Raw genomic sequence first — 62,214 nt, 5'->3', positions numbered from 1 at the left:
ATCATCATGAAATCATATTTGCCAGTGCTGGTCCCATCTTTCTGAACACATGAGAAAATTCAATCAATGAGCAATGCTTTTCTTACTCAACACAGCTGAGGTTTTCCCATCTTTCAGTCCTCAGAATGAAGTGCTTGATTTCCTCCTTAGTCCTTCCTGGGATCAGTGCCTCCAAACCACATCTGTCCAAGCTTCAACTAACAGGAATCCAGCCAGCATTCCAGCCTAGGTCAGCTGGTACTGTCACTCACAACAAGCACATTTGCATGGGAGTCATGACAGACAAATCTGACAAAATTCATATCAGAAATCTTGGCAAGAAGAAGCAGCTGCCAAACATAATTTTGGGAACATACAGGAAAGGCATGAACACCCTTCTTGGCAGCCAGCAGCAGTCAGGAGCGTGTTGGAGCTGCAAAAAAGGCTGATGGTAAGGCTCCTCGAGAAGACCAGGAATACACAGCCAAGTGATGCCAACACAGCTCTTATCCCAGTGTTCAAGCTCGTGGGCCACCTATAAAAACCATGGTTTTAAAAATTTAGAGTCAGCAAGCTTTCAGCACTTGTGGCAGAAGAGTCTAGAACATTTTGGGAGCTCCAGTTGTAACTGAGCCAAACACACCAGGAGAGCTTCTCCTCTGGGGGCAGAGCAAAACCTTTGGAATTTTGAAGCAATCCCATCCCTATACGGCATTTATGTCCCTTTTTCACTAGCTCCGGGCTACACTTTTTTGTCAACAACCGTCCGGGACGAGCTTCCCACTGCAGCAAGGACATCGCTGCTGCATTTGCGCCGTGCCCGCGGTGCCAGGTGCCGGCAGCGGGGCGGAACACCGGGATGCGGGGCCGGGAGCCAGGATGAGGGAGCGGGGATGAGGGAACGGGGCGGGATCCCGGGATGGGAGCTGGGCGGATCCCGGGATGGAAACTGGGAGGATCCCGGGATGGGAGCTGGGAGGATCCCGGGATGGGAGCGGGGCGGATCCCGGGATGGGAGCGGGGCGGATCCCAGGATGGGAGCTGGGCGGGGCCGGGAGCGGGGCGGTGCCGGGATGGGAGCTGGGCGGGGCCGGGATGGGAGCTGGGCGGATCCCGGGATGGGAGCGGGGCGGTGCCGGAATGGGAGCTGGGCGGATCCCGGGATGGGAGCGGGGCGGTGCCGGAATGGGAGCTGGGCGGATCCCGGGATGGGAGCGGGGCGGATCCCGGGATGGGAGCTGGGCGGATCCCGGGATGGGAGGGGGGCGGGGCCGGGATGGGAGCGGGGCGGGGCCGGAATGGGAGCTGGGCGGAGCCGGGAGCGGGGCGGATCCCGAGATGGGAGCTGGGCGGTGCCGGGATGGGAGCTGGGCGGTGCCGGGATGGAAGCGGGGCGGGGCCGGGATGGGAGCGGGGCGGGGCCGGGAGCGGGGCGGTGCCGGAATGGGAGCTGGGCGGGGCCGGGATGGGAGCGGGGCGGATCCCGGGATGGGAGGGGGGCGGAGCTGGGGCGGGGCCGGGAGCAGGGGCGGCTCCTGGGCTCGAGGCCGGGCCAGTCCGGCGCAGCGATTGGCGCTGGTTTTCCCGCGTGACGCCGCGCCGGGCGGTGATTGGCTGCGGCGCCACCCCGCGCGGGCGTGGGCGCGGCGGTGACGGGCGATGGGGCCATGGCGCCGGGCAGCGCGCAGGGAGCGCCGGCCGCCGGCAGGTACGTGCACGGTCCCCCCGCCCTCACCGCCGCCCGCGCTCCCCCGGGGCCGCCGCCGCGGGGACCGGGCTCTGCAGGGGCCGCGGCGCCGCCCCTCCCCGCGTGCGGCCTGCGCGGGACGCGCGGTGGGCCCGGCGGCGCCGCCGACACTGAGGGGGCCGGGGGTCGTCGCGGGCGACCGCCGGCGAGTGATGGCGGCTTGTGGTTCCTTCCCCCGGCAGGAGCGGGCCCGGCATGGACGGCGGAGGCCCGGCGGCGCACAGCGTGTGCATGGTGTCGGACTTCTTCTACCCCAACATGGGGGGCGTGGAGAGCCACGTGTACCAGCTGTCACAGTGCCTCATCGAGCGCGGCCACAAGGTGCTGGTGGTCACCCACGCCTACGGCCACCGCAAGGGCGTCCGCTACCTCACCAGCGGGCTGAAAGTCTACTACCTGCCCCTGAAGGTGATGTACAACCAGTCCACGGCCACGACGCTCTTCCACAGCCTGCCCTTGCTCAGGTACATCTTCGTGCGGGAGCGGGTGACCATCGTGCACGCCCACAGCTCCTTCTCGGCCATGGCCCACGACGCCCTGTTCCACGCCAAGACCATGGGGCTGCGGACCGTGTTCACCGACCACTCCCTCTTCGGCTTCGCCGACGTCAGCTCGGTGCTGACCAACAAGCTGCTGACGGTGTCCCTGTGTGACACCAACCACATCATCTGCGTCTCCTACACCAGTAAGGAGAACACGGTGTTGCGAGCAGCCTTGGACCCTCGGATAGTCTCTGTCATCCCCAATGCTGTGGATCCCACCGACTTCACTCCAGACCCCTCGAGGAGGGATGACAGTACAATAACAATTGTGGTTGTCAGCAGACTTGTTTACAGAAAAGGTAATGGGGGATCAAATGTAAGCTTGTTTTGGTTTTCTTTCTTTGGAGAGGTTTTGGTCAGGTACAGCTTAGGCTGTGTCTGTGGTATGGATGGAATTTGCACTGGGAGGGGTGAGGTGGCTGTTCCAAGCTTTTGTGTTTGTGAGCTCAAGGAGAAGAAATGTACATTTGGTTTTGTACATGATGGGTTTCCTTTGTAATACTGAAGAGACCAGAAACTTTGGTCAGTTTGTGAAATGGAACATTTGGCTTGTATTGGACAGAAGATTTAGGGCCTAATCTATATATTCTGTTAGAAATGTTTTAATTGCTTTTTATTTAATACAGTGACAGCAACTTAAGTGATTTTTTTTCCATTTTTGTCTCCGATGAGGTCACAAGTTGTGAGGTTTTCATATTTTTGTGTACAGTAGTTTAGCTGTCTTCAGTAGACCTTTTTTTCCACTTCTTCTGCTCCTGAATATAGTTGTAGATGTGGGCTACATCATGAGAAGTTCTGAAATCAAATACAATAATGGCTTGCCCTAAATTTTTTCCTCTTAGGTATTGATTTGCTTAGTGGTATAATTCCTGAGCTGTGTCAGAAATATCCAGAGTTACATTTCTTAGTTGGAGGAGAAGGACCAAAACGAATCATACTGGAAGAAGTCCGGGAGAGATACCAGCTACATGACAGGTTGGTTCTGACCCTTCAAGGTACTTCAGGGGTGGGGACCTGCCTGCCTCCCTCCCCCAGATAAACCCCAAAGCTTGAGGCTGGAGGCCTAAAGGCAAGGCAGATAAACCAGACACTGAAGACTTTGAGAGCTGGACTATGGTCCAGCAAGTTAATTCATATTTCTGTGAATAGGCCCTGAATGAGCCTTCATTGAGACATAGAAAGGTGACTTAGATAAAAATTTATCATGCCCCTCTCTGCAGCCATGATGCTTGGATTTCATATGGCATCAGGTGTTAACAGCTCACTTGTGCCATTTCATGTCATGATGACTGCTAGTAATTTATTATTTCAGTATGAAACTCTTCAGCATTGTGCTTCTCTCATATGTGTTCTTGTGGTTATACAAACATGTTCCCTCTTGCTACCATGTTACCAGAATGTTGCCATGATGCAGTTGTATTTCTATTGGGTTTTTTTGATCAAGAACAGTTTCATATTCTCAATTGTTAATTTTATTTTCTAGGTTTTTTTGTTGCCTTTTTTGTGCTTTAGTCAGTGATTTCCCCAATTAAAATTGTCAGTATCATTCTCATTTTACCCTTTATTGTTTTCCAATATCTCTTCAAGATGATAGGTCCTGATCATTGTATCTTAAAAACTTTTTCCCTTTTCAGACTCTGATTGGTCAGACATTGAAAATTCAGATAATGCATTTGACAAATCTTAATTATTAACTGAATGAAGCCATTTTTTCTTGCAGAACTACAAGGTTCAGTAGCAATGTTCTGGAGGTGAATGTCATTAAAACAGCAACTTTTCCCACCAACTTTATTTTTAGAAGTTTCTTTCAGTGTAACAATAAAAAAGCAGGATTTTCTATTTCTCCATTGCTGGAGAAATTTAGAGAAAACTAAACTGAGGTGCCCATCTTTGTTCTCTCACTTTATAAGTGTGAACCATTGGTACCTTTTTCAGAATATGTGGCATTATTATGATCCAAACCTAGTATTTATCTCTGAGAGTTTTTTTGTTGTTGTTTTTTTTTTTTTCCTCTTGTACGCAGGGTGCGTCTTCTAGGAGGCTTGGAACACCAGGATGTCAGAAATGTCCTGGTCCAGGGGCACATTTTTCTCAACACTTCCCTCACTGAGGCTTTTTGTATGGCTATTGTGGAGGCAGCAAGCTGTGGTTTACAGGTAAAAAAAATCTCAGTATCTAGAAAGCATGTATCCATTTTAAACAGATTTCACCATGAAATAATACATGCTTATCACATTGATTTCATCTGAGGCTCTGTCTTGACAGAGGTAAGCAAATGTTATCCCCATTTACAGGGCACCTGGAAGCTGAGACAGAAGGGCTAAATCCAAGAAGAATTTCGTGTAGAATTTGCAATAACATGTAGATCTGCTCTCAGTTCTCTGACCTAGCCAAATACTATTTTGTTTGTACTCCTTTACAGAGTTTTGAGGTAGTTGATGTTCACAAAGGTTTACTTTGAAAGGAACTGCAGAAAAATTGCCTTCCTATGTAGGGATTCAAGATAAGTTGAAGGGAGAAAGAACAGTAAAAGCCCTGACTAATTTTCAACTCAGATTGACAACTCAAAAAAGAAGTTGAGTCAGTAGCCATAAAGAATTAGAGTTTCACAATAAAAGATAAAGGAACCTTATTAAGAAGACAGACTGATAAGAGTACCTAATTTACAGTAAGTATAGAAAATGGGAGTGCCTTCAATTTTTTCTTTACTTCAGTATCCTTTGACAGCAATTACTACCTAGTTGTAGTTACTCTCTTGCCATCTCTTCTCTAGAGGTGAGGAAGTTCTGCAGTTTCTTATTGCCCAATGTTTAGAAATGATTGCACAATGTGAGTCTTCATAATTTCTTATTTCCCTTTAAAAATAATAATTCAGATTAATATAAATAAATTTTTGCAAGTGTTCAGTAACCTAGGAAACTGAAATTTCAAGTATGTGGTAAAATTATCCTCTGCAAAAAGAAGTAACAGTTTTTTTGAGATACTGTGGCAGAAATGTCCAAAATCTGGTTACACAGGTTTCGTTGTGTACTGTGGCAAACACCTTCAGGAAAGGGCTCATAACCACTCATTAGACTTGTCCAGTTAGTCTTCTGTTTTATCATGGCACCAGAGAATCATTCTGGACAATGTTGAAGGTAATCTGCTATGCTTTGTCTTCTTCTCTGGGGTTTACACGTTCAGTTCACATACAGGCCAAGTTCCCAAACCATGATATTTTCGTATTCTTTTAAATAGCTGCATCTAAACAATGTAATAGCTTTGCTGTCACACAGTTTCATTTTTTTACGTTGCCATTTCTTTTATTTGTTTCAAAGGTGGTGAGCACAAGAGTTGGTGGGATTCCAGAGGTACTTCCAGAAAATCTCATCATTTTGTGTGAGCCCTCGGTGAAATCTTTGTGTGATGGACTAGAAAAAGCTATTGCCCGGCTCAGATCAGGAACTCTGCCATCTCCAGAAACTGTTCATCAAGAAGTAAAGACTTTTTATACGTGGAGGAATGTAGCAGAGAGAACTGAGAAAGTATGTATAATCACTTCTTCTAAATTCTCTGAAATTAATTTTTTGAAACAATTCTTTCTTTGAAATATTGCTATGCACATTCACCTTGTAATATTCCAATGTAATTTTTCAGCATGTTTCCTCTCAAACATGCATGGTTTTAAAAGGTCCTGAAAATGCTTTTTTTTCCCCCAAATAATTCCTGGATGTATTTTCTATTTGCATTTTCTAACATGCCATAATTGCTGTTAAATATTTTGAAGAAAAGCCTAGATCATTAGCTAGATTTCTACTCTTTATTTGTTCAAGTCTTGACATGAAATAACTTTCCTGGCATAACTGGAAAATGTGCTGCTAAGGTGTATGACAAGGTATGAACAGTTCATGACAAAGCTTTGCCATGTGCTAGCAAGTAGTTTAAAATTATGAGAAGTAGTTCAATGCTGGAAGGCTGAACACAGCTGAGTTTACATAAGCTGTGGTTGTAATGAAAATTTATTTTCATAGTTTTGAAATTATATTTCAGAACTAGAGCTGCACTTCAGTAGAAAAACTCTGCCTTCAGTGAAGAATGTTTGTTGCAGTAATGTTACAAACACCCATGGAGCTGTGTCACTTCTGCCTTCACCTCCTGTGTTTAGGAAGGAGAGAGTAGCTGAATCCCATGCCTCTTACTTAGATTGTACTGCACTCAAGTATATATATCTTACAAGCCTCCTTGAAGTGCCATGAACAACTGGTTTATTATTTTTAAGTGCCATCCATATCATTCATTTTACGATTTTGTAACTGCAGGCAACATTTGAATTGCAAAGTTTTTACAGACGTTAGCCTAGATTTGAGTTAGCTTTATATAACATTTTCTTAAAAAAACCCACCAATATTTCGTGAAGGAAAATGGTCATAGAATTGGTAGAAGTATGCATAGATCTTAAATGTTACAGAAGATAGTTGTTTGTTACCAAATAAGGTTACCTGTAGAATGGAGTCTGTAACATTCTTAAGGAAATAACTGTGTCCTTCAAGCCTTTTTGGAGTGGTTTGTAGTGGGTTTGTAGTTGGCTGTGGTTGACATGTATAAGTCACTAGTAGCAAATATTTGCTTTGTGCAGTAATTGAACTACTGTTTCTTTAAACAAAAATCAGAAGCCTATTAGGATTTGGTTCATTGTTCAAATACAGGCATTTGGAAAAGTGCCAAACTCACCTATGAGTTCATCCATCATTGTGTTTAAAATCTAGTAATTGCATGTTCAAGCTCTTCCTGGGACTGATGTGAATATGAGATTAGAACCCATTCAATCCATTAAAACCCCCAGCCCTTTCTGTATAATATTACATGAGAGAGAAATTATGTAGCCTTCCTAGTTAATGAAATACTTCTGAAGTGTGTAAAAGAAGAGAATGTTTCATATTTCTCCTTAAATGAATGAATGAAATATCTAGAACAAGACTCATAAATCAGCACTTAGGATCTGCAAAGGTTTTTGGGCGGTAATATTTGTCCCATCTGGTAGCTAAGACTAGGTCATTTATTTTGTGCAGTGATGATAAAGTACTGCCTGATTTTTGAGGTAGAATCAATGTATTTTTAAGATGTTGCTTTCTGTCTCCTCTCTGTTTAGGTATATGACAGAGTTGCAGATGAAGTGGTTTTACCAATGAAAGAGCGACTTGACAGACTAATGACACACTGTGGTCCAGTGACTGGGTGTATTTTTGCTTTTTTTGCTGTTCTGAACTTCCTTCTTTTGGCATTTCTGAGGTGGATGACTCCAGATTCCATTATTGATGTTGCAGTAGATGCTACAGGACCTAAGGGTGCATGGACTAAACGGTATTTTTTTGGAAAAAAAAGAAGAGTTAAAGAAGAACTTCCAAACTCCTAAATTGCTCAAGTGGAGAGGGAAGAACGTGTCAGTCACTAAAGGTTTTAATGCTTGCTGACAGAGACATTACTCTTAAAACTCTTCAGTTTCTTTCTGAAGTTCTTGGAAAGAAACTTAGTTCAATGTGCTACCTCAATTTAGGATGATGTTCTTAGTTCAGTTTTGGATTCATGCAAATCTATGGGCATCTCTTTTGCACTGAAAGCTGGGAGGAGAATATGTGTTTTTATATGTGTCAGAAGCCTTGGAAACAAAAATACAAGATTTTCCTTGATAACTTGAACATTGCAGAAAGGGACTTAAGTGTTTGGGAAAGCAAAACACAACAATTATTAGCTTAATGTAGTTCCTGCTAATCCCTGGTATTTACTGTGATTTTTATTTTAAGACCTCTTTCAAAATAATTAAAAGCTCAACAAAATACCTTTTTTCTCCTAAGATGAAAATGGCACTTGAAATTACTCATAAAGTCCATTACCATGTAAATTTCAGAGACTTAGTTCTAGCAGTTGTGTCCCAGTGACAGTGTTTTGCCTGCCTAGCATTATTATTTTGAAGTTCTTCCCTAGTCAGAGTTGCACATTCTGCTGCTAAATCAACATTCCATAATGATTTTCTGATATTTTCAGAGGTGCTAATTTTTTCCTGTTCTCTTACATGTGTGAAAGTGATGTAAAGCTTATAGTGATTTTGGGTTTTGCTTTTATTTTTTGGTACATAAGGGAAGAAATAGTATTATTTAGAGATAATACAGCCTTTAGAAACATCTCAGGCCTGAAAACTTCCAGCAGTCTGTGCCAAAGTGTGAAGTAACACATGTGTGAGAGAGCAAAAACTGTGAAGGGCTTAACAAGCACACTCGTGCTTACCTGCTCTCTCCCACCTCCCACCCACCCATCCCTTTCCCCCCACCTCTTTCTCCTTCCCCTTTCTTATGACCAAAGTGGCATTTCAGTCCATCTCTGGGAGGGACAGCCTTGAGGGTGGGTGATTTCACCTCACCCACATCAGAAACACTGGCTGGCAGGTGCTGCATGTGAACTCTTGGGAAGGTATCCCTTAAGTGGAAATAACAATGCTGAGCTTTTCATGGAGAGGCAGAGAGAAGGGGCAGCTGTGAGGAGTGTGAGTGATGTGTACTGGGGCAGGAGGCAGCACAGCATTGTGCCAATGTGTGTGAGAAGAGGTGTTTGTTTCATTTGTGTCAACCGCCTCTAAAATTGCCCCTTGTCTGATGCACTGGGTTAGTTTCTTTTTCAAGCATCACTAATGATGATAAGCTTCCTATTTTATGACTCTGGAGTATTGTGTGCTGTTGGACACTGTATTAATATTAAAACTGTGCAATATGAAAACACTGTTTCCAAACCCTTGAAGAGTAGTATTTAACACACTACTTCTGCCAAATTCATGTTGTTTGGGTAGAGATGTAATTACACAAACATTTTATAATTTCATTGAACATATTTTCATGAAACACAAAGATAATGTAAATAATTGCCATATATAAAGTCTATTTTCTTTTACTAGAATTTTTAGCCTTTGATATGTAACATACAGCTGTGTTAAAAGTGGAAGTCATCTAAAATGGTGCCACAAGGTTTAAGGATGAATGGGTAGAATTAAGCTAATATTCTACTTTTCTAAGTTATTCTTTTTTTAATATTGTTCAAGCATTCAAATTTTGAACAACCTTTTGAAAATACTGATTGCCACTCCAGGGAAATGTTATATATATATATATGTGTGTGTAATTTTAGTAATATTTTGTTCTCTTTTAGTTCTGTTTGGTTTCCTGCAACATCTGCAAACACAAATCAAAAGGATTGCGTGTATCTATTCAAAATGAGTTTTCTTTTGTGGAACATTGTGTACTTATGAATAACATAATAAAACCTTGTTATAGTCTTGTTAACAAGACTAATGTAAAGTTTATCTAGGGGTTTGTTTACCTTTCCATAAAGAATGGATACACTTCCTTAGGATGTGGGAGGATATAATTAGAAAATACAGAACTACAAACCATAATGCTGCTTTTCACCGCTGGTTGTTGGAGTTCCTATGAAAATGTTTTTTAATAATCATCTTTCTGTACAAGCTGCCATACAAACTTAACTTATAACTGGTTTCTCAAATAACACCGCTTGTATTATGCAGAACTTTGTGGGAATGATTTGCTCACTGGCTTTGTGCAGTGGAGTAAAGGATGATGCCACAGAAACATTGACAGTTTTACAAAATATCAGTGGGTAACATGAAAAAGGTTAAATAAAATAAGCAGGATACTAAAAAAAATACTGAGATAATGAGTGTGGTTCGAAATTAATAAAATAACTTGTTTAAAAAAAATAAAATGTTTCAGTTGTGCTTGCAGGTAACATTCAATTGTTGTGAAATACCAGGGAAATGTTAGGAAAGGGAGAGTGACACTAATTAAGCAATGTCTTGCACAGAGCAGAGCCTCTGGTGTGTAGGAGACCAGGAAGACCTGTATAGAATGTCCCCCTCCCAAACTGCAATGAAATTCCATCCCCAGGCACAAGGAGGAATGTTGTTTCCAATATATGATGTGCAGACACTGTGAATCAAGGTATTGAAAATTGTGGGTTAAATCATACAATGCACCATACAAGCATCAAGTAAAGCATAGATATAAGATTAGTCTTTCAGACTGTGTTTTAGTGGGTGTGGATGTATCTGTAAGAAGATAACTACTGTAATTTACTTGGTTTGTGCTCAAGTTTTTCTGCATCTGTTTATATTTTTTCCCTTTTTGATATTTATTTCTCTTTACTAGTCCCTTTTTTTCATATATGCTTAGGCTTTTAAAAATTAATTGTAAAAGTCTTTCTGGTGCTTTCTGCTTCAGTAAAATAGAGACTTTATGTAAATAGATAGAATAATCAATCTCAAAATGCTTTAATACTTTGATTTTTTTTAATTAAAAGTATTTCAATATTTTTAGTGTTTAATTGCTATCATTAAACTACTCTCATGATATTTGCTGTGCATCATGACATTCAGTAGTATATTGACTTCCACAGTTTTCCCTAATGACTTGAACATTGACAGAGATAAAAGGTGGATATTTTTTAAGGGAATAAAACTAATGACAGGATAAGGCTATGAGTCTGAATTTATTATTATACCAAAATTAACATTTTCTTGTAAAACTAGCAGGTAGATTAGTTTGCTTTCAGATCCAGACATGCTTCAACACTCTCACAACTCTAGAGATGCTACTTGTGCAGGATTCATTGAACTTTAACTGTGTATGGCTGCTTGTCTTGTACTGGTTCTTCAAGCTGCTTGTTTAAGCAGGAGGGACTGGTGCATTCCCTGGGAACACAGGCACTGGCTGCTGCTGGAATTTGCTGTCCTCCTGCCCAGGCAGCAGCAGGAGTTTCAATAACCAGGTCCTACCCAGTGTGATGGGTGGCAGATAGGTGAGATCACTCCCACATTGGCAGCCAGTGAGTCACTCTCACATCTCTTCTCAAAAGGAGTGTTGTAAGTGTGCTGACCTAAGGATGCAAATAAGGCAAGGCTTGTGTGGGAAGTAGTGTCATTTATTAGATGAAACTGATAGAAAAGGAGTAGCCAGGCTCTGTATGGACTCCTTTGTTCTCATCTCTTTTGTTTGAGCGTTTCTGACTCCTTTTTCTTCCCCAGTTGCCTTACTTTGAATGAATACATTGGATACTCTAATCCCAACTAAATATATTAGAAATACACTGCTGTAATTCAGAGTGTGTGTAGCATAAGAATAGACCAATACCTCTTTGAAGTTCTTTGAGATGAGCATTCCTCATCTCTTTATTTCCTTGCCAAATTCTTTAGGTCATATCTGATATTTCTCCCTAGAAGCTGGATAAAGTTAAGGTGAACCTTACTGAAAATAACTTGTTTTCTAAGCTGGATTGCCTTTTTTTTTTCTGCCTATTTCTTGCATGTGTGTAAACTAGCATATATAAACATTACTTTTCAAGTTTTTTGGAAGATCTAGCTAAACTACTTCTATTTACCTCCTCATGACAATTTTTTGGAAGGACTAATAAATTTTTTGATATGTTGATTTAACAATTTAGTAATTATCCTAGAGTTAAGTAAGAATGATTCATGGAATAGTTAGGGCATCTTGCATAAATCAGTGTGGTGTATTTTTTCTACAGGGGGTTGACTTGTTCACTCAAGTCTATTCATGGAGTTGCATAATGCACCTCACTCAGCTCAGAGCAATGATGCTCAAAAGAGCAAGGGAGAGCGATGACAATCCTGTGTCTGCACTGTCATTGCTCTTGTGTTCTGCCTGTTCTCATGCCTACGCAATCACGTTGCTCATCTCTCTAGTTTCAAAAATACCAGGGATTTCTGAGTGATCACACCCAATCTTGCTGTTGTCTGGCTACCACCCTCACCAGTACTCATACTTTCCACCATGCTGTTCAGCTGTGTTCCCAATGATAATTTTCTTTTACATCCACTGCATTAATTTCCCTAGTGCTCTTGTACACTAAGAGCAGATTAGGAGATTACACAAGTTTTTCTCAAATGACTCACTGAATAATTTAACTGAAAATCTTTATTTGTCTTGTTCTGCAGCCAGGAGGGTGATTTTGCTGCTACACAAATAGAGTTAGTCCTTCTGGGAGAGTCATGTTCCAGTGACTGCTTCCAAGCAGTCAAACTTTACTGTGGTTTTCTAGAGCACTTGGAGAGCTCTTTGGTATTATTCCATTAGGGATAAAAGAATTTCAGTGGCAATCACCTGATTTTCAGTTTCTTGTATTTTTTCTGAGTTTTATGAACATGTACAATTCTACATACCATCTAGTAGGCTGATTGAGAAAGAAATCAATTATTTTCCTCAACCAAAAGGCTGGTTTTCTGTTTTTTTTTTTCTTAAAAGGTGCTCTTCCTTCTTGCTTGTCTCCTGTTGAGAGCCAGTTTTGTAAATCTTACACAAGAAAGATTTCTCTGTCATTTAGGCTGACTTTACTTTGTAATGGTCTTAATATTTTTTATGTGTTCTTTTTCTCTGCATCCAATATTTTGTTCTTTACAGCCTTTACTATTCCTCTGGCTCTAGGAGGAATGTTTTCATTATCTCAGATTTTTCTGGGCTGACCATTCTGGTTTTTGGTCCACATTTGTTTTCTATTTTCTCCTCTGTTTCTCAGCTGAGCAGAATTAACTGCCAATAAACCAAAATTTTGGTTTTTCTGTGATTCTTTAGCTGAAACTTTTCTTGTCCTGTAATCTCTATCTTCAGCTGTCTGTGGCAAACAGTATTAAAGTGATTAAAATTATTCATAAGTATTATAGTTTTTACAGGTATTTAATATTACTGTGTAAGGAAAGGTAGATGTAATACTTTTGTAAGGGGTTAAGTTATGTAAGAATGTAATAACTTGGTTTAATTCAGAATTTTAGTAAAATTGTTTCACTTGAGAAAATTGCTTGGAGTGTTTTATCTCTGCACATATTTTATACAGCATTTTAGTGCACCTGGGAGGGCTGAGCACCAAAGACAGCAAGGTACTAAACCAGCTGTATTGCTATAAACCAAAAGAAATTACATCTAAAATGCCCAGGGAAATAATTTGCTGTATAATTTCCATGTGCATATCCACCATCTCTTTGGGATCTCTAAGAGAGGAATTATCCTGCTCTTTTCCTTGTCAGATGTTGGAATTGAAGGCTAAGAGAATTTGGACAAAGAGAGGAATCAAGTAAGACTTAAATCCTCCTCCTCCTATGGTACATATAGGAAAATGGGAATAAATAAAAATTTAAATAAAATGAGATGGGGTGTTCTACATAGATTCAAATACATACATGCAGAAAAAAACCTTTGTTCTCTATGGAAAGCCATGTGCTTCAAAAAGAAAAAAGGGCAGGTAAAGAAAGGGTGCATCTTGTTCAACTTCAAATATTACACCTTTGAATCAATGGAGGATAATGTAAAAATATTTCCAAAACAGACATGCTGTTTGCAAGAGATATCAATGGACACCATTCTTTATCCCTGAGTAATGGGAAAAAATGATATGCTATGTGTTTCTTTTTGTGCAATTTCAATGTACTTTTCTCCTCCTAGAATAACTTTGACTTCCTAGCCCTGGCTTGGCCATGTGAATTTATTTCAAATTCTTTCATGACAATGCTTTTCTTTGATATGTTTGCCTTTGTTCTGTATCTGAGTATCAGCAAGGCCTGTTCTCAAGATGGAAAAGACAGAAAAGTATTATTTTTGCAGCATCTGAACAATTTCTGCAACTTTATGTAGTCTTTGTAAATGGAACTGCTATCTCTAAGAATAAACCTAATGTGGATGTATAGGCTTTCAGATGGTATGGAGAGCATCTGTCTGAAAACTTACTCTCATTTATGTAGGTTTGGAAAGGATTTTCTCATTTGTTTCCTGTATGCAGAGATGTTCAAAATATCTTATCCTTGATATTGTTATTTAGCATCAAACACCTCATACCAAATAAAACCAGGATGTATTTTTGGTAACTGAGGAACAGCAGGTCCTGAAGGGTTTAAAATAGATGACATATGATACCAAGAATAGCCCAGTGCAACTTAGCCAACCTGAGAAACTATTCAAAGAGCAAACCAAAATGGAGGGCACTTCTATACTCCATTCTTTCACTAACATTTATTTTGCCATTTTTGCTTTGTTTTGCTTCAAGCTTTTAATTAAGATTTCCTTGGCTTTGCTGACCCATTTCTATATTGTTAAAGGCAACAGAAAAGAAGCTGCCAGGATAGCAGAAGAGATCTATGGAATAGTCCCAGGTAAAGTAAAAATATGGACTCTAACATTTAAATGTTTATTTGCCACATTTTTGTAACTTGATGATTTAAATCGGCGAGTCACCATGAAATGAGGGATTTTTGCTAAAGGCAGGGGTAAATGTTTTAACCTGAAGTGCCTCCCATTTCTGGGGTCTTTGCAGTGTCACTATTTGTTGGCATGGTTTAGGTGTGCAAAATATGAGACTCCAACAATTACCCAGCTAGAATGAGGATGACATTTGGTCAATGCACTATGGTAAATAAAAATACTGTTCTCAGTACAAGGTGTTCTTTATCAGTGGTTACAGACTGTTTTACTAAACATCCAGTTTTACTACCAGAGAATATTTAGGGAAAAGTTTTAGCATGTTGATTTTCTGAAAGGAGATGCTAGGAGGATTTAACTAATGACTGTATGAATCCAAGCAAAGAAGCCTTGTTTTGTTAAATCAGATGATAAAAATGAATGCAGCTAAAATTGTTCTGAAAAAGACACAACACAAAAATATATTGTATTTAATAGGTTACTTAGCAGGTCATGGTTTTGGTTTTTTTCAAGTGTTTTAAGTCCTTCAGATCACTGCCATAATAATGATTGGCATGTGATTGCATTCCTGTTAATTCCACTAATTAAAATGACACGGTATTTTCAATTTACAGCCAATGAGGGCTTATTTTCCTAGCTGCAGATTCTGATCAGCATTGTGACATCACACATTTCTGTGTGACTCATTTGTTGGGCACTTGCTTTGTGATTGTGCCATCATGAACAGGCACAGGAATGGCATCAGAACACAGATGGTGTTCTTTGGGATGGGCACCCAAAGCAGGGAGATTAACATCTGGCCAAGAGAAATACTGCAGCCAAGCATTTTTGACAAAGCCTTTATGAAGCCTGTATATATACAGGCATGTCTTGGTTATTAATTTATTTTTTATTCTCTAGAATATAATTCCAGTCATTTGTTACTGTCATTTTTTTCCAAGCACCTTTATGCAATCATAGTCTGACACGTGGTGAGCAGCAGTTTTTCCTTTAAGCTTTTCCTTCAAGTTCTTATTGAGGTGCCTTGAAATTCAGCAGGCTGTAACACATTTTTATCTGCAAGTTGCCATTTGCAGAAAGTCATTAAGGATAATCTTACAAAATATAAGATCATGTGATGTTGTTGCTGGGGCACTATATCATATTACAGCCAGAGCTTCACAACCTTTTCTCTTTGCAGTGAAGTAGCGCAGCAGCAGCAGCAGCAGGGCTGCATAATTTATCTCTAGGCATTTGAAAAGAGCACTTTCAGTCATGTCACTCCCAGCTGAGCAAGGGAGAAGTGCTCCATATGGGAACTATATTTGCCACACGTTTCAGGGAGGTAGGTTGTGGTGGGAGTGTGCAGAGTGAGTGTTGTCCTGAGGCTGTGTGTGCACACACATGCATTGGAAATGCCCTGGAAATGCATGTGAGAGCACGCACTCGCACGAGCTATACTCTGCATAAAAGGTTAAATAAGGCCCTGGAGCTCTGTTTGAGTAACTCCTGAATCCTCCTGCTGTATAAGGGCTCTGGGCTTTGTCACTTGCAATGTCTCCTGACTTTCTGAGCCGAGCTTGCCTGTTTCAGTCACCAGCATGATGAGAGGTGTGGGGTATTTGGGGGGGTTTAAGGAAAGCATTTCTTGGTTCCTGTTTCCATCATTTTGACTGATGTGTCATTCAGAGCCTTGCCATACATTGTGCCAGTTCTTTCCATGCCAGTTTCCTGCCTTAGGAGCCCAGGAAGTGCTCTGTAAATAAATGGAAACAAAAATAATTACTACAGTTAAAACTGTAACTCCAATAGCTGAAGTGCATCCTGGTCCTTGGGTAACAAAAGGAGACTCCTTTGGCTAAGGGTAAAACCTCTGCTGTGTCCTTGGCCTCAAGTCCCCATGGATGTGTCCATGCCTCTCATTGATTTCTCCCTGCCTTGGGTAGCATGTGAAATGGAGATAAATCACCCTTTCCATTCTCACTGCTGTGTGGCATAGCTGAAAAAATTAAACAGGACAAGGGTTTCAGATCAGTGCCCATGGGTTTGCTGTACAACAGAGCATGAATGCAAACACTGGTTTTGCTTCTGTCCTGTGGCACTGGAAATGCAGCTGGCCTTTGGAGAAACACTTACTACACACTGTGTCACAGGATGGTTATGAATTTTAATATAGGACAAGTAAATTTGCTCTCTTTTTGAGTGGCAGGGATTTAACCTGAGCTGAATGTCTATGCCTGTAGGTAGTAGCTAGGCTAAAGAATTATTTTTTCTTGGCATAAATAGATTGGGATAAGAAAAAGGGCAAGCAAGCCTATGTGAAGGAGTCTGAACAGTTCAGCATCTCAAAATTATTAAAGAAGAAAAGTAAAGCCCTCAGGCAGAATTTGTTTTTCCATGTATTTTCTGAAATATTTCCGTGTAGAGAATGATTAAACCTGTTACATGGTAGTCTGAGAGGAAGGATGTTATTTATGAAATCGTCAGTTCAGGAAATAAAACTGCCAAGGACATGTCAGAATTCATTTGATGGACAAGTCAACCCTGCTACGAGGCTCTGAACAAAGTGTCAGAGAAGCTGGGATGCAATTTGTGACAAGAGCTCCCGAGGAAAGGTGGAGGCTAATATGGTTTTGAGTAGGAGAATTGCAGGGTTCTGAAGTCTCCATGTGAGACCCAGCAGCACTAAACTCGTGATCTTTGCTGAAACATGTTTTTAGCTGTTCTTCTAAAAGTTCTGCCAAGAAGCTTTTGTTTAGGTTCCTTAGTGAGCAGCCAGCTTTCTCAGGATTGCTGATACCTCAGCTGCTCTGCTGAAATTAATTCATCCAACAGTTTCACCACTAAGCCCACATTGATTTCAGTCCTGATCTGCATTTACATGTGGCTGTGCTTCCCCTGTCCTCCCAGGATGTGCTTTTGCTGCATCCCTGAATTAGCTCCATGCATTTGCTGTTTCAGGCAGCTGGGCAGACCGGTCCCCTCTCCACGATGCTGCCTTCCAGGGACGCCTTCTCTCTCTGAAAACCTTGATTGCACAGGTAAAAGCCCACAGGGAAAGGAAAGGCTGGGAAGCAAGGTGCTTTCACATGAATTGTATTTATGGGCTGGTGAGCTGGTAATAGACTGCAACAGGGCATAAGAAATATGGCTGTTTGAATAATATATCAGCACAAACACCTCTGGGCATGTTTTAGTTTGCTCAGTTAAGAGGCTGGGGACAAGCCTGGGACAAAGACTATCACAGCTTGCAGCTTGCTATATAATAAATAATGATCCTTGTGTTCTTTCTTAATGATGAACCATGCAACTAGGCTTGAGAATAAGGACAATAAATATATAAATGTAGGCTATTAGAAAAAACCCAAAAAGTAAAAGGCATGCCTTATAAAAGGCATCTTGCCTTTTATAGTCAGCCTAAACCCTCTGCTCCAAAAGGAACTGAGAGTCAGGCAAAAGGAAGAGAGGAGTAGAGAATACATGAGAAGGAAAAGAAGCTGGATATGAAAAGAGTTTATGGTTCTTTGTGCTCTGCTCATCATCTTCCTTCCCACCTTTGCTTAAACTCAGTGTCCCCATTTAGCACAAATAGGTTACTGCCCCTCTCTCCCTCTTGCCCCCAAGGCAACCGCAGGGAAATTAATTCCCTGAATGTAAAGCTTTTGACTTGGCTATCAGACTTTTATAGTCAAGGCAAATAATTATTACCAGAGGTCAGATCTCTAATGGACAACATCCCCAAGGAGGGGAGCTGCCAGTTTGAAAGCCTCCTCTCCAGACATCTCTTGAGGCATTTAGCTGCAGCTGAAAACAAGATGCTGTTTACAGACAGTATTTTCCCTCCCATTTTCTGATCCCTCTTTCCTTCACCTGCTGACATAAAGTTATTTTTATGGAAGAGGAAGTAATGGAGGTTAGAGATAAAAATAAAGAGGCTTTATTCATTTAGGGATCTGATGGTTTTCTGACCCCTCTATCTCCATTTATGCTGACCTTACACCACTTGCTTTGTGGAGCACCCGGTGTTGTAGTTGCTCACCAGATGCCCTGGTTATGCACTGTTCATGGTTGTACACTGAGGAAGCACCCACTGGTATGGTTTTTTCACTTAGTTAATCCATTGTTTCTCCTTTTCCTGAAGACATTTAATTTTGGGAATAAAAGATGAAGGTCCTTGCTGATCAAGAGATCAAGGCAGCAATGTCTGTAGAGCCTGAATTGGAGCTGAGTCACCACAGATTGATAAATGCAGGGATGAAATTGTTCATGGAGCAGCACAATCATTGCTCATTGCTTCTAATATACCAGCCTGAAATGAAGAATGGGACTGTACTTGAATGTCTGTGGGACACTCAGAAGTCCCTACTGCAGCACCACAGCTTTCAAGAAAGCCACTGAGGCTCTGGCTGCACAGGGAATGCCTGGACACAGGGAGGTGATGTAGTGCTGGAGTTTTCAAATGGCTCAAGAACTCACCAACTCCTATTTCAATGCCTGAAAAAGTTTGATTTTTCACATACATTGAAAACAAGGTTTATCATGAGTGATGATTGGCAAACAGCCATTGTAAGATCAACAACTTATTCTTCATTTTGTAATGGAAGGAATTTCTGTTTTTCCCAAGATATCAGTGCTTATTCTTTCACTTGATATGACTATTATTTGTTAAATATATATATGCATATATATATGAATGATGATTGAGAATAGGTCTCCTTATTAGGAGTCTCTAGAAGAAATTAGTCTTGAAGGAATATGCTGATCACAAAGTATAAAGCCACCACACAATTAGAATACGGAATAATCTCTATTTTTTCAAGGTTTTGTCTATTCCCCTAGCACCATTGTAATGCATGAGAAATTTTACAAACAACTTTTACATTAATAATATTTTCACATGACTGAAAAAGATTGTTTTTCTATCATGTAATGCTTAGCCTGAAGTGTTTACAGTGCTTTTAATGCTCATGGTGTCAGGACTGCTGCCTTTTTTGCTGTGTGAGGTTGCTCCCAGGTACTCCTTTCTGCCCATTGCATTGGGTACTGTGTACCAAAAAGTGCATTGCTGCCATCTCGTGAGCTGCCCTGACTATAGCACGTCAGGCAGACACCAGCAGTGCTTCAAAATATAACATCAAGCAGAAAATGGAGCTGCTTTCAGGCTGCAGAATTCTAATTACCAGGAGATGTAGTTGCAATCAGAGGAAAACACGTGTGACAACTGCTTTCCCTTTGGGAATATGTCAGGTGTGTCTTTGTGCAGGAATAGATATGGCAACTGTTAGTTAGGGAAACACCTGAAATAAGGCATTCAACAGTGATCAACAGGAAATCAACAGTGATTTGTAAATCACTGTTCCTTCTTCCAGTGCAAAACATTTCCTGGATGGTCAGATAAGAGGAACTGATTTGTGGGTGGGATTTGATTCATCTCTCTTATAGGTTTACCAGGTACTTATTACCTCTGAGTGAAACACCCTTGGCTACCCCATGTGGTGAATGAAAGAACTTTTAGGATACAATTTGTCTGCCCTGTTGGAAACAGCTGCTTTAGCACGGGATGCTTATCCTAGGGAATCCTGTTTCTCCCCACTTAAGGAGCTGCCAGCTCCAGCTGAGCTGCAGATACCTGTGCCAGAAATGTGAAAAACACCAATCACTTGTTTTTAAAATTTTAAAAAGTTTAATGATAATAAAATGGTTATAAAAATAACAATATAATTAAAGTAATAATAATTTGGACAATTTGAATTAGGACAATATGAGACAATAGAGACAAAGAGTTATGGATGTCCTGGTATCTTTTTCTGGGCAGCATGAGCCCGAAAAGGACATAGGTTAACAGAGGATTAACCCTTAAAAACAATAACCTGTTGCATGTTCATAGATGTCATACATGATGCATAAATTCCATTCAAACACAGGAGTCTGTCTGGTCATCGTCAACTTCTTCCTCTTAATTCTAACGGCATCGTCCTGGCTGTGCGAGGTGGGAAGAAGTTCATTTCTTCTGATAATGGAGCAATAAATTCTTTTTCTCTGAAAGATTTAGGTGTCCTGTGACTGCTATCTTGGTGCGAGTCTTTTCTTTAGAAAAAAGTATCCTACATAGCATCGTTTCTATTTTAACATTTTGTTATAACCTAAAACTATATTTAACACTCTACTTAAGAGAATTGATACAGCATAACTTTCTAACACAACACATATAATATTCATTTTCATATTTGCGAAAAGCCAATCATCAAATACACATTTTTCCAAAGAAGCATCCTCATTCAGGGAGGTGAATCCCTCCAGCTGTAGCTCCTGGTGCAGGACTCAATAGGGAAGGAAATGACACCCATATAAATTAAAGAAATGTGAAGCATTTCCTGCAATTGACAGTGCATCATAAAGAGCTAGAAACAGAAGGCTTTGCTTATGATTGCTCCTCCACTAACCCCACCAGCAGCTGTGGTTTGTGGGGACAAGAAATCACTGCACAGCACCAATGTGACCTGAGCCCTTTCCCTGACACACATCTCTGCCGTGACTCTCCCTGCCACGGGCACCCCAGCAGCCCTGCAGGAGCTGTGCAGGGCAGGGCTGTCCCCTCACCCCCTGCTCCCTTTGCAGGGTTTCAACGTGAACCTGCTGACCACAGACCGTGTGTCAGCTCTCCACGAGGCCTGCCTGGGTGGGCACGTGGCCTGTGCCAAGGTGCTGCTGGAAAATGGTGCCCAGGTAAGTCCTGGGGATGACTTTGGGACAGGGGCACCTGGGAACGGGTGCTCCCCCCATCAGTGGGGATGTTGGATGTGCTGTCCAGGTGGCAGGGCCAAGATGCAGGCTGACATCTCAGACAGAAATGTGGAAAAACATAACAGTGTTCTGTTTCCCTGGGTGATTTGTCCATAACAGTGCTCTGTTTCCCTGGGTGATAGATTTGTCTCCCCCTTGTGTCATCCCTTTATTCTCTTTTGTTTTCCCTTTGTGTGTGAAACATGGTCAAGATTGATGGAAAACAAATTAAAGATGCTAAGTGAAATAACCTTGAAGAAAGTAACTCACAGCTTTGCCCTCCCCCTCCCCCCTCAGCAGTGATCACTGGAATTACATCTGGTTTTCTGTGGGAAGGTTTGGGAGTCTCATGTAAGTAAAAATGTATATGCCTGAAGCAATGAAACATTTTATCTACTAATAAAATAAAAATTCCCACAGCTGGACCTAAGGCAGAGTACATGTTCCCAATAGAGACTAAGGAATGGGTGAAATATATAAGGATATTTTTATGTCAGCTGGGTTTTCAAGTAAAATTTATACGGCAAGAAACCAAGCAGCACCAAAACAGTCAAGAGACCTCCAGTGCCTCCAGCACTTCAGCCACACCTGCCTGATGACACTGGGAGGAGTGAGGGTGGTGGAAATTTTACAAATTGACATGTGCTTGAATAATCCATTGCTCTTCTCCAGCCACAGAGTTAAAGATGTGCAGATTTGCTTCATAAATTGGCACTGAGGGCTTTCTGAATGGTTAAACGCAGCATAAACGGGTATGGTGTGATTCCTGGAGTGTCTTCTGCAAGGCCAGGAGTTGGGCTCCATGATCCCGATGGATCCCTTCCAACTCAGCATATTCTGTGATTCTGTGATCTACAGTTATGCTGTCCCAGTGGAGAATGGCAATAGTGGTTCTTGCCAGGTCTTTACATCAGAAGTTGGGGAAGAAAATTTCTGGTTTGCATAGACACACATGCATATCAACTCCTTCAAGCTCCTTTTCTGTTTGGGATTATGTTTCTACGAAAATTTCTTTTGCTGGAAAAGTGTTTTCAGATGAAAATATTAAACAGAAAGTAAATGTTTTCTTTTAAAAAGCAAAGCCATTTTCATTTGAGGGTGTTCCACCTTGAGGCTGGTGCAAACTAAACACTCTTGAAGATACTCAGCTGCTTCACATTAAAAAAAAAAGAGACAATAAAAAATTGCATTTTTTAGCAGCTCCAGCAGGAGCATTCAGAGCAGGCAGGGTTTCTGCCTTATGGCACTAACTATCTGGGAAAGAGGGCAGACATGAAAGGAGAACGCTCTATATGTTATGTCCCAACATATAACTCAGAAAGTCGCAAATAAATTAATTCCTGAAATTAAACAAGGCAAGAGTCTCGCTGTGGTGCAGGTCTGGTGTGCCCAGGAGGCGTGTTGCACGGGCATTCCTGTTAAGCAGGATTATCCTAGTGTGTCCCACTGCAGGTGAATGCAGCCACCATCGACGGGGTGACTCCCCTGTTCAACGCCTGCTGCAGTGGCAGCGCAGCCTGTGTCAGCATGCTGCTGGAATCCGGAGCCAAGGCACAGCTGGGGAACCACCTGCCCTCACCCATCCACGAAGCAGTCAAGAGAGGTGAGAGAGGTGATGTTCTGGGCGTGAGGGGTGTAAGCAAAGCCAACAATAACTATGTGACAAACGCGCCTTTTGTCATTCACTAAGCATTTAAAAAAAAGTCTTTCCATATCAGTACAGACAAACAGGCTTGGCTTTTCCACAGCTCTTGTGCCTCACAGTTGTACCTGGGTGTGTTCTGCTCTGCAGCAATTCAGTGACAGCTCTTCCCTCCACAGGTCACAGGGAGTGCATGGAGACCCTCCTGGCCCATGAGGTTGACATTGACGAAGAAGACCCACAGCATGGGAGCCTTCTCTACATGGCCTGCACCTACCAGAGAACAGAATGTGTCAAGAAGCTTTTGGAGCTAGGTACACCTGGAAAAGGGGCTGAGGGAGAGCTATGGTGGTGTGAGGCAATGCTGCTGGTCTCTCTGAGCTGCCTCTCTACTTAAAACATCATGGGTCATTTCCACAAGAGTTGTGGCCTCATTTGAGGCCATTAAAAATTTCTCATGTTGATAAAGAAATTACGTTTTCCTAAGTGAAAAGCCTTCTTAATTACAGACACCTCCCTGAGGCTATCTGAATGTGAAAACAGAATCCTTTTAGTTTTCTAGAATAATAACAGGAAGCACAGAAAATGCTGGCTGATATTACTGACCAAAATCAACTCTTGCTTAACGTAGCAGTTTATCAGAACCATTAACTTCACCTCCTCCTCAGTGGATGATGAGAGCAGCAGTAAAGCTTCTTGGAAGAATAATCACTGCAGGTCCAGGCACAGGCTATGAACTAGCATAAATTTTTGCTGTCAGTGTGCATTATCTGACTTACACCTGCTCAAAGTGTGGCCCTGCTGTGCCCAGCCAGCCTGAGACAAGCATTTTGCTTGCTGTGCTCCCAGACTTATTACAATGAGATGCCTAAAGGTTTTGGGGGCAATTCAATGAACGTAATCCATATTAGATTTTATGCTATTAACAACTTTAAAGAACACATGGTAGGCTTTGAGTATGTTTTGGGTTGAAGGTCAGGCTGCTCAATCCTGAGCATTGCAGACAGGGTTTGGTGGCCCAGAGCACTCTGCCAGAGCAGCTGTTGGACCTGCTGAGCTTTGCACAGATGCTGTTGAGAGATCCTGTGTGCCATCCATCCCCCTCATCTATTGAGGTTCCTGGTGGAAACCAGCCTGTGTGATACAGGTTCAGACAGTCCCTGGTGCCCACCAGATCTAACCAGGAGCTTTGCTCACCCCAGGAGCCAACGTGAACGTGGGGAAGCGACTGGACACCCCCCTGCACGCGGCAGCGAGGAAATCCAGCGTGGAGATAGTTGTCCTGCTGACAGACTATGGTGCTGACCCAAAATGCAGAAATGCTGACCTCAAATGTGCCCTGGATCTTGCAACACCTCACAGCAGAGTGGAGCAGGCGCTTCTGCTTCGGGAAGGTAATGGTTTCCTTTCTTCTCCTTTTTTTTAAGTAAAGCAGTATTTGTATACTTTACCTAAGTATATTTTCTTAATTGCTTTTATAAGTAATGCTCTACATACATTCTCTTACCTTCTCTGCTGCCTTCAAACCTCCAACTCATGGCACAGAAATCTGTTTTGTTGCTAGATCTGCCACCTGGTGTTATGGTTTTGGCAGGTAAATCAGTCAGTTATTCTGTGCTTTCTTTTCCTATCTACTGAAGGAAAATCACACGTATTTACCTAGTGGGACTCCTGGTGTTAAAAACTGCCATGAAAATTTATTAATAGACAATATTTTAGTACCATCACCCAGTGTTCAGCCTTGCACCATGGCTCAATGGATGAGTGTGTCCTCAGCTGCCAGGAGAAAGCAGAGCTCTTTGCCAGGTGACCCTTCAGTTTCACAGCTCTTCCATGTGGTTTATGGGGCTGCAATCCCAGAACAGACCAGTGTGGATATTTTCAGTTTAGTTGAAGAAAGAACAGACACAATTTTTATCTGGGAAACTTAGAGAAAAAAAATTAAAACCATTATTATTTTTCTTTTTGTAACCGTTGTTTATAAATATAGTTCTCCAAAGTGCACAATTCATAGTTCACCAATAGTATGAGAAGTTTTTACTCTGAGACCAATCGAGTCTCACTTTAGTGAGCCACATTATAAAAAGCCCACTACCTTCATCAAATTACCTTCTAATTCAGCTTCTAAAACCCAGAGTCTTTTCTTCCATCCCTAACTCAACAACATCAGACCAGCACTTTGCTGTTTACCTCCAGGCTTCCTGCAATTAATTATCCTTCCAGTTTTACTGGAGCAGAATTAAATCAGGATTCTCTTGCGCTGTTTTCACCTGCATAACCTTTGGCCAGAACTTGATGCATCCAAGAGCAACATCCCTGTGCTCTGGGTTTGCTGAATTAGTTCCCCCTCCTCTAATCTCTGTGTTTCCCAGCTCACTGGTACCCTCTTAGCTGGCCTGTGTCCCCTGAGGCTCTCCTGACTCGGAGGGTGAATGGTGCTCCCCCCATGCAGCCTGCTCACAACCCACCAAGGACCAAAGCATGATGTGCACAAAAAGCCCAATTCCAAACAGCTCTTGCATGGTAAATTAATAAATGTCAGTGTTGCACACAGGCTTTGTCCCAACCCTCTGAACATGGGTGAGCTTTATGGAGAAAACAAAACATTGGCTTAATATCCTTCTGTCCTGTTCCCTTTCTGCATGACATTTCATGCAGAGCTTTAATTTGTCATGTCTAAAACCTTCTGGGAGGAATTTTGTTTGAATGCTTCTCACCTTGTGTGACTTTTGTTCCCACACCTGAGTTGCCCAGAGCTCAGTGGCAGACTGTGGCAGCAAAGGCAGGGCTGCCAAGTGTCCTGCTACCATTGCCCTGTGTGAATCAGAGTTGGTGTAGATAAAGAAATATCATAATATTGATAATTTTCTCTTCCTGAACTTTCCTTTTGATTTCCATGCTCAGCTTGTCACCCTCTTCTCCTTTGCAGTCAGAAAGGCTCTAAAGGTATTTCAGTTCCTGCTGACTGTTTTTCAGGCATGAAGTTTCCTCAGTTTCTTCACCTTTGGTCCCACTTTCAGATATTTTGCTGTGCTTAACATGCAACTATTATTTTCCTCTACTTCTGTGTTTTCTGAGGTCCCTCTGTTTCAAATAAGTACCCCAGGCTAAAGAGTTTCTCTACCCCTAACTTCTCCACTGAGGTTACTTGCATGGGTCCCTTTAATTTCTCCTCTCACTAGCTATTAAGTGATGTGAAATACAAAATGTGTCTGTTTTCCTAAGTGCTTTAGAAGATGGTAGTTCCTTTCTTCACTTCCAGCGACAGTAGTACAAAAGTTCTTTTTTATATATCCCACATTTTTCTATTAATTTCTTCTCAGAGGGGATATTATCAGCCTGTTTAAGCTCCTAAATTTTCCTGTGGTAAAAGCACAGATTATGAAGTTGACCTGTAAGATATAAGGACAGGCCTTTAAGCCCACATCTCTACCTGTTACTTGTCAAACTCTGCAGTGATTGTTACTGTTTGGACAGAAACTGGAATGGAAGGGCAAGAGAGGGCTCAAAAACTGAGCACCCCAGGCAGGTGTAAAGGCTGCACCTGGAGCAGCTGTGGCAGGAGGAAAGTGAAGGGGAGGCAGGGACACATTCACCACCAGGGTGTATTTGCATGTGCAAGCTTGTAGTTGCAGAAGCAGTGGAGCCTCATATCCAGTGGGTTTGTGCCTGGCATGCCCCTCAGCTGCTCTGTGGTGGGGACAGCTCCTGGTGACCCTGCAGGGAAAACCCTGGGCAGCTCCACTGTGGGCAGCACTGTGCCAGCCACTGCCCAGGATGAGTCCTCTGACAGCTTTGCAACCACTCCACCCTCTGATTGATGTGTAACAAGAGTTCTCACATGCAGCAAGGGAAGGGCAAAAAGATTTCCCATCTTCTCATCCTGGTTTTTTGTTGTTGCTTCTTCTTTTTTTTCTTTCTTTTTTTTTTTTTTTAGTTTTTTTCTCAATGTCTTTTTAGAAAAAAAAAAAAAGTAAAACTTTCTGTCTTTGAGACCTTTCTTCAAAAGTGTTCCCCCCTTCAGTCAGATTTAGCTAAAATTAGATGTCACAGAAAGAAATGTTTTGAGGGGCACTGGTGGACTGACTGACAAACATAAATATTCTGAGACTGTGGTCATGTAAAAAGGCACAGTTGCAGATACTACTTGTACAGATACCTGCTGAGACACCAGTAGATGTAGGAAAAAGCATGTTCTGTATATATGAACAATGACCTGTACTTATACTTTATCCTCACAAAACTGCTGGGAGTTGTCTTATATCCTGAGCAGGGCTATGCATTCCAGAGCTCTCTCTCCAGTGCAGACACTTTTTTAGGTGTTTGCTCAAGAAAAGATGCCAAACAGCCTAGCTGTGCATACAGAAAAAGGTGTTTGGTGCTCACAGCTTTCAAACTGCTGAACCAACTCTGACAACAAAACTGTAATACAAACAATAATGTATCTAACTCTCCCTGACCTCAGCCAGTCATTATGTAGTGTTTGGTCTGAGTTGCCAATCTTGCTGGTGTTTGCTGCTTTGACTCATTCTGGTGGTGGGTTTGAGGTGCTTATTCTTGCTTTTACCTCCCCCAGGTCCTGCCAGCCTGGCCCAGCTGTGCCGGTTGTGTATCAGAAGGCACCTGGGCCGCTCATGCCTCTGCTCAGTCCCCAAGCTGCACCTGCCTGAGCCACTGGAGAACTTCCTCCTGCATCGATAAGTCTGACTGCCTTAGGCTGGGAAAAAAAGAGGAACAAATGCTTGTTTACTCCAAGTTTATTATATCAAAGAAAAAAAAAAATCAAAGGCATCATTTACTGTCTTCTGTGGCTGCCAATGTTATTGGTAGCCAATGTTTATTTGGCTGCTATGTGACAGTGGAAATTGGAAACACCTTTCCACAGGCAGTGAATGGTATCATGGATACAGGTCCCTCACAATCTATTGCCACATGGACTCACACCAGCCTGAGAAGTTCTAGTACATAAACAGCTCACTTGGCACGTGTTTGTAGGTGCAAATTCACACGTCCACTCATACACTTAGACACAGAGATTTCCCTTGCATTTAGGGCTGTATTTATTTGTGCAGTATCTGTGCAGCTTCTTCCCTTTGTCTATCCAATCTCAATGTGAAAATCAAGGCAGTGAATATTTTTCTTCCATTATTATGTGAAAATGAAAGCTTTCAGTGACGGACATCAGATGCATACAATATACTGCACATCTTTTATCAGCTTTGATTTTACATCCTTTCATCTCTTTCCCATTGTCTACTAGAGCCCTACCAATTTCCAGCAGTCTCTGGCTGTCCAGCCACTGTCCATCCCTGAGACCTGAGCACAGCTATCCCCAGTGCTAACACACCTTGTCCTTGGAGGTACAAGTGATGTTATGAAAGCAAGTGCAGGGGTTTGGAGTGAACCCACAAAACTGTGTGAAAGTCTTAAAAAACCCTTTCATCTCTTCCAGAAAAAATCCTTCCAAAATTATGTCACCACATTATGTCCAAAATTATGAGATCTGGCTGTATTCATTACATCAACATTTTTTCATAGCTTAATTCCATGACAGAACTGCAAATGTTTTTATAGGCATAGTAGGTGATGTTTCAAAGTCCATCCTTTGCAAGGTGCAAAAAAAAGCAAAGGAAAGAGTGCTGCTTTTTTTTTGGCTTTGCATGCTGTGACATTTCTCAAGGTAAGTCCTTGGACGGTGGCATTGGAGAGAAGCAGGGCCACTAAAGATGATTGTGTATCACCCAAATGTCGTTCTTGTTGAATTTTCCTCACCAGTAGTGGTTTGCAGGCTTGTCTGCTCCCTCACTCCCTATTCTAGAGGCTTTAATTACCTCTCCAGAAGAAAGGATTTTTAGAGTGTTATATTTGTCCATTGTGGTATTAGTTTATATAATGTGAGGATTAGTAGCTTGGAAACAGCAGGGCTGAAAGCATGCACCTCTTTGAATTGAGAATTGTAGTGTACAGTGACACTTGCAGTGCCACTGTTCACCACATAAAAAAGGTTTTTTAATTTTTCCTGGGGAGGTTCTTCTGGGGGACAAAACATTTCTTCAGAGCCAAGTTTTGGTAAACTTCTGCCACAAGACAGGCAATGGTGTTTCACTAGTTGTAGTAAAATGGGAAGCAGAATGCAAAGGACTCTGTCTCCATTTTGCTCAACTTCCCAGGTCCAAGAGGCTGCTGACTCATTTTCAGGCTGTAAAATGTACTGGTTTCTTTATGAGTGAGGCATACTGGCACCAATTTTCACTGCCCATACATCTTAAGTCAGAGGGAATTTCCCTCCTGGAGTCTGGATACAGGACTGGCTTCCAACAGCATTCAGGCTCCTGTCCCTGCTCCAGCAGCAGCAGCCTGTGGTTCAATGCTAATAATCCCTTAATGTCACCATGACAGTCTCTCTGAGACAAAGGTCTAATGTTTCCTATATTTCTTTATGATTAATTCAGCACAAGTAAGATAAATTGAGCTCTCAGCAGCTCCTGAGACTGGACCTTCAACATTACAGCCAAAAATGGATGCAGTTTTCAGCCTGTGTTTGCACATATTGAATGTTATCTGATGGCAAGAGCTATTGCCCATAAAGTTGTCAGTGACTTCAATGACCTTGTATGGTATAATACATCATGAATCTCACAGATTTGAACACTAAATTCTCAAGAGCCTTCGAAAATCAAATACTATCAAGAAAGAAATATCTCTATTAATCTGATGTCAGCAGATCCCTCTCAATTCTATCTTCACTGCAAACTCACCTGCTCTGCTAATAAAGTGGCAGTGAGAATACTCTCTGCTCTCTAAACAGAGACAGAGCCTCAGCTGTGTGAGTTGTCAGACTTGCACTGCAATCAGGGACTAAGGCAATTTATGGGATCTATTTCAAACTGTGTAATGCTGAATTGATTTCCTTCCGTGATCATCAATGAAAACAGTATTTCACTTGCATAGGATTTTAAATTGAAAAAAATATGTATCTCCATTAAGAAAATGCAAAGTCTACTCAGCCTCTCAGAAAGTTTTATCTCACGAAGCAGGAGAAGGTGCCCTATATTTTTCCTGATATTAGCTTCCCATAAAAAAAATCACCTTACCTTTCCTTCTTCCTGGAGACTTACTTCTCTCTGAAATTCTGTATATCAGAGAGTCTGACAGCTTTAATAAATTAGAAGAGAAGTTCAGAAGTCCTGGGATTAAGAAATTTCATTAGCAACTTTACCTAGATTTTCTTGCTCTTACCTCAAATTATGAAGTTACCCATTTAATTCTCGTTGGCTGTGCTTTGTGTCATAACAATGCATGGAAATACTGAGGAAATAGCTGGAAGAAGTATTTAATTTTCTTTTTTTTTTCAAAAATGCCATCTCATGTGAGAATAAGGAAAGACTGGGACAATTTTCTATGAGGCTATTGAGTCTTGGTGATTTTTCAAATGAGTTTGGAAAGCATCTGTCAGCTGCTTTTCTGAAGGTAGTAGAAGGGAAAATAATCTCACATGGTCTCTTTTCTTTAAAACAAGTGGTGTCTTCTCATTCTATGATCACTGACTGAAATCAGTAGTTTGGGTAAGGTTTGGTTTGCCTGGGGATGCAGACATTTTTATGTGCTGGAATCCCACTGCTATACAGAGCTCTCTCAGTCTCTTGCCCAAAACCTGGCTCCACAGGTTTCCCTGCAGCTTGAGATTAATTTTTCCCAGAGTTTTCCCTGCAAGCATTCTGGCCAATGGGCCATGTCCTGGGGGACATACAACAGTGAGTATAAATAGGCTGACACATTTTGGGAGGGCTTAATAAACAAAACTTCTTAAGGGAGATAGGAAAAGAAGTTTCATTCTGATTTGGCTCCAAAAAGATTTCCTGACCAGCCTGTTGGGTTCAAGGTGACCTCTGTTCCTACAGGACAGCTCTGCTATTGGCATTTAACCATCCTACATCCTCTCTAGGACTCAACTTTTCCAGCAGATCTGCCAGTCCCTGAATTTCTGTCTGTCCAGTTCAATCTGTCATTCAGAGAGTGAAATTAAAAAGTGTAGGGAAATGCCAGACTGTTGAAACTTGTTATACTGTAGGAACTGAAATTCCCCTCATCTGCCTTGAGGTGCCAACACCCCACCTTCCCAGGCAGATGCAGGCTGTGAGGGAGGCTGTCTGTCTGTATGTCTGTCTGTCCGTCCACCTGTGTAGTCTCTCCTTTGGTGATGGGCTGTGCTACTTTGGGCAGTGGGATGGGAGGGATCATCTCCTTCTGACTCTGTCTTCCCCCAGGGAACTTGAGCCTGGCCAACGTCGTCCTCAAGGATTTCTTGCCTCCAACATGTCAGAAATAAATGTTGTGTTTGCCCTGTGCAAACCCCTGCGGTCCCCTCAGTGCCACTCCCTGCCCTGCACTTGCTGCCAGCTCTGCAGGACAGGAGACACAGGCAGGGGCTGCCCAGCCTCTTTCTGTGCCAAGCCTGACCTTCCCCTGCAGCACAACCCTGCTGCTGGCATTTAACACCCCTCCAGTCTTTACTGGATTGAAAATACTGCTGGTGTGTCCAGCATGGCATCAGGGCGAGTCTGACAAGAACAAAAATGAAATGCATTCACTGACTCTTAGCTGAAAAATCTGTCTGACCTGTATCCTGGGGTGATGGTTCCTGATGCCTTTGTGTATTTTTTTTTTTTTCAGAAATTACCATTTCCCACATGCCAATTGCTCCTCACTGTGTTTTTTTTTTAATGTTCTGCATGAGATGTATAATATACTACTGTCAAATACAGATTATTCCACACAGAACTTCTACCTAACTTGATTTTTATTTCTTAAAAATTCCTTTATTCTTAAATTTTATACTATATGTAGAAACTCACAATGGACATTGCAAGCAAATGAAAAACTGTATCAGGTTTAAAATTGAAAAATCTTCAATAAAGGGTATCAGGAGTTGCAGAATAAAGCATAATCTGCATATTCAGTCGAGAACAACATCTGGAAGGGGGGAGACAGATGAATCAGCAGAGCATGTCATACCTGCAGGGCTGTGACCTCATTGTCATCATGGAGATGTGGTGGGAAGGCTCCTGTGACTGCAGTGTTAAAATGGAAGGACACAGGATTTTTGTGAAGGGCAGGCAGAGGAGATGGGAGGAGGAGGAGCCTCCCTCTCTGTCAGTGACCAGCTGGAGCGCATGGATCTCTGCCTGGGCATGGATGAGGAGCTGACTGAGGGCTTTGGGGTCAGGATTAAAGGGAGGGTAGGGACATTATAGTGGGGTCTGCTACAGGCCAGCTGGCCAGGAAGACTGAACTGATGAGATCCTTATAGACAGGCTCACACTCACAAGCCCTGGTCCTCATGGGGAATTTCTGCTATCCCAGTGTTTGCTGGATGGGCAAGACAGTGGGGCACAGGCAAACCAGGAATGCATTAATAATAACTATAATAACTTCCTTCTCCAAGTGGCAGAGGTGCCAGGGAGGAGAGCTGCTCTGCTGAACTTTGCTCTCCCCAACAAGGAAACGCCAGTGGGGAATGAGGAGCTCAGGGGAAGCCTTGGCTGCAGTAACCATGGAATGGTGGAGCTCCTTAGGGCACCTGGAAATGTTGAACGCCAGGCTGGATGGAGGTTTGAGCAACATGCTCTAATGGAAGATGTCCCTGCCTATGGCAGGGAGTTTGGAACTAGAGGATCTTGAAGGTCTCTTTCAACCCAACCCATTCCATCATTCTGTGAGTTTTGCAGCATCCTGCCATATTTTTACCTGTTTGTTACCAGGGATTTGCTAGCAGTATACTTTTGTGGTGAATGGTTCATTTTTTGCCAGGTCTACCTGCTGGCTATAGAGGTTAACATGCCCCAACAAAATAGAAATCAGACAGAATGGGAAGGGAAGGAGATGTAGAGATCTCCAGAGAAAACTTGTTCTAACTTTTTTTTTCTCCTAAGAATGTGAGTGAAATGTGCAAGTTTTTGTCTTAGGGAGAGAAGAATTAAAGACTCTACAGACTTACTAATTTTATGTTGCCTACATAATTCTCCAGCTTCACAAACATGATTCCAAATTATCTTCTTTGTGTTTTGGGGGTTTTTGTTTTTTGTTTTTTTTTGGTTTTTTTTTTATGTGTGTGTGGGTGTTTTTGGGGTGGGGGTGGAAGGGTTGTTGTTCTCTGCACTTTTCTTGCACTGGATGCTGACTAAATACCTATTTTACTCTGGTCACAATGAACAAATTGTTATGGGCAGTGACACTAGCCCTGAATTTCTTTGAAGGTTGGTTTACCAATCCCCATGAGGGTGATAGGGTTTACCAACAGTTGAAACAAGGCATATTTTTTTCACATTTTCTGCATTAAAACCAGAAAAGTGTACTCACCAAACTACGTAGAAACTAGCAATCCCTTTTCATTCTGTCTCTATCACAATGCAACTAAACAGAAAAATTTTTAAGGACCTTAGCCCAGAGGGTCATCCTTTGCATATTATTTGGGTCTCATTATCCTACAGGAAGAGGTTTGCTCTTAACTGTTTCAGAGGGTGAGTTCCTGCTGCCTGGAGCCTGATGCGTGTAAAATACTTTGTTCCAGCAGCTTTGTGCCTTTCATTACTGAGTACCTGTTGAAGACCACTTATCCTCAAATATCCCAGAGTAGCTCCTAGTTAATGAATGTGGTAACTTTTCCTCACAACTTGTGCTTTCAGGGTCACCACAGATTTACAGCTAGATATATATTTAACATGGCATCCTGAATAATTACAGTGACTGAGGAACACATTTTTTGGGTTGGGAATTTCCAAGACTTCAATGAAAACTTTCCTCTAAATCAATGCCAACAAATAAAAGTAATTCCAGCTTGTTTCCACAGACAGGTTCCTACAGGCTGTTGGTGTAGAGAGGGCAAGACGTTTCCCCCTGAGCTGACACTGCCTTTTTTTTTTTTTCTCAAAGTGCTTTCCAGTTTTACCCCCAAAATCTCCCTCCCACTCACTGTGGGCAGCCACAGTTGCAGGGCACCACAGCTGCTCTGCTGGGTGTCTGGCAGGATGGAACCTCATTTGATATTTATGAAAGCCTTTGAGCTGAAATGATTTACTGTGCAGAAAATTTCCCTGTCTGCTATTTATTCATTGTAAATGGCTGAGAAATACCTGGGCTTTTCATGCCTGCAGCAGCTTGGGAAAAAAAATATGGTTTTGTCACTGACCATTAAATTACTCATTAGGGTTTTTTTTCTCTTTCTTTCGTATGTCTCAAGCATATGACTAAAAAGGCTCATCCTTGGTACATTTTGACAGATAATTCTCTTTGCTAGTACAAATCTCTAGCAAATTTTGTCATCAGATGAAATAGTAAGTTGAGTGAGGGGCTTGTTCCAGATCTTCAGATGCCTGCCCCAATGCTGCCACAGGAACAGGTGATAAGAAAATAATAACCATTCTTCAATGAAGAATGAATTGTTTTGTGGTCTGCATGTGCAGCCAGCTCCCAGGTCTGCTCTGAAGAGGGCAGGCGTGTGGAGAACTGGCCCCTCTGAGCAGTCTGAGGGGATGTGTGGGCTCTGGGTGTGCAGGAGCACAGGGGTCTGTCCCTTACTGCCTCCCTGCAGCCTGGCCAGGGTAAGAACTGCCTGCAGACCCTCCTCTGCCCAGCATGCACCAGGGCCTGTGGGGTCCTAGGGAGGCTCCATCACTCCTGGTTTGGGACACAGAGGATGATGCTGGGAGCTGATGTGGAGTGACCCACACCAGGTTAGGGAGCCTTGGGGGAGGTTGTCTGCAGCCTGTTGTGCACCATGCACATCCCACAGCTGGAGGAAGGGGAGGGTCAGGAACCCCTGCCATACATTTCCATCTTTATGCCTCAGGTAAGCCCTGCACTCTGTACATCACTTTCCAGAGGAGGTTTTCCTGCTGCAGCCACATCAGATATTCAGATGAGCGGCCAAGCTGGCTACAGCACTAAGACAAAACATGTATGCTTATCACTGTGCTCAGCTCATAATCATTTAGGAAAGGAAACTCTTCTTTATACTACATCAGCATTGTGAATCAGTGTTATCATCATATTGCAAAGGTTCCCATACCTTCTTGGTGATTTCTCATGGGCAGCTCCTCACAGCACTGACCCCTGATTCTTCACAGTACAGCCAACAAACTCCAGCTCTCTTCACAGCAAAACAAACAAACTCTCTCCCTTCTCACCTAGCTAAGCCACTCTTTTGTAGCACTCTTCTTCTTACTGGACACAGCTGTGGCCTGTCAAGTGCAGGCCTGTTCCTAATCTTTGGTGATTGGTACAGCTGCAACTCCTCAGGTGTGACTACTTTCTGCACTATTTTCTTACATTCTATCCCTCCACAAATCAGCATGTGTTGGCTGTTTCAGAGGATTTCCAGCCTCATGCAAAAGAAAAGCCAAGATGTGCTCATGGACAGCAAAGGAAACTTCTACCAAGGTACACTACTGCTGCAGTTGGCTGCTCACTGCAGTCCCAACTTTGCAATTTCAACTGAGAAAGTGTGGATAGCTCCTGGTCCAAGCAGCCAATCTGTCCAACACCAGGTGAGTGGATTTCTTAGACCTGAAGATAATGTTGGGAACAGTTCAGATCCTATGGGCTGGACTATTCTACACACCCTCTTCTCCACTGCACCAAATGCTATCTTCCAGGAGAAGGGCAGGGAGACAAATACATTGTTCAGGGCAGCTGAGTAATTTTACCTAACTCAGTAATATGCTAAAAATCCTCACCAAAGGAAAATGGGAGCACCTGCCATGCCTGGGATGCTGGGGGGAACAGACCCAGCCAGCTGCAGGGTCTGGGGACATTTCCTTTGGCTGCCATTATTGCTCAAGCAGTTGAGCTGGCAGTGTTGTTTTCTGAGGTCCATTTTTAGAAGCTAACAGAAGTCTCAGTTCTGGACAAGGGTTTAGGAGATCCTGGGGTAATTTTGTGTAAGTCCACAACTGCATTTTGTAGAAGTGTTGGTGTTGGCAGCTTTCCCCAAGGGAGCTGCTGGAGGTGCTGTTGTGAGGACAGCTGGAATGTGCTGGCTGCTCCCATGGTATGCAGAAGTATGGAAAGCTGTGCCACATGAGAGAAATTTCTAGAGGTGAGCTCCAAGGTCTGGAAAGCAGCCTGTGGGTGTGGGTGGAAGAGCTTATTGAAATGTAATGTGCCGGATAAGCCCTGATCATCTAACCCCAGTGAAACTGGGGAAGAGAAGCACTGGGGCAGAGGAGACCCCTCATTAGACACCTCCCTCCCATCACCCATTTTTTACCATTCCATCTTTCCAATACTCCTGAGCTGTTACTGCTCTTGCCTCCTGGTACTGATAAGCAGTGGGAAGAGACAGAAACCAGGGAAAGGCATGGAAACTGGCTTTTTTTGGGAACACCCACCATGTAGGGAACATGATCTGTGTGGGACCTGCCATGTGATTGCTGCTTAGCAGGGCCAACCCAGCTGGCCTCTGTGGCTCTGAGCTTGTTTGTGCCACATTTGGGTTTTCTCCACATTGGTCTAACCACTGGGATTAGTGGAAAGCTAATTTTTTTTAATGTGAAGTTTCTGACAAAATTAATATCTTTGAGGAAGTGATTTTGCTTTCTTCAGAAACAATTATTTTACACTGGAAAGTTTGGGAATCAAAAAGATTTGCCAGCAAACCAAAAAATCCCCACTGTTTTTCAAAACTATTAATGAAAAGGGGAAGAAAGAAATTGAAATCTGCTCAATGTCTGGATTTGGGTTTCACTTAGAAGTTGGTATTGGACAAGACTGCCTTACAGTTTGCCAGATGCTGGCAGTCTGTGCTGAAAAACCACCACAGCTCCCAAGGGCTGGGCTGACACTTTTACTGTTGTTACACCTACTGTGTGCTGGCTGGAGTGTACTTGTCACATGTTTCACCACACAACTCACCTGGCAGTGGGGGCAAACCATGACTGCAGCCCACAAGGGAGTAAAAAAAACATCCCAGGAATGATAGAAATCACAACGATTTGGAAAAAACCAAAAACCACCACCAACAACAAAAAACCATCACCACCACCACCATCAACAAAACAAAAAAAACCACAAACCCAAAACAAAAAACACCAAACCAAAACCCAAACCAAATTTTAACCCACCAGCTTTCAGGGTTTGGATTCTTTTTGCCTGAGCAGGAGGACATACATCTGTTTTAAATCCTGTTCAGAAAGCAATGTCAAGATATATTTTGTAACATATGAAGATGCTTACACAGATGTTCACTGAGAGTCAACTGGCACCAGGTGGTGAAAACCAGATTGCTGTTGCTTTTCTCTCTGTGGGGAAAATGCCCCTAATCCCCTTCTTGACATGATGAAAATACAATAACCTTGTTTGCAAGCTCTCATGCAAATTTTGTCCTCTTCCTTGGGAAATCTTGGTGCTTCTGCACATCTGCAATGAATTAAAGAACAGATCCAGGTGCTACTGATGTTGCCACGATGCAACCAAGATATGTTTGATGCTTTCTTCAGGTTTTTTTGTTTGTTTTGATTTAGAGTCTCTCTTGCTAAGTAAATTGGCCATCCTGCAGAAGGGAACAGTTACTTGCAGAAGTGTGTCTGGTCCCCAGCCAGGCTGATGGAATGTTTGCAAAGGGAAGTTTCTGTGAGGGTGAGAGGAAGGAAAATGAAAACATTTCATGTCAGAAAAACTGTGAAAGAAGGAAAGCCTCTGGAGGAGAGACTTGATTTGAGGAAAGGAAATTAGGGATACAAGAACTGGACAGTATTATTAATTTTTCCAAGAGAGAACTTCTCCACTTTGTGTCAGCTCAAGGATTTCCCAGCAGCTTTCCAAAGAAAACCCAGATACCTCTGGAAATGACACCAGTGCTTTAGTGCTCCTGTGGACAAGCTCTGGCAGAGTTAACTGCTGTGATTTAAAACATGCCTGTCCCAGATGTTTGCCTTGCTTGCTGACTGGAAATTACTGCCTTGGAGGAGGATGTGGCATGTGCTAGGGTCTCAGAGCTCGAGTTTACAGGCTGGAGAAGAAAACTGCATTTGCAGGTTTTTGAGCTGACACAACGGGCCAGGTACTGAGCTGTGGCATCAGTTTGTGGCCAGTGCTGCCATCCCTTGTGTTGGATAATCTCTGCTGAGAGTTGGGAGCCAGGCAGGGAACAACAGCTTGGATCAATGCAGATAAATCTGTCTGACCCGTCTGTCGAAACGCTGCTCTCTGAGATACAGGCACTCCAAAGCTGAGGCTCTGTGGGCCAGGCACTGGGCAGTGCTGGCCTTGGGCTGGATGAAGATGTTTCACCCTGAGCTGCAGCACCCAGAGGCTGTGCAGGACAAGGCACAGGACAGCACTCGGGGCTGTCAGAGCTGGGACCCTTGGCTGCCAATTCAGCCATATTTTAAAGTGGATTTTAGCTCTTTACACGTACACAGCAAATTCTCTGCTCACGATTTCGGAATCCCTTTTACAATCAGTGAAGACTGACTCTAAAATTCCAATATGTGTACCCCCAGAGCAGACATCTGAAACAGGTGAGACAAAGTATGGTTTGAAAATGCCTATATTTCTTCACTAGTGCTAAGGAAAAGCTAGGATTTCTCACCTTGATTCTGAAGTTAAATTGAACAAATCTTATGTTTTGTGTCCAATTTTCTGAACACTTTATGTAATTCTGTGGTTTGCATCCTCAGAAACCAAGGCTGAATTTTCATACCAAGACAAGATTTACCAGCAGTGCATTTTCATGTTTGTAGCAATATTTGTGCTAATAATAATAATAAAATAATTATAAAATTTATGTGTACAATTTTAAAAAACTGATTAGCAAGTGGAAAAAAAAAAAGAACCAAGATAGTAGACCAGTCCACTGAATTACAAAAAAATTTAGATTTCTGAACGAGGAAAAAAAAATTATTCCTTTTATAAGATATGCTGTACACAGAAAAAAAGTAATACTAAGTGTTGTCGATTCCACTTTACTGTGCACTTCTATGCACCAAGGATGGCTGCACGTGTTTAAGGATAAAGTAATGTCTGTAGCTAGGCCTGTTTATGTAGAACTTGGGGGTGTATTTGCTATCTAAATGGAAAATAGTATTGTAATGCTTAAAAGCTCTGTTGTGTCTCTGTTGTGCAAGCTGTTTCTGTATTTGAAGTTCTGTGTTGCTTATCTTGAGATCCAGGTCGATGTTAAAACATGTTGCATGGAAGTTCTGCCTACTTCCACTTGAACACAAATGGGCAAATATTCAGTGAAAGAAAAAGGATTTTGTGCTTGCAAATTATACTAAATTGGGAAGGAAAATAGTGTGAATAGAGATGACTTGTGAGAACAGAACTTTTGCAAAACAGACACAGAGAAATGAGGCAGAGGTGCTCCTGAAAAACTAACGAAGACTTTTTGGGTTTTGTTTTTTTGGTTTTTTTTTTTTTTTTTTTTTTTTTTTTTTTATGCTGTTTGGTTTGTGATGGTTTGTTTAGGCTGAGAAGTTGATTAAAAATAAAAGGACGCTGTTTTGGTACAAAACTGCGGGTGTGGCTCAGTGAACTCAGCCGGACAGGGTAAGGGGACCCGAGCCCCGCTGCGCTTCGCTCCCCACGCCGCGCAGAGCTGCGGACGGGCAGCGGCAGCTCCGCGCACCGGCGGAGCCGCGCAAACCCTGCCCGGGGAGCGGGACAGAGCCGCGCAAACCCTGCCCGGAGACAGAGCCGCGCAAACCCTGCCCGGGGAGCGGGACAGAACAGCGCAAACCCTGCCCGGGGACAGAGCCGCGCAAACCCTGCCCGGGGACAGAGCCGCGCAAACCCTGCCCGGGGACAGAGCTGTGCAAACCCTGTTCGGGGACAGAGCCGCGCAAACCCTGCCCGGGCAGCGGGACAGAGCCGCGTAAACCCTGCCCGAGGACAGAGCTGTGCAAACCCTGCTCGGAGAGCGGAGCAGAACCGCGCAAACCCTGCCCGGGGAGCGGAGCAGAACCGCGCAAACCCTGCTCGGGGACAGAGCTGTGCAAACCCTGCCCGGGCAGCGGGACAGAGCCGCGCAAACCCTGCCCGAGGACAGAGCCGCGCAAACCCTGCTCGGAGAGCGGAGCCGTGCAAACCCTGCTCGGGGAGCGGGACAGAGCTGTGCAAACCCTGTTCGGGGAGTGGGGCAGAGCCGTGCAAACCCTGTTCGGGGAGCGGGACAGAGCTGTGCAAACCCTGTTCGGGGAGCGGGACAGAGCTGTGCAAACCCTGTTCGGGGAGTGGGGCAGAGCCGCGCAAACCCTGCCCGAGGACAGAGCCGCGCAAACCCTGCTCGGGGAGCGGGGCAGAGCTGCGCCTGCCCGTGGCTCTCCTTGCGCATCCCCTGCAGGCAGAGTTTGCTCGACTAGTTGAACTGGCTCTTTCTGTCTCGTATTTTTGGCAAACTAAGAATTTCCTTCCTGATAAAAATGAACGGCGGGCGCCCCGATTGGGCGTCGCGCTGGAGAGGATGTGACATCAGGCACATCTCTCGCTCGGCTGGGTCGCTGGCTGCCGAGCAGGGCAGCCCGGGAGCTGTTGCGGTAAATCCCAGCCCAGGTGCTCGGGTTTCTGCCCAGGGAGCTGCCGGCACCACGTCCCGGCCGCCGCAAGGGCTGCTCGGCTCATGCGGGCACAGCCTGCGCCAGGGACCGCTCCGGCCGCTGGGGGCTCGCCGGGAACGATGGAATTTGAACTCTGGAACCCGAGCACAAAGTGAAAAAACAGCGCTGGGGCAGACAGGGCTGAGATGGATGATGAGAGAACAGATCAAAATGCCTGCAAACTGCACGGAGCTGCAGGCCAGGCATGTGCAGCGCCGCCGGGTACCCCGCGGATGAGGGGTAAGTGACGCTCCTTGGGGACAGACAGGGCTCTGCCCAGGGACACGGGCAGGCTGCGGTGCTGCTGCTCCTGTGTCCTGCTTCGGGACAGAACTCAGTCAGCCCCACAAAACTCCCCTGTGCCTTTGTACTTCTGAGGGGATTTTAAAAAGCTGTTTCTGTTTGATACTGAAATTTTGGTTGTTTTTCTTTCGTATCACAGAAAAGAGTGGTTGGTTTTGTACTTAACTTTGTGCAGGCAGAAACAAATGCAGCACTTGGAACGCAGCACACTGAGAAATAAGTTGAAATGTGGCGTGTTTGACTTAAATTAGTGCCAGCAGGAAGTTCAGCACTGGCTCAATTTCTCCTTTTCTCCTTTCTTTTTCTTTTTCTTTTTCTTTTTCTTTTTCTTTTTCTTTTTCTTTTTCTTTTTCTTTTTCTTTTTCTTTTTCTTTTTCTTTTTCTTTTTTTTCTTCTTTTTCTTTGTTTTCATTCCCTTCCTCCTTACTTTCTTTCTTTCTTTTCTCCTTTCTTTTGATTATTTTATCTTTTTTTTCCTTTATCTTTTATCCTTTCCCCTTGTCTTTCAGATGAACAGACCTAAGTGTTGTTTAGGCTGAGCCTAGTGGGTTCTTCTGCAGTGGCATTGCTGTGACCAGTGCTGTTGTGGGCACATAATAGTGAGCAGTTACTCAGACCTCACTCCAGTCATTGCTCTGTGTCTGGCCCAGAGCCATTGAAAATATGACATGGTAAGAAAAGACAAGTAATTTAACTTCATATCCTGAGCTGGATGTGTTCAATGTGGCTCTGTTTCTGTGAAGTTACTCCTTCATCTAATGGCAAGTGCAGATGGAATGAGGTAAATTCAGAAAATGTGACTTTATGCTGTCTTTGCTCCTTTTCTGGGCTGTTCAGGATGTTTCCATTAATACCAAGTTGAAAATTAGGACCATAAAACCAAAATGCAAGGCTGACCAGTCTATCTGCAGTGTAGTCTGCCTGCCCTCGTGTGTGCCACGTATGTATAGCCTGAGGCTGGGGTGAGCAGGAAGGCACAGCAATATTATTATTAACAGTGTGAAATAGAACTAGTCCACACTGGAGATGAGCTCCATCCCCTCAAAATGGAGGGTGGAAGGAGGGAATCCCACATGGCACAGTGCTGCACACATATCATTTGGTCCTTTGAAAATCAAAGTTTAGTCCATTCCTTTCATGTCTGCCTGTTCCTTAGCAGAGTCAGTAAGCTCTGCTGGCAATTTCCAGCGGGAATGTATTTGGCTCAGGCTATGTATATCACAAACTTTAAGGGACAGCCTTTGGGTATGAAAAATACCATTTGTAATACTGTTCTATATAATGCTTTAGGGTTTTGTATCTGCAAATATGAATGCACGAGCATACCTTCACTGGAAGGACTTAAGAGCCCCTTTCAAGTTGCACTGTGCGTGAGAGGCATGGGAGGAAACCAGCCTAGGGACAGGCATGGAAGGTGGAATGCCCTCACATGGTCAGAGGTTGGGAAAAGTTGCTTCAGCCATCACCACAAAAAGCAGTGCTCTAGAAAGGTCCTGAGAGAGCTCTGTTGTGCACAGGGAGCAGTCAGAATTTGTATGTGTGCATGGTTATTGCCATGAGATTCCCTCTGTGTACACCACCCTGCCAGTGTCACGTGCCTGTGTGATAGCAATGCCATCAAATATGTCCAGAGTTTAATGTAACCCTGGGCTGGCTGGAGTTTTCTGTAGTGGAAGGGGAGCTAGGTGACCCAAAGCCACTGGAAGCCAGTGGGATTTGGATATCTAGATGCTGAACTCCTGGGGTCTGACTCAGCCTCCCTGTGGACTAAGGTGTGGGTAAATTTTAAATGTGGACAAATCATCTTGTTTCTTTGTGAAAGAGCAGTTGTACCTGTTTTTGACAGTCAGGAATCCTTGTTGCAGTGGTGGTACATACAATGAACAGCTGTGTTCCCCACACACACTGGCCTTGCTACTCCATATGCAGCTCTGGTGGCAGAGTGTCTGGGCACATTAATGAAAGTCACTAGATCAGGATTTTGAAAGCCTGTGGTCAGCTGGAATTGACATTTGCTTAGGTCTTAATCAAATACAATACAGATCTTTTATATGCTGACAGTGTGCCTCCTCTGAAGGGTAAAAGAGGGCAGTGAGACAAGGAAATCCACTGCAGCCTTTCTCCTCTTCCAGGCAAGAAAGTTGAATTCCAGCCTGGAGCAGGCAGAAAATAGAAATATGGTTATTTCTATTTTCAGGAGGTGGTGCCTTGGGTCAAGAAACTGGGGAAATTTGCCATTCCTTCCAGGGGGGTTGCCTCCCTGGCATTGCTTCAGGTTAGAGGTGCTAGCTGCAGATGGAGGTAGGGCAGGAGAGACATCAGCCTGGGGCTGCGCAGTTCATGGCAGCAGATGTGGAATTATGCCATCACAATTAGTCATCAGTCAGGCCTTCAATCCTGCTCCTCCCAAGGGATCCAAGGCTGGTGTGATGAACTCCCTAGGGCTCCCTAGGGCTCCACTTCCACCTAGGGTAAAACTCTAGGTTTCTCTCAATTACAGAACTCCCAGATGGATTATGTGTTAGCACATACCTCTTTTATTTTTCACTGACATGTATTTTTAATGCTTATATGGTCAATCTTTTAATTCATTGTTAAAACTTGGAAACTTGCAAGCCAATGGCCAGTTCACAGATGGCTGATCTGGCTCTTTTTAGAGTTTCAGCAGAAAGCTGTCTTTTCTCAAGCAAGGACTGAATGGATAAGATCCACACATGGACATGTCCCTCTTATGTCATCATGACACGATGCTATCATAAGTTGGTACAATGCACAGGTTGGTACAGGCACAAACGCCTGCCAATATTTGTGTGGCCAAAGAAAGTTCAAGTTGCAGGTCAAAAAACTTGTACTTCAATCTAAATTTTTAGAATATCTATAAATATACTTGTTACAATCATGCCATTTAGCTAATGGCATTTGTTGCTAAATGGGAAAAGCTTTTTACATACCCTGGGAACACAACTGACTGTAACACAGGCAGGACCAGCAAGAACAGCGCAGTCAGATAAGCATCAATTTGACACACATCACTTAGAGCAAAGCTGGTTTAGTCAGTTAATCATTGCATGCTTTAATAATTGTAGCTCAGTTTTGCTGTCCTTATGAACCAGAACCACAGCTTCCAGAATTGGCTGTCCATCCTTTGCTAAAGCCAAAGGAGGTTTGGAAACCTCATGAAACTGTGTAAATGTTGTGGGATGCAGCCCATGGAACATAGAAGGAGGCAGGCAGAGCTCAAATAATGCTAATAACAGAGAATAGTGATTTCTTTAAAAGCTAATTCATAGACTCATAGGTTTAGATTGGAAGGGACCTTTAAAGGTTGTCTAGTCCAACACCCCTGCAATGAGCAGGAGCACCTTCCATTAGACCAGGTTGCTCAGGGTCCCATCCAACTTAACCTTGAATCTTTCCACAGATGAGACATCTCCCACCTCTCTAGGCAGCCTGTTCCATTATTTCACACCACCACATTTTCACATCTGGCCTAAATATACCTTCTTTTCATTTAAAACCTGTATGATCATCAGCTTATGTGTAAACATTCTTTTAAAGAATTATAGTGGCTTATTAGGGTTTTTTTGCTGAAGGCAGACTTCCTGCTGTTAAGGATTCCATTCCATGCATGTGCTCTAGTATGGTTCCTGAGAACCTCAGCAACTCGGCCAGCAAATTGGTCACTGGAGTATTCTCTGTAGCTAGTGGAAGGAGAGTGGGACATCTCCAGAGAACAGCAAAATGTCTTTCCACAGGAAGCTGTGTGAAGTGTTCTCTGTAAAGGCTTTACTTCCTTCCCAGGGGGAACCTGGGACATTGACATAGAGCAGGCACAGGGTTTTGAGTGCTGGGATGTAAATATCTCTCAGAGGGGTTATTGCTGTCAGCTGGCTCTGAGCCATAAAATCTGTAATATGGAAAACCTCCCTCTATTAAAATTTGCACAGTATATACATGCTGTACCTCACTTGGTGGTTTCAGCAATGCAGAGAACACAGCTATTACTTAAAATGCACCACTCATAGCAAACACTGAAAACTGAAAGACAGAATGAACAGGTAGCACAATTTGTATCCTTGTACTTTGGTCCCTTCTCTTGCCAAGTGTTGTTGGCTCTAGTCCAGCTCTGAGCAGAGGTAAATGACTGATCAGCCAAACCCTCTTCAAAACATATTCCTTTTGAGATAATTGGTAAAATGCAATAAGTTTGTGGGGAAAAAAAAGGCCCTGGAAATAATTCAGAGAGAGGAACAAGCTCAGCCAGATCCAGGTGATGTTCTGCAAATCCCTCTCCTGTCTTCTGGAGGGGAGTGCAGCTGCACAGTGCAAACATGGGATGAGTTAAAATGCACCCAGAGGGAAACCATCTTCATGTCTGTCTCCCTCACAGCATCTGCTCCAGAGAAATCTTGGCAGCTCCAATAAAGTAGAAGGGAGGTCACACAGTTGAAGTAAAGTATGCTAGTGAAATAGAGTTTTTAGCCTTTTTCCTGACTTTGTTTTTGTACAGACTTCGTTTCAGACTGGTCTCCTTTACATGAGGCCTCTATCCATGGGCGTCTGCTTTCCCTGAAGAGGCTCATTGAACAGGTACCTCTCTCCTGGGTTCATGTGGTCTCTGCAGGGTTTGTTCAGTGGATGAATGCCCTCTGTGCTCTACTGTGAAATTTCAGGGTGAGAGAATTGTGTTAACCAGGCCACAGTGAAATCTGCATGCAACAGGCTTTTCTTTCCTACAGTCAGTTCCTTGCCCAGCACAAGCTTTGTGCACTAATTTGATGATGTACTGAGCTATCCAGGGTGATGTGTTAACTGTGGCAGAGGTAATGGGATCACTGGGATCTCTGGATGGCTGAGGGCAGCTCCTCTGCACCTCCTGTGTGTGCCTGTGAGCAGTTTTGGTGCCCCAGCTGAGGGGCCAGCTCTGGACCCAGTCATGGGGCTGCCTGAGGCTTCAATTCAGTCACCAGACATTTGTTTCTGAAGTGCCTGAGCATATCTCAGGGCCCTGGTCCCTCCACAAGGTCAGGGATAGGTAGAAATAATTTCTGAACCTCACCACTTTGTTTCTTCAAAATCCCTGGGTTTAACCTGTGAAGGAGGTAATGGAAAGGGAAGGGGCGTTGGAGACTCTTCCAGCTTAGTCTTCTGGAGCACCAAGATTGTTAGAAACAAAAGATCCTGTGGAATCCAACCAATGTTTCTGATGCATTTCTTCCCTTTGGTGGTTGCCTCGAGGCAAAGAGCAGAAAATACTTCAAGAGCATTTCAGGGTTCAAGCCAGTCAAACAACCACAACATACTGTCCCACTGGACAGTCCACTAAGCTTCTGTGCTGGTTTTCAGGGTGTGCAAGCATGGCCTCAGGTATGCTGTGCCAGTATCCACTCCAGCCAAAGCATCACAGCCTCTTCATCCCCTTCATCTGCTTACTTGCTGAGAGGAATAGCTCCAGGCAGCTGGGGAAGGTCTGGTTACATAAGGCTTTTAAAGAAGGGGTTTTTTTTAATTGTGGATTTTTGTATGGGGGTTTTAGTAGTTGGTTGTAATGATATTTTCCATTATCTTATCAGGGGAATGATGTCAATCTTGTTACAGCAGACCAGGTGTCTCCTCTCCATGAAGCCTGCCTAGGGGGTCATGCTGCCTGTGCCAGTGTCCTGTTAAAACATGGTGCTCAGGTGAGCAGGTGATGGACACACCACTGTCTCCAGTGTTAGTATGTTGTATGTGATGTCATGGCAGAGTATCTCTGTGATTTACACTCTGTACTTAGCTCTGCTTGAGCTACTTCTGAAAGGCACTTCCTAATAAAGCAATCCAAAAAGCACAGATATAAGCAGCAGTTATTAATGTTCTTTAGGTGAGGATGAAATGTTCTCATCTTTCACAAGAACAAGGGGAAGTTCATCTTGCAAAGTGTTTATAATCCTGCAGCAGTTAAGGATGTGTTTTGTTTTCTGCATATATTAATCTTATTGGTATCAATATGCAGTCTAAAGTAGAAGCATAGGAATGTGACAATCAACTGACAAAAAATGGGAAGAAAATGGAAACAAGATGCAAGTACAATGGTGTAATGGTGTCTCATGGCCACTACTTTTCAAGCTAACTTTAAAATTATAGTGAATAAGAAAATTCATTCATACATACATTACCTTACCAGATATTATCTTTCGATTTGAAATTAAAAAAAAAGAAAATAAGGAAGGATTGCAAACTTTCAGCTAAAATTGGACTATTTCAGAAGAGGGCTATGGATAGGTGTGTTTCAGCTAAGATAACTGAGAAATGGTCATACATTTAGCTTGGTAACTCCTGAGAGACCCTGGAGGGGCCCTGATGATTTTTTTTTTTTTTTTTTTTTTTTTTTTTTATTTAGAGAGACTTGGGGGAAATTTAAACAAATGTTTTTAAATGATCATTTTAATGAAAAGTATTAGTCTTCAGAAGCACTGGGGAGTTTTGGCGTGGAATTAAATAAAAAATATTGAAACCCCTATTTTCTGCTGAGAAACTGGTTTGTTATCATCAATTCTTAAATACCAAGAAGAAAAAAGTCTTGCTGGATTTTTGTGTTATTTTCCCCCAGGTGAATGGAGTGACTGTTGACTGGCACACACCACTGTTCAACACCTGTGTCAGTGGCAGTGTGGCTTGCTTGAATTTACTGCTGGAGCATGGAGCCAGCCTACAACCACCCTGTGACCTGGCATCCCCCATCCATGAAGCTGCTAAGAGAGGTAACCCCACAGCATCAGCCTCCTTTCCATGCTGCTAGAGCGTGTTGAAGTGGAGGAGAGGGATAAAGAAGATCCTTTTCTTGGTTTGGGTCATGTAAAATGCCTTGCTAATTGGTCTCATCATGAGGGGTGCAGTTCTTCCCACCCCTGTTGCTCCTCAAGGGCAGGTCAGCTCAGCTGTCAGATCCTCTGAGTTCACCTGGAAGGGAATGCAGTGTCCAAATCAGCTGCCTGCAATGTGGACATTTCAGGGAGACATCTGGCTAGCTTCAAAAGGAGAAACATGGAGTGATTCATCTCATCTTCAATAGACATCTGAAATGAGTCAGATAAAATGTGAGGGCTTTAGCCTGTGAGGCTTTAGCCTGCTGTGCTGAACGTGGCTTTTCAGCTCCTGTTTTGCTGGCTGCATCCATTGGAGTGGATGAAAGCTTACACTACCACCTCTTGACAAAACATTGAATCCTTGCCAAACTACACTGCTGCAACAGAGACTTTGCTGAAAAAAAAGCCTGATCTCTGTGAGTTGACTCTTCCTTTATCCCTTTTAAGGTCACGTGCAATGTGTTGAACTCCTTGCGTCCCATGGGGTAAATATAGATCACAACATCAAGCACCTGGGTACTCCACTCTATGTGGCATGTGAGAACCAGCAACTCAACTGTGCCAAGAAGCTGCTTGAGTCAGGTAAAAACAAAAATAAATAATGGTGTACTTTCGTTTCCTGAAGCATCTATCTTTGGACTATCTTTGTATCAAAGATTTAGAGGAGCTCCTGCTTTGGGACCAGGAGATGTTTCACTCCTAAGAGCAGCTCTGGTTAAATGTGGTAGCAAGGTGATCAAGAATTCAGCTTGATAGCTCCCAACAAAATGATGGGCGATCCTGGATTTCACATGGCTGATTGTGTCTGGAACAAGCTATCCTTTCCAGTGTCTGTGCATGTGATGCTGTGGTTATTTGAAGTGAACAGGAAGAAATTTAATTTTTAAATTCATTTTTCACCTCCTCTTTACCCAAAACAATTGAGTCAGCCACTTTTACATAGTATTTCTGGAAGCATGTTTTGATTTCCAATGAGTTCATAAAAAGTTGGAGACACTTCCAACACAGAAGAAGGTTCAGCACTATATCCTTTGCACCACACAAAGCTGTTAACTCCAAATGCTTGGGTAATTACACAAAACCATTTCTTGTTATCCACAGTAGTACAGGTCTTCTAGCCAAAGGGGCCATATAACCTAAAGTAGCTACATCGCTGGTACAAAAATGATGGACCAACAAAGCTACTTTAGAAAAACAAGCAAAAATCATATATATCACATTTTGGTAGGTCATTGTTTAGTACAATGACCTTTTTTGGGAAGAAGTAAAAATACAAATTAATCTAAATATTTTTAATTTAATCTAAGTTAAATGTTGGCAACTATTTTCTTTTTCCTGCTATTTTTTTCTGCTGCCTCCTGTATATGGGAATGTGTACTCTAAAAACATAGTTTTGAATTAGTTCTGCAGCTCACCTTTCTTAGGGTGTTTTAGGAGCCATAAATCCAGGGTAATGAATGGGGGAACTCTCATCAGGGGTGCTTATGCCCTCTTTGACCAAAGACCTCAAGAATTTTTCCATCCTCGCATTTTTCCCCTAACAGATGCTTTTTGGAAATCCCACGAGCTTAAGCCTCCAGTACAGAGCATGTTGAAACCCTGCCTTTATTTTAAGGGATGGGAAGCAGAGGTGGTCCATAGGTGGAACTGCACCTTTGTCTTGCTCCAAGATACCCTGGGGCTGGGCTGTGGGTGAAGGACTTCCTCCTGCACCATTCCTCTGGGCTCATTTTCTTATGCACAGCCCCACTCCTCAGTCAGTGAGAGTTGTGCTCGTGCAAGTTGTAGCACCAAGCCCCAGAGTAAGGGAGCCCAGGTCTGGGTGCAGGCTACAGCACTTGTGTGTTACTCAGCTAGTGCAGGGAATGAAAATGGGCTACTGTGCAGTCATGGGGTTCTCATTGTTGTCTGCCCCTCCTGTTCAGGAGCAAACGTGAACAGTGGCAAGGGCCTGGACTCCCCTCTGCACACGGCTGCCAGGAATTGCAGCGTGGAGCTGGTGAAGCTGCTGATGGACTTTGGAGCAGACCTTTGGCTGAAGAATGCTGAAAACAAGAGGCCAGTGGAGCTGGTCCCACCTGGCTGCCCTGTGGGCCAACTGTTCCTGCAGAGAGAAGGTGCCCCTTAGAACTTGTTTTAGGGAAAACCCACACAGACTATTGCACAAGGCTAGGTTATTCCAGGCTGCTGGCACTGGGAAACTGGGAATAACTGAGCTAACAGTGAACTAACCGTGATAATGATAAGAAAAATAACCCATCCTGAACCTCCAGATTTTTAATCTACTGCATCAGGAAGCAATCATCTTGAGCTTGCCATTTAGTGCAAAATAGAGTTTAGGGTGAATAAACAAGCAAAAGATGCCTTAGAAATTAATGGTAGCTTTTTTCATTACCTAAAGCTTTGAATTTAGTGAGAATCTGTCAGTTCCCTTGTGTCAGACAGCAGTAGACCCAGGAGTGTTCCATGGAGTGTGCTGACAAATGCAGGCAGCAAATCACCTCTGATGGGAATTGAGGCTAGGTAGGGAGGATGAGGTTTGGGATCTCTGGATATACAGTAGATGGTCAGGTTTGTCTCAGCACAAATGCATAAATGCAGATTTGCAATCCAAAAAAATTTAATGCACGTAATACTAAAAAAAGGGATATTGAACCTGGTTTTTAATTCTTTGTCCTTTACTTTTATTCTTGGGCCAAGTTTTTACATAGATGCAGAAATATCTTTAAACTGAAAGGCTACGTGATTTTTTTTATATTAAGGAAAATTGCACAGGAGCTATATAAGGGATTATATATTTCTATTCATTTATACACTTGACTCTCTAAAGACCAACCTTATGTGCTGAATAATAACAGCAGTATCAAACCATATGCTTAAAATTTAGGAAGAGTCTGTTTCATTCTTGTAAATTAAATAGTTTCAGACAATTTTATTTTATTGATTATGAAATCTTTAATGAATTATGGAGAAAAATGTTACTTATTATTGAGGGAAATTAGAATGAGATCCACAGTGTCTACTCATTTTTATACTTGTGTTCTTCCTTAGTTTTTCTCAAGTCATTCAGCAAGCTATATACATTACTAAATAATCTGGATTTTCATTGTTTTAAACGAATTGGTGATTTGTTTATAACAGTTGCACATTGATGAGATTGTTGCCATAGAAAGGTAAAATTGGAATAACAAAGTGATGAATCAGGCCCTGCTTGAAAAATTAATGTGAAAGTAGCTTGGAAACAACTGTGCTGTGCATGTTATGCATGAGCAAAGGATATTTGGTTTCCCAACCTAATCTATGGCACACAGAGCAGTGATCTCTTTGAGTTCCAGTCCCTGCTGCATTCAGTTCCTGACTCCTGTGGCACTGCATGTGTCCTGTTTATTTGAGATAGAAAAACATTTCAGGCACACCCTGTGCTGCTGGCCTGGAAACGCTGCTCAGGCTGAGCTGACAGCATGGGCAGTGAGGACCTTTCTAAGTGAAATTCAGCAATCAAAGTCAGAAACAATAAATGCCTGAAGGGAATTTTCCTGTGGAATAGTGCTTTTTCTGATGTTCTCCAACATGCCCTTCTCTGAGTGGGGTCATGCCTGTGGACAGCTGATGTCTGGCTGCTTTGGCTGGCTGAGCAGTTGTGATCTAGGAGAGTGGGGCAAGAGCTGCTCTCCTGCTCTCCTCCATGCAGGGCTCCTCTCCCCCCAGAGCCAGCTGCTGGAGCCCTGCAGCCCATGCCAGGCAGGCTACAGGAGCGTGTTTGGCCACCAGAGATGAGTTGTGAGTGTGCTGACCCAGTCACCCTCCCAGGACCAGCCCAGGGCAGGTGTAGTACATGTGGTGGTTCCCTTCCTAGCAGTTCACTGTGCTGCTGGACCATCATACCTGCTTACATCTCAGGGACAGTCCTGTGTGGGGGTGGGAGAATTAGTTAATGCTCCAAAAATGTACTGTGTGCTTCTGTTTGCAAAATATTTTCCAGTGTAGTGTCACTGCTTGTGTTTTGATAAGTCTTCATGTTTTGGGCTTGGTTGTTTTTTCTCTTAATGGAAGATTTTGTTTTTTTAGTGAGATGTTTGCAGGCAGAGCCTTTATCTGTGGGATCAGAGTCAAGCACAAGTGCAGTGTGATACTGCAATAGTTTAGCTAGCTTGCCCTGTTTTGTACCCAAGAACAGGGTAACAATTCCTATGTTGGCTCCTAGGAGAAGGGTGCAGCCCTTTGCACGGCCCTTGTGATATCACAGCAGCTTTCAGCCTTGCAGAGCTGCTGGAAATGTGGTGTCCTGCATGAGGGAAGTCTCAAAAGCTGATCAAAGCTGCCACCTCACTGCATTTTTGTTGTGGCCTCCCTTCCTTCCCTCTGCTCTGCAGGTGGGAGGGCACCTAAACTGTCCCTTCCCAGCTCACTCACCTCCCTCCTGCTTTCTGCAGTGTCCCTTTCATGTCCTCCCCATTCCCTGCATCCAAACCCCCCATTGGTGCCCATCTTTTACCTGCCCTCCCAGAGCCCCTGCCACCCTACACACTCATCACCCCTGTGCAAACAATGCTCTGCAGGGCTGAACACTGGTGGGTGCTGCAGGTAGAGCTTCACATAGGAATTTCCTCTTCCTGAAAAGGTTTTTCACTTAGATTTTTTTTAATAAAGTGACAAAGAATCTTCAACAGGGCTCCCATCTATCAATATGGGACCGGTTCACCTGGAAGGTTTAAATAAAGAACTATAAAGTGCTTCTTTTGCTATGTGTTCATCATCACTGTTATGAAATATGCCTCAAGAAAGCAGTGGAGTGAAAACTTTGATCTCACTGGGGGAGTGAGAGGAGGGAAGGGCTTTTAAAGTAGCATCAATCATCTCTTCTCAGACAGTACAAACATTTGTACAGCTTAAAAGGGAAAGGCTGATGCTGCTGATGCCAGCTGAGGAATGACAGAGTGACTAGGCCTGGACTGGATTGCAGGAGGGCTGGTGTCCTTTGGGGGTGCAGGTTTGACTTTTCAGTGCTCAGTGTGGAAACCTGGTGAGAGGTGGGTGGCAGGGGGTGGGTTGCACAGCTGCTGTTTCAGGTTTATAGTCTTGGCATTATAAAGCCACGTGTGTAACCTGTTCCCTGGATCTCTCTCAGGGCCACTGTCCTTGATGCAGCTGTGCCGCCTGTGCATCAGGAGGTGCTTTGGATACCAGCAGCATCAAAAAATTACTGGACTTCTCCTCCCAGATGAGCTGAAACATTTCCTTCTCCACATTTGAGCCTTTTCATGTTCAAAACAGTGCCTTTAATAACACAACAAGGTTTGTTGACTTTTTTCATCACTAGTGTTGCCAGTGTTTGCAATGATAATTTATGGCAAGTTTTGGTCTCCAGTAATGCCCAGGTCAGAGAAGCACAGGACTGACCAACTTGCTCAGTTCTCAATGCCATCACCCCCACCAAATCCATTTGGAAAGAAAAAATCCTGCATGGTTGCATAGTGAAGCTTGGAAATGTGATGTGAGAGCCCCCTTGAAAGCACAGAAAATTAGCATAACATTTTAAAATAGATCTTCCAATTCTCTGGCACGATTTCAGAGGTCTTGTGGTTGACAACCCCTTACAAAGAAAACACATGTCCCAGCCCAGCAGCAACAGCATTTCATGTGACCATGAGGCACACCAGGAGAGCTGCAGAAAGCTTTCTCACATGCCTGTCACCTGGGAGGGCTGTGCCCACAGCACCACGAGGAAGGGGAGGGAACCCAAGTGAACCCAGCTGCCAAGCAAGGAAGGCCCTCTGGCAGAATTTATTCATTTTCTAAGGGCATCACACTGCAGACAGATAAGCACCAACCAACATTTGCATTTAGGCCAGCATCTGAAACAAGCATTTCTGCCCTGACAGCAATAGGTCACTGCTGATGGCAGTCCCATACGGTGCCATAATAGCGGGGCAAAAGTTTTTAATCATCCAATAAAGAAAATTACTCCTGATACTTTGAGACATAGAAGACACTTCAGAACTACCCATTTTCTCCTTGTAGCATGTTAATTTTCAAGGACACAGGCTAACAGGCTATTAGTAGTAAGCATTGAGTGCTTTTCTGCTCTGAAAATTAGGTGATATTTCTTAAGCATTTTTCAGCATGCATCAGAAAAACAACAGCTTCCACACCCCTTCTCCACCCAAGAAAATATTAAGAATGAGATATTTTTTTTCTGAGAGAGTTGCTACCTCATTCATAGCATTTTCCATGGGAGTAGTAATAATAATGCCTCTAATATGTGGTCATAAAACAAACAATGAAATCAAAATCCATTCCAAATTTAAAAGCAGTGGGCAATTACTGCACCCTGCTCGGTTGCTGGGCAGTTGACTCAGTGTATGACATATGTAGTTCTTATTCCACTGAGGTCATAAGAACAATTATTTCCAGCTAAACATTAACATTGGGCATTTTTCTTTCCCTTTCAGAAATGGGTCCTGCTGCCACAAGCCAAAGTGCAGTTGTGACCACTCTGCTCCCTTGGGTGCTCCCCTGGGGATATGAGCTGCCTGATGGATGTGGGAGCAAGGATGCTGAGACTCCAGCTCTTCTTCCCATTGCCCTGTTTCCTTTTGAGCTCTAAACCAAAGTGCATCTGCATCACCTGGGAGCAGCAGCATGCCCAGCACCCTGAGGGGCTTCCATGTCACCCCTGAGCTCAAGGGGCAGCCACACACTCAGTGCTTCTGGAGATCCTTTTTCACTTTGCTGTGGAGACTCTGTAAGAGGGGGCTGGGAGTGCAAAAACTGCTTCCATCCCTAACAGCAGCAATGAGAGTCACAGAGCCCTCAGCTCAGAAGAGACTGGCAGCCTTCAAGTACATGAAAGCTGATTTTGGTGTTCACCAGTGTGCCAGTGTGAGCAGTGCCAGCCTGCCTTGTGCAAGGGGAAGGTTAGAGAGGAGAGGTCAAATGCTGCCTGGATGCTGGTATTTGATGTAAATCACAATTCAAATCCTTGTCTGCACAGCATGACTGCTGGCTGTAGGTGTCCAGTGAAGGTTTGATTCCTTTGTGCTGACACATCACAGTTCTGTTGGGTTTGTGGGACACTAAATTGTACCCTAATGGGACAAAATGACAAACACAGTTAGGTCTCTAACTCCTCTGGTGATAGAGACACTTGGGAATGTGTCACTTATCTGACCCAATTCATCACACATATTTGAGCCATGTAAAAATCAACTGGCTGGTTTAAGATGGCCTTCCATCTGGTTTTCCTCATGCCCAGGAAGAAAAGTAGACATCTGTCTTCACAGAGGTTAAATAAAAGCAGGTATCTGGGATGGGGAAGGTATATTCTTCTAAAATCACTGTCTTAATTAAGCTGAATCTGCATTGGACAGTCAAGGAATGGACAGTGAACCTGCTGCTTAAATTTTGGACATTAAAGTGTGCTTTGGTGACACAGTGGAGAGCTGGAGTTCCATTTCATTATATCCTAGATGATGAAGAAACATTTGTGTATGTACTAATTTTACTTTTGCCTTTATTTTGTAACTTCAGCCAATGGGTTTATAGGAGTAATTATAATACCAGGAGAAAATTGCTCTGAGAACCAGGTGAGGGTGTTGCTTCTAGTTTGCTTTTCTTATGAAAATTTCATGGTATGACTCTTGTTTACTTGAATTTCTCTGCCCAAGTGGAATTAGAATGAATTCTGTATGCTCAGTTTGTATCATCTCTGTGTGTTTACTTATTTATTTTCATAAAAATTGTGGTCAACACTGGTGAAATACAGCTTTATGCATCAACACTTATCCAGTTATAAACTGTAAAATACAAGATGCAAACTGAATAAGCTCTTTATAGGTGAGGTTTGGATTTTTTCTATATTTGAAACCATTCAAAATGTAATGCAGGATTTAAATGATTGTCAGGAATATATTTATTCACATTCTTTCTTATTTTTATGTAAACAGTTTAATGGTAGTTAAGTCACACAATTTTGTAGGATATTTTCTCAGAAATAAATATTTCATACTCTTTTGCTTGTTAATTTGTTTTCATTCAGTTTTTAAATGATAAGCCTAATTTTTTGGATTGACTGATAATATGGAGTTTTGAATTCTAATGTCTTGCAATCCCACATGTGGGCAGGTCGTGAACAGAATATTTCCTTTAAATAAAACTATAGTAAATATGAGACTAAAATGCAAATACTGTACAAAACTTGCCTTTTGTTGATGTTTTAATGTAGAGCTGGACTTCTGAAATTCCTTCTTGGCTCACTTGAGGATTGAAAAAGATGAAAAAGTGATAGAAATATGAGGTGAAAAGGAGATATAAATTACACAAAAGAGGAAAAGATGTAATTTTAGATGGTTACTGTCTTCAGTTTAGTTTTGGGTTTTTTGATTTTTTTTTGGTTTTATTTTTAATTGATTTGCATAAATCTGTTTCTCCTGCCAGCTAAGCAAAAGGTGCATGCAATGTTCTGGTGCTGCTGTGTGTTTGTACACAGCAGGAACCCTTTGCTGGAAGTGAGGGTGGAGGTCCCAGTGTGGTCAGAAGCCCAGCAGGTGTCTGTCAGTGCCCTGGGGTACACTGCTGGCCTGGGCAGGTGTGGAGGGACAGTCATTCCCTCTCCATTGGATGCATCTCTGGGAGTCCCTGCCCTCAAAGACCAGCTCAAAGAGCGAGGGCAGTGCCAGCAAATTGCTTTACAAGGTGGTTTTTTTGATGGATAGAGAGCTATTATAGAAACTGTGGAACTAAAAACACCTCAACGAAAGAAATCAATGGATTTTAGTAAGACAACAATCTTTTGTTTTATTAAAATATATCTGGTGCAATAAATCTCTGCAGTTGCTAGGTGGGATCAGCCACATCCCAGGACACAGCTCTTCTTTCTGCAGTTGTGGAAAGGTCCACAGCTGTCCTGGGCCTTTCTTGTTTTATATTTTCTCTTAACTGGAAACAACAGACATGCAAATCTAACAAATGTAACATACAGCTTTGCAGCATATTCAGAGAATGTCCTCTCGCGTGTTCACTGACATGAATTCCTTTGAAGATGCCTAAGAAGGAAATAAATTTTACTTTACTAGCTTAACCAAATGGGACAGACTGGCTGAAAAATAGTAGGCTAGTGGTGAAAAAAAGAGTACTTTTATGCCTAATATGGGATATGCTCAATTCCCATCGGACTCATGTTCTTGAGAATCACGGGTCTGAGACTTGATGCTCCCGAATCTACTTTTTCTTGCTTAACAACACATGCACTGTATTTGTCAAAATGGAGGCTGCCTTGCTCTGCAGTTCCAGCCTGAATCCTGCTGGCTTTGGATGAAAATTCCCAGGAGTTATTTCCATGTATGTTGAGCAATTATTTGACCTTCCTTGACACATTGCTCAGCTCACTGCTCCAGGGGAGTCTCACTTTCATGCACCAGGCAACATTTGATGCAAAACTGCTCTCTACGATACCTAGGGGAGTCCACTGTTCTTTAAAATGACAACAGTGAACTATTGCTGGGAAGAGAAATGTTTCAAATTCTTACATCATTCAACACAGTAATCCTTACTCCATCCCTGCCTCAGTGCTGGAGAATACCTGGCTCATGTCACCCTGCAACAAGGTCTTGTCTCTTCTGCGCCAGGTGAAGCCTTTCCTTTCTGAACTACTTCCCTTTGCACTTTTAAAGGTCTTGAAACTCATTAACCATCACTGATTCAAGTGACACAGCACTAGATTCCTGGCTTTAGTGACTGTGAAGTAAAATTGAGTTTGTAATCTGTCAGCTCTCTCACTTCACAAATTAAACTTGGAGTCTCTGCCGAGTCTACGGCTTTTGAAATCCCTGGAGCTTTTCTTTCTGTGGTTTGTAAAATGCAGCGGTAGCAGCTCTTTGTCTCATGAAAGCACTGACTCTGAATCACAGAGGTTCATACAGACCTTGGAAAGTTGTTATGAATAGGACAAGTATAGGTTGTCCCATTGTCATCGAGACTGCACTTTTTATTACCTTATTTTGAGGAAAGGGAGTTGCATTTTTTTTTCTCTGATTAAATAATACCAGAACAGGAACAGTTGGTATTTCTGGGAATTTCTGAATGGGGCAAATCTCCCAGCAGCTGCTTTGCTCTCCCCAGGCCTCTCTGAAGGAGCATCAACCCTGCACTTTATTCTGCTTTTTCACCCTCTGGCCGAGCATGGTGACTGAGACTGACAAACTCTTTGTTCCTTCCAACTATTTATAAATAATTTTTCCTACAAGTTGATAGGCAGAACATCTGCTTTTCCAGGTCTTTTCAATGAGGACTATGGACATCCCTTTCTGAAATAACTCCATTGATACCTGCCAGTTTAGAATAGGTGACCAGTGTATTTCTGCTCCTCAGGTAATCATAATGGTGAGTACAAGGTGTGGGCATGTCCCAGCTTCACTGGGATTATTTCTATTCACTTGTCCCATAGAAAAGATGGAGCGCTGCTCAGGTTCTGGAATTACCAGCTCAGTTTCTTTCACTGACCACTACAGAGGGTGGTTTTGTCCACAGCTCCCAGACAATTTTTCAGTCGGCCAAACAACCCTAAACAAAACCTTTGCCTCATAGAGCAAAAGTTAAGAGGTAGCTTCTTCTCTTTTCGAAGCTATAATTGCATTTATTATTTCTCAGGCTAGAAAACAAACAAACACAACCCCAAACACTTCAATCCAAGTCAAGGAAATTGCTCATTTTTCTTGCAGGGACAGAAGAAAACACATGAGGAGTATTATCTACCAGTAGGGCTATTGGGACATATTTGTTAGAGGTGCTGGAAGCAAGTTCAGATTCCCTCCTAGAATGAAATAAATTATTTCTCTATATTTGCTATCCCTGGTGCTTTGGAGATAGATCCTCCTTGTTTTCAGTGAATCCAAGCCTTCCTCTTCCAATTTATCCAGCAAGACTCTGACTTTAGTTCACTAATATTTTCTCACTGTGCCTCAGAACATGAGAGCCTAAAACCAGACTTGGATTAGGGAATCTCTGGGCAGGGACTGGAGCCATGGGTGACTGAAATGGGGTCATGGACAGGGGCAGGGGGCTGCCATGGGGCAGTGAGTGCTGGTGGTGCCCGCAGGGCCTGGAATCTGGGTAGCCATGCAAATTCTCAGCATCCAGGACATCCATGATCATGGCAAGAGATCTATTAATCCACCACATCTCTTTTGTATGCCTAATTCCCTCCCTCTTTGTTCTAGAAGAGTTTCCAGTTAGTTTTACCTAAGAAAAATAAGAATTGTTTCTTAATGTCTCCTCATTGCTCCTTATAGTTGCCTCTCTCATCCCTCCCACTTAGCTTCTTTCTCCCAGACCAGACTCCCAGCCACTTTAACCACTCCGTGGACAGAGACCTGGGTGACCAAAACTCTGTGATTCTGTTTGTAAAACACACATCCCCTTAAAAGAAAAAGAAAAAAAAAAAAGAAAAAAAAAAAGAGAGCGAGAAGCCAGAGCCCAAAGCTACCTAATATGCTTCTGGCTGTTTTTGAGGTACTGGTCTGTCCTTGGTTCATGTAGTCAGACATCTTAGTCCAAAAGAAATACCTAGTGCAAGCACCCTGAGCTCAGTTCCTGAAGGCATTTATTTTGCATATGCTCTCTGCTTTCAGTTACCTCATTCCATAAAATTTATTGTAGTTGTCTTGAATGCCTGTCGTGTATTCAAGGGCAACAGCTACATGCAAAGCTCCAACAAAGGACATAGCGCAGAGAGCTCTTCTTTTCTTGAGATATGAAAAAAGGTCTGTGCCAATCCCTGTGCACAGTCTGGACTTTTTGTCTGTTACTGTGTGTGCCTGGACAGCTGAGCAGTGATCAGGCAAGGCATTTCTTGTAAGCATGACAAAGAAAAAGCCCCAAAACCCTATGAACCAGGACTGAAAGACAGAACATAGGATAGGAGTAACTGGATACATTTCTGGCTTGGATGACAGGTTGGGATCTGCTGTCTCACCTCGCCACAGCAGCTCCTTTCCCAGCACTGGCCCAGGCTCAGGAGCCCCCCTGGGGGAGGGAGGGCAGGGGCAGAGAAGTGGTTGCTGCCCTGGGCACTGCCAGCCCTGCCCTGCTTTGGGACTGCCAGCCCTGCCCTGGGCACTGCCAGCCCCACCCTGCCTTGGGCACTGCCAACGCTGCCCTGGGCACTGCCAGCCCTGCCCTGGGCACTGCCAGCCCTGCCCTGCTTTGGGACTGCCAGCCCTGCCCTGGGCACTGCCAGCCCCACCCTGCCTTGGGCACTGCCAACGCTGCCCTGGGCACTGCCAGCCCTGCCCTGGGCACTGCCAGCCCTGCCCTGCTTTGGGACTGCCAGCCCTGCCCTGGGCACTGCCAGTCCTGCACTGGGCACTGCCAGCCCAGCCCTGCCTTGGGCACTGCCAGCCCTGCCCTGGGCACTGCCAGCCCCACCCTGCCTTGGGCACTGCCAACGCTGCCCTGGGCACTGCCAGCCCTGCCCTGGGCACTGCCAGCCCTGCCCTGCTTTGGGACTGCCAGCCCTGCCCTGGGCACTGCCAGTCCTGCCCTGCCTTGGGCACTGCCAGCCCTGCTTTGGGACTGCCAGCCCTGCACTGGGCACTGCCAGCCCTGCCCTGCTTTGGGACTGCCAGCCCTGCTCTGGGCACTGCCAGCCCCACCCTGCCTTGGGCACTGCCAACGCTGCCCTGGGCACTGCCAGCCCTGCCCTGGGCACTGCCAGCCCTGCCCTGCTTTGGGACTGCCAGCCCTGCTCTGGGCACTGCCCTGCCTTGGGCACAGCCCTGCCTTGGGCACTGCCAGCCCCACCCTGCCTTGGGCACTGCCAGCCCTGCCCTGGGCACTGCCAGCCCCGCACTGGGCACTGCCAGCCCTGCCTTGGGCACTGCCAGCCCCACCCTGCTTTGGGACTGCCAACCCTGCCTTGGGCACTGCCAGCCCTGCCCTGGGCACTGCCAGACCTGCCCTGGGCACTGCCAGCCCCGCACTGGGCACTGCCAGCCCTGCTCTGGGCACTGCCCTGCCTTGGGCACTGCCAGCCCTGCCCTGGGCACTGCCAACCCCACCCTGCCTTGGGCACTGCCAGCCCTGCCTTGGGCACTGCCAGCCCCACACTGGGCACTGCCAGCCCTGCCCTGGGCACTGCCAGCCCTGCCTTGGGCACTGCCAGCCCCACACTGGGCACTGCCAGCCCTGCCCTGGGCACTGCCAGCCCTGCCCTGGGCACTGCCAGCCCTGTCCTGCCCTGGGCACTGCCAGCCCTGCCTTGGGCACTGCCAGCCCTGACTTGGGCACTGCCAGCCCTGCCCTGGGCACTGCCAGCCCCACCCTGCCTTGGGCACTGCCAGCCCTGTCCTGCCTTGGGCAGTGCCGGCCCTGCACTGGGCACTGCCAGCCCCACCCTGCCTTGGGCGCTGCCAGCCCCACACTGGGCACTGCCAGCCCTGCCGTGGGCACTGCCAGCCCTGCACTGGGCTCTGCCAGCCCTGCCCTGGGCACTGCCAGCCCTGCCTTTGCTCGCTCCCGGACAGTGCCAGGCTTGGCCAGCAGATGGTATCTCTGGCACACAGCTCTGCAGAAAAGCCAGAGAATAATCTGTGAGAAAATCGAGCTAGAAAAGATGTGCTGCTGGGAATGAATGCAACCTCAGGCTCACACAGATCACAGAATCTCCCATCATTGCCATTTCTGCATCCTAGCTGTGCAACTTTTCTTTTTTACTGTCCTACTTATGACCAACCTTTCTACATCTACTTAATGCTTGTCATCCTCTTTTGGGGGGCTTTTTTGTTTGTTTGTTTTTTTGTTTTGTTTTGTTTGGTTGTTTTTTTGGGGTTTTTTTTGTTTCTTTTTTTCCCCCCGAAATCTAATGTTTTTTACTATTTATACATCCTGTTAAGACAGCACTGGAAAAGTCTGAAAAACGTGAACGTAAGCGCTCTCAGTCACTGGTTGTCACTGACCTGTAATTAGAGGTACCCTGCAGCATTCCCAGTCTTTGAAGGGTCTGCTTAGTTTTTTACATAGCAGCTTGCTTAATATATATTTTTCTTCTAACCTCCATTAGCACTTGACAGAAAAAGATCAGTTCCAGAAAGTGGAACATCCGTACCTACTGAAATTACATATAATTAATCAATTAGAAACAGAAATCTGTCTCAGTTTTCAGAATGAGTGCTTACTGGTATATAATACCTTTCAAAACCCCTTTTCTCTTCTAGGGAAATAATTACTGTTACTGGCTTTCTAATTTCACAGGCTGGCTGTTACCACTTTCTAGACAGCAGCTCTAAGCAAGAGTCCTTCCCACAATTTATTTTGGGTGAGAGTGATCCTTGAAGTCTTCTCCTAAAAGTCATGCAGCACAGAACTTTACAAAGCCATTTGGTGTCACAGCCAGGACTTGCCATGTCTGTGCCCCATGCTGCGCAGTGACTCTGATTTCAGGGAAATGTCTTATTTCCATGTCCTCTCTAAAATGTTTTGTTCATCCCATTTCCCACTGTCTACAGCCCAGGAGATGTGTGCATTGCATATGGCAATCTAATTCAGCTCCATGCCATAGA

General features: G+C 43.8%; 3 protein-coding genes across 4 annotated transcripts; all 3 read left to right on the top strand.

Annotated features, from left to right (window-relative positions):
• The first annotated feature begins 1,639 nt into the window (after nt 1–1,639).
• PIGA (phosphatidylinositol glycan anchor biosynthesis class A) lies at nt 1,640–9,590 on the top strand. The gene is made up of 6 exons (XM_066571635.1): nt 1,640–1,687; nt 1,909–2,567; nt 3,111–3,243; nt 4,292–4,424; nt 5,586–5,792; nt 7,397–9,590. Exons 1-6 carry the CDS (start codon nt 1,647–1,649, stop codon nt 7,658–7,660), a joined length of 1,437 nt encoding a protein of 478 aa, XP_066427732.1. The 5' UTR covers nt 1,640–1,646; the 3' UTR covers nt 7,661–9,590.
• Nucleotides 9,591–14,214: 4,624 nt separating this feature from the next.
• ASB11 (ankyrin repeat and SOCS box containing 11) lies at nt 14,215–27,615 on the top strand. 2 transcript variants are annotated; one of them, XM_066571633.1, is made up of 7 exons: nt 14,215–14,464; nt 17,451–17,530; nt 21,108–21,215; nt 22,725–22,875; nt 23,094–23,228; nt 24,117–24,308; nt 27,491–27,615. In XM_066571633.1, the coding sequence occupies exons 1-7, from the start codon at nt 14,215–14,217 to the stop codon at nt 27,613–27,615; spliced, it is 1,041 nt and encodes a 346-aa protein (XP_066427730.1). The 2 variants fall into 2 exon arrangements, with proteins under 2 accessions (XP_066427730.1, XP_066427731.1); XM_066571634.1 differs by having other exon boundaries at nt 14,287–14,464; nt 21,159–21,215.
• A 13,039-nt stretch (nt 27,616–40,654) lies between these two features.
• ASB9 (ankyrin repeat and SOCS box containing 9) lies at nt 40,655–55,671 on the top strand. Its single transcript, XM_066571632.1, has 8 exons — nt 40,655–40,748; nt 45,322–45,401; nt 46,385–46,492; nt 47,404–47,554; nt 48,107–48,241; nt 49,585–49,776; nt 52,788–52,954; nt 54,112–55,671. Exons 1-7 carry the CDS (start codon nt 40,655–40,657, stop codon nt 52,910–52,912), a joined length of 885 nt encoding a protein of 294 aa, XP_066427729.1. The 3' UTR covers nt 52,913–52,954; nt 54,112–55,671.
• The last annotated feature ends 6,543 nt before the right edge of the window (nt 55,672–62,214 follow it).

The sequence above is a fragment of the Molothrus aeneus genome, chromosome 2, assembly GCF_037042795.1.
Source record: "Molothrus aeneus isolate 106 chromosome 2, BPBGC_Maene_1.0, whole genome shotgun sequence".
Taxonomy (NCBI): Eukaryota; Metazoa; Chordata; class Aves; order Passeriformes; family Icteridae; genus Molothrus; species Molothrus aeneus.
Note: the sequence above shows the minus strand (reverse complement) of the source record. Positions and strands in the feature narration are given on the sequence as shown.

Bases quoted from the DNA above. Each gene is read 5' to 3' on its own strand.
- ASB9 (XM_066571632.1), top strand. From the start codon at position 40,655: ATGGATGATGAGAGAACAGATCAAAATGCCTGCAAACTGCACGGAGCT. The intron at 40,749-45,321 runs GTAAGTGACGCT...GTTTTTGTACAG, and splicing joins GGGTACCCCGCGGATGAGGG to ACTTCGTTTCAGACTGGTCT. The intron at 48,242-49,584 runs GTAAAAACAAAA...CCTCCTGTTCAG, and splicing joins CAAGAAGCTGCTTGAGTCAG to GAGCAAACGTGAACAGTGGC.
- ASB11 (XM_066571633.1), top strand. From the start codon at position 14,215: ATGACATATGATACCAAGAATAGCCCAGTGCAACTTAGCCAACCTGAG. The intron at 22,876-23,093 runs GTGAGAGAGGTG...TTCCCTCCACAG, and splicing joins CCACGAAGCAGTCAAGAGAG to GTCACAGGGAGTGCATGGAG. The intron at 23,229-24,116 runs GTACACCTGGAA...TGCTCACCCCAG, and splicing joins CAAGAAGCTTTTGGAGCTAG to GAGCCAACGTGAACGTGGGG.
- PIGA (XM_066571635.1), top strand. From the start codon at position 1,647: ATGGCGCCGGGCAGCGCGCAGGGAGCGCCGGCCGCCGGCAG. The intron at 2,568-3,110 runs GTAATGGGGGAT...TTTTCCTCTTAG, and splicing joins CAGACTTGTTTACAGAAAAG to GTATTGATTTGCTTAGTGGT. The intron at 3,244-4,291 runs GTTGGTTCTGAC...TCTTGTACGCAG, and splicing joins AGATACCAGCTACATGACAG to GGTGCGTCTTCTAGGAGGCT.